We start from the raw sequence: 63,742 nt of genomic DNA, 5'->3' as shown, positions 1-63,742 counted from the left end.
CCGTCGATTGTGATAGTGGACCTAACCATCCAGCTATCTCATTTGATCCGGATCCACCGTGAGCTTAGACTCGCTTGTTGCAACAAGGCTTTTTTCATAGGGATTGTGCTAAGTTTCAGATTGTAATGAAATGCTCAATATGTTCACCGAACAATGTGAAGGATAATATAAGAGGCAATAAATCAAATGGTCACAAACGGTAGTAAAATGTTAAAATCCAACAAATGTTGCCCCAGAAGATCCAATGGATATACTCAAGAGGAAATAAAATATTGCCTCTCAACTCTTTTTTTTTTATATATATATTTACACGGAGAAACCCCCACAAAATCAGAGACCTAGTCATGCTGGCTCTGCATGCTTACAGTCGCTGTCATGGCAGCGTCAAACTCTGTTGGCTTCTGAATCAAGCTAACCCGAGCTTGGTTCGTTTAAGCTCAGCTTGAACTCATTCGAATAAATAAATGGGCTAAGCTTGAGCAGAGGTCCAGGCTCGTTTGTCTTGATCACCACCCATTGAGCTTGATTAAGCTCGACTAAGCTTGATCAGGCTCTTGAAACATGCTCATATAGAAAGTCAGTTGCACAAGAGACAAGAAAGATACCCTATGTATGATAACGGCAAGCAACGCTCTCGCATCCCTTGGTTATTGTCGAGCGATGCGAAAATGAAAATTTTCCATCTCTCGGCCTCAGAACGGAAGCACATCAATAGTATCAAACTCCTTTGTATTGATGGAATTTTGGTGACAGGTTCAGACGACTTGCCGGCTGTTACTCGATACTTTCTTTAGAGGCACCCTTTCTTTTGGACAAAATACATCAGTCAGTTTGGCATGATGGATTTGGAATCCATCGAAAAAACTAAAAGAATCATCAAACATGTTCGCGTTAAATCGTTGAAATAAAAAACATAACCAAATTACAATGTAGAAGCATACTTGAATCCATTAGCGCTTCGGTAGATCGTTGACGGTATGATCTTCCAGAACCCGTATATGCAGCCCTTTTCCTTTCTTTGAACCTTATGAGAGGGACTTGTTTCTCTTTTCTTGACGGGGAGCTTAAAAGAGACCACTATATATGATTTGAAGACCATAACATAATTTGATTCCAATTGAGAGTTTGTCTCCAATTCAGTCTATTATAGAGTTTGAGATAGACAGAACAAATCTCTTCACATAATACTACCACACCATATGAGATATCATATGGCCCAACCTAATTAGATCATGTAAACTGGGCCTGAACCATAGACAACCTATAATGTGCTATTGTCATATTTAGGCCCACATGATTTTTTCCAACATGGCAACTATATAAACTCAAGGTGACAGCTGGGATGGTTTCCTAATCGACTTCTACAAGTGGTTCTGGGACTTAACAAAAATCGATCTCCAAAGGTTCTTTAGTGATTTTTTTTTACAGTAGCTCCCTTCCTAAGGTACTGGGTCAATCTGATATCGTTCTTATTCCCAAAGAAAAGGGCAATAGATGACATTTCCGCATTGAGGAAGATCTCCATTCTTGGCACCACTTATTGTATCTCTCTAAAGTGCTTGCCAATTGTGTGTGGGCTGTAATTGGGACATTAATTCACCACAATCAGAGGGCCTTCATCTCGAGTAGAAAGGTGCAAAACTGTATTGTATTGATCTATTAGAGAGGTGGGCCCACTCTCTCTCTAACTGGTGAAACCGCCCAGGTTGAGGGCCTTATCGAGAATAAAGCTCTTCATTCTTGATAAGTTCTAAGTGAAATTGCGTAACAACCTTGCTGGGGTAAACGACTACCCAAGGGGAGGTAAACCTCCCAGTAGATAACTCTCTCTTCTATTATAAATAGAAGAGAGGGCTCACTCACCAAACACAAATCAAAGTGAGTGAAACCCCCCTTGAAGAAGGCCATAAATATCAAAGCTATCTCGATCAGTCAGTCGACTCCTTCTATCTCGATCCTAGAATTTCTAGAATTTTGGGATAAGCAATTTCTAGAATTTTCTCGATTTTGAAACACTTATATCCGAAGCTTCTGGATGAATTTTTCAACTCTGTAGAATCTGACAGATTCTTGAATTTGTCAGAAATAGAACAAAATAAATTTCAGTAATTTTAGACTTCATTTGCCCCTCCAAACAATTTATTTTTTAAAACCTATCAGAATTCAAGTTTGCACTATATTGAGGGTAAAACAAACATTTCACTAATTAGTTGATTTTTGATAATTCTTCTTGTTTTTCTGCATGATAGTTAGTGTAATTACAGTAGTTAGCTAGTTAGATTTAACATAAATTAGTTAGTTTAATTAGATGTTGCATTTTAGCTTATTTTTATTTTAAATTACAATTCTGATTTAGTAGTTGTTTCCCGAATTAGATTTAGTTATATTTTAACATTAATTATAGTGATTTGTTTTTGACTTTTTATTTTGTTTTTTTTAGGCTGATAAGCTTACTAAATGTCAAAAGGTGTATGCATGTCGAGAACATGAATGCCAAATTTGAGGAAAAGATGAAAATGCTCCTGCAATCTAGAGAAGCTTGAGCAACTTACTTTAGGATTTATTTTGATTAATTGTTATTCTATAACTCAATTGTAGTCATTTTAATTCAGTGTAGACATTTATGATATTAATAAATTGAATTTTTTAGATTTAATTAGAATAGTGTCCTGTTCCCTGAAGCGATGCGTCACACCGGCGCCCGGGTGTGGTGTCAAATAGGCAAGGGTTCCCTCACTTTGTTGGACGGGTGGGGGTAAAGAAGTTAGTCCAAGACCATAAAATTAGGTTAGCCACTTGGAACATAGGGTCTTTAACTGGTAAGTTGGTAGAGTTAGTAGATGTTATGTGTAGGAGAAAGATTGATATTTTATGTCTTCAAGAGACCAAATGGGTAGGTGAGAAAGCTAAAGTGATAGAACCTTGGGGATATAAGATTTGGTATACAGGAATAAATAGGAATAGGAATGGAGTAGGGATTGTTATGAGTCGTCAGTTTATAGATAATGTAGTTGAGGTCCGTAGGAAGGGTGATAGAATTTTACTTATTAAATTAGTATTAGGTACGGATATTATTAATATTATTAGTGTTTATGCACCTCAAGTAGGTTTAGATGATTCCATTAAGCATCAATTTTGGGAAGATTTAGATGGAGTAGTACAAGAGACATCCTATGGAGAAAAGCTTTTCATCGGCGGTGACCTTAATGGACATGTAGGCATTAGTAGGGATGGATTTGAGAATATCCATGGAGGCTATGGTATAGGAGAAAGAAATGAAAGTGGAGAAAGGATTTTAGATTTTTGTTTGTCCTATGATATGATCTTAGCAAACACTTGGTTTAGGAAGAGGGAGTCTCACCTAGTAACATTTAAAAGTGGGGTTAATACGAGTCAGATAGATTTTTTCCTACTTAGAAAGAGAGATAGGGGTTGTTGCATCGATTGTAAGGTTATACCAGGAGAAAGTGTAGCTACACAACATAGAGTCTTAATTTTAGATCTTAGAATTAGACAATGCCGCAAAAGGGATAGACATAGGATAGATCCTAGAATTAAGTGGTGGGCACTGAAAGGAGCTAAACAAGGAATGTTTGTAGAGCAGGTAGTTAAGGAAGTTGATTGGTGTCTCGAGGAGGATTCAGAATCAATGTGGAATAAGATAGCGGGTGGTATGAGAAAAGTAGCTAAGGAGGTATTGGGTGAGTCTAAAGGCGGTGCACCACTAGGTAAGGATACATCATGGTGGAACGAGGATGTCAAATTAGCTATTAAGGTTAAAAGAGAGTGTTATAGAAATCTAAGTACCCCAAATTTCCATTTGAAGGTCGTAAATGACATCTGTCTATTGTTGTACTTCCCCAGCAAGTTCAAGTAGGGTTGCGATAATCTTGTTATATTTCTCTTCCCAAGACATTTACTCAAAAGCAAAAAAAATTCTAAGTTCCAAAATAACATAGCAACAAATATATACACAAATTCACAACTTGGTTAGGAATACTTACAGTGCGATGTCAGATGTTGGATGAAACTTAGACCATTTCTATCTTAAACACTCTCATACAAAAGTTGTAACACTGTAAAATTTCTAATCCATTTATTTAAATAAATTTAAAACCTGAAAATTTAAGACCATTTTCTTTTTAAAATACAAGTAAGAAACAACAAAAGTCTTTCCTTTGGGTTTGAGTTAGACAATCTTGAGCAAGTTATGGGTGAGTACCCAAATGGATTCGACCCAACCCGATTTCGGCCTTGGGTCCCAATCCACCCAACCATCAATTTTATATCCACAAACCATTCAAAGTAAAGAGAGAACATAAGGAACACTAAAAAGGGTTCAAACCCCCACACAAGAGTCACAATTATTGATAAAGTAAATAAGTTTTTAATAACCATAAGTTAGGATGCTAAATAAGATAGAAAGTTGGTCTCACACTGCCGTTCTATCCGCCCATCATAGTTGTATCTAATCATCACCTTAAAATTATTGTAAAAGGGTTATACTTTATCCAGTTTGGTAGGTACGATAACATCACATAGTTATAAAGAACTAAGACATACTTCATAAACACACAACATAACATGCATTTTATCGATTGCACACATGCATGCTATAGAACATGTATTTAGTTATTTAACGACACTATCATTGCATTAGGAAAATTATGAACATACACATACATGCTAATCATTATGAAACATGATAACACATGATTTTCTAGAGATATGTTAATGTAATAGTTAGTAATTGAATTATGCACATAACCAACTTTAAATGTATGTCTTATCAGAGCATGCTTTCCATTATGTGAACAAGGGTTCTTTGTTTTGATATTTGTCACCTGATGGGTACACACAAGGCGACTACATCGAGTCAAACTAAGATCATACATGGGTTTATTATTCTATGGTATTTTAATATCCTCCATGACTAAGTGAAATGGTTCCAAAGGGGAGGAAGCACAGACCAAGAGACAAAAATCCTCCAAAGAAGAAAATAACCAATGATGCATCCATAACTTACTGCATAAGTATGTGTGTGACCTACCACCTAGGATAGTAATTTAGTAGTCATGTCTTCCTACCTTTGATGACTGGAAATATCAAATCATTGCCACTTGAGGAGCATATTTATTAACAACATTGCCCATCAGAGTTTGTACCACTTACCACCTCTTCATGGTAAGAATCAAGTTTTTGAAATGGGTTATTGGGTCATCTTTACTAAGAGGATTAACATTTTTCTCATGTCACATGTAAGTAGGAATCATCCGCCCATGCAAGGTAGGGTCACATAGTACATATGCCTTATATTAGGCATCTTTTACCTGTATAGGGTAGGTTATCATTTTGTTAATGTAACACATTCACTTATGCTCTGGTGCCTTTAAACTAAAAGAGCATCTTGCATGTGAAGGCGATCACCAAAATTCAGAGTACGCATGTGAGTTTCAGAGTATAGTGCATTATCGTACTTTGTGGGTAGTCATAGACACTCATCTCGTCAAGAGTAAGAGAGTATACATGTCTCATAGTATGCACATCAATGTCAAGGCCACATATGCAAATGATTCATTAAGGCACCATATTAATTTTTACTAAACCATATGTTCTATTATGAGCAATCAAGTGCAAGCATACAAAAATGACTTTGCACAATCTTATGAAACATCATGCCAACAACATGCTTTGATTGAATATGAACATATTTGTATATCATGATAAGATTCATAGAAATTACATAGTATGATTTCTCATTTCATTACATGCTTGAGCACAATAACATGTAACAACATGTTCCATACGCATCAATCATAAGCCATACTATTTCATATATTCATAAAGCATTTAAGGAGTATGCATATACTAAAATCATAAATCATGCATATTCATGTGCACATAAATTCAAGATTGTAGTCACACATACATACATCATAGAACACTCAACAACTAGGTTTATGTAAAACTTGGGCATACAAGTCATGTATCTTCAGGCATACATAAAAAATCATATGTATTTTTTATCATAGAGCATGTTATCAATCATGTTTATGTAAAACTTTGACATGTGAGTCATGTAACATCATGCATAAATGGGCATTCAAATCATAGAGCATGTCATCAACCATATTTACGTAAAACATCATGCATATATAGAAATCATATGTATTTATATCATAGAGTATGTTATCAAACATGTTTACATAAAACTTAAGCATGCAAGCTATATAACTTCACATACATAAAAATCATACGTATTTACATCATAAAGCATGTTATCAAACATGTTTACATAAAAGTTAAGCATGTGAGCTATGTAACATCATTCATACGTAAAAATCATCTGTATTTATATCATAGAGCAAGTTATCAAACATGTTTATGTAAAACTTAAGCATGCAAGCTATGTAACATCATGGATACGTAAAAATCATAGGTATTTACATCATAGAACATGTTATCAAATATGTTTACGTAAGACTTAAGCATGCAAGCTAGGTAACATCATACATACATAAAATTCATATGTATTTACATCATATAACATGTTATCCAATATATTTACGTAAAACTTAAGCATGTGAGCTATGTAACATCATGCATACATAAAAAGCATATGTATTTACATCATAGAGCATGTTGTCAAACATGTTTACGTAAAACTTAATCATTCGAGTTATGTAACATCATGTATACCTATAAATCATACATATTTACATCATAGAGCATTTTATCAAATATGTTAAAGTAAAACTTAAGAATGCAAGCTATGTAACATCATGCATACGTAAAAATCATACATATTTACATCATAGAGTATGTTATTGAATATGTTTACATAAAACTTAAGCATGTGAACTATTTAACATCATTCATATATAATAATCATAAATATTTATATCATAAAATATGTTTACGTAAAGCTTAAATATGTGAGCTATGTAACATCATGCATAAGTAAAAATCATACATGTTTAAATAATGTATTATGTTAGACAACTAATCTTTCGTAAAATTTAAACACGCACATCAAGTTATTTATATGTGTACACATAGATTATATGTATTATATATCTAACTTTTATGGTCATATTTTAAACAATCATTTTTATAAAACTTCTTATGTAAATAATTTCTACGCTACTAAGCATGCGATAAGACAGTCAAACTACATGAGTTAAAGTATTTAACCTTAATTACCTCATAACCATGGAGACAGAGAGCTGGAAGAGAGTGGGTGGCGCAGTGGCCACTCAGTTGAGGGTGCAACGTGACCAGCTAACCACGAGCATAGGGTAGCTGCTGGGATGATGGTGGTGGCAGTATTCACACCATCGTGCTCAGTCGGGTGGCAGGAGGAAGGTGGGCGGCTCCGGCGATGGTGCTGATGCCTGCTCATAAACCCAGGGAAGAGGCTTGAGTGATGGGTCACTGGGAGTGGTGGTGAGCTCGACTAGGCCGAACTCAGCTTTGGCAGGGTGCAAGGCAGCGCAGGGTGGCTTCGGCTGGGTGATGTCGGTGGTGACCCTTATTGAACACTGGAAGAGAGAAAGAGAGAGGGAGAGAGAGAGAGTTCTCGTGAACTCCTCTTTCACGAAAAAGGAAAGGACAAAAAGAAGATGAGAACAAAGCTATGGAGGGAGGGTGCCTTATATAGAACAAAGCTGGTACCCACCCTCCTTTTAGGGTTTTGGAAGCTTTTGGAAGAATCTCAATGCATGAAAAAGAAAAACTGGGAAAAAGAGAAGGAAGTAGGGTAAAGTGGGCTCCACATCACACATGACTCCAAAAAGAGCCATGTGCAGAATCCCATGTGGTTTCTACACTGTCATGAGTCGAACACTACCCAAATCCAATGGGTTGGTCCATTTGACCCGAGATCCGAAGAGAGATCCAATTTGGATACTCTTTTCGAAATGGATCTGAATCCAAGATCCAATATTATGTGGGTTGACTATTTTGAGTCTCCACTAAGATCCAACCCGAATCCTCATAGGTCCAAATGTTTCTTTTAATCTTTTTGGATATTTATATATTATTTATTATTTAGTAACTTCAAAACCTAGTTTAGTACAAAATAATTAAAATTAATCAATTAATTGCTAAATAATTGGGAGAAGGATAAAAATGGATAAAGTCCACTGTATTTTATTTAAAAATTTCTCTGAAATTTTGTGGGTATTACCGATATTATACTAAAATTTGATGATAAATCATTTACATTAATTTTAACATGAAATCAATTTGAAGGAAAGTTTGTTTCTTAGTAAATAAGAAATGATAAACATATCTAATGATTCAGATCTATGAAAAAAATAAGCAAAGGGACCTAACGAAAAAATGGGTAGGACCATCCCTTATTTGTTAGTTGAACCCGCATTCACACTCTCGTTGCATATCTTTGTAGCATACCTCTAAAGGTTTTGTTTGATACCACCATATCACGTAGGGTCATCTTGAAATGATGGGCATCAACATTGTTGATAGATGTATTTTAGACCTCACATTATATGCAAAGTCGCTGCATGGTGCGCATGCAGCGACCAGCCTGACAGCCCATAATTGGATTGGTACACGATGCACCCTTAGGAATGCACTTCAAAACCGAGCAGGCTCGGACTCAGCTCGGCTCGGGCTCGCCGGTTTTGTAAATGTGCCAAGCTTGAACCGGTGCATGAAGCTCGGATGAGCTATCAAGCCGAGCTTGAATGACCTGTCGAGCTCGATAAGGCTCGACAGACTCCATAAGGCTTGATTCATTGCATATCAGATATATATAATATGTTTGTAAATAAAATAAAAAAGGTCATTGTTACCGTAACGAAAAATGTCAGACACCCAGGCTTTTGGCTACGAAGCACAATCCCTCTCTATCCACATGTCAAGCTTACTTCCTACTTCATTGTAGGAAGTATCACCCAATGTGCAAATTTTTTTTATTTGGTTTTTCCAGTTGTGTTCCAATAGTAGAACATGCGGGTGTGAGTATGGGCCCCTTCAATACATTATTTTCAATCAATCATTTTGTAATAAACAAGTTCAAAAATTCCTACAATAACAAAATGAAAAATAAAAGTAAATAGGCAGATAACAAAGACAAGGAATAAACTATTGAAAAAGCATTATAAGAAACAAACAAAATAGGCCATTGAAAATGCAAAAAAAAACTAAAAAGTGATCCAAGTGTTCTATATATACTCATGTTTATAATGCAAGATACATAACAGATAAAGAACCACATTCTAAGATGCCGACATATCAATCGTTAAGAAAACAAAGTGATAAAAAGACACTCACTGAAAAATGATTTAAACAAAGAAAAAATATAATACACTATTAAATATGCAAAGATAACTTAAAAATCATGCAAATCTTCTACAAAATAACTGACTCATGCCAATATTTTAGTTGTTTATTGATTCATGTTGTTGTTTTAAAACACAACTAATTCAACTGTTAAAGATATGCTTACCAAAAAAACTCATTGTTGATTGTTGATGAAGTGCCTTCGATGAATCACTGGAAATAGTTGCTAAAAAAATTGCCAAAAATTTTTATTGAAAAAAGAACGTTAGGGATCATAAAAAATCCTAGTTTTATCCAAAAATAGCCCTGAAATGTGAACCATCACTTTTATATTGACAATCACAAAAACTAGTAAAATTCGCAAATAAGTCATTCCTCAAATTTGCGAATATTAAGAAACTTCCCAAATGAGTTTGCATGTATAAAGCAAATTCATGACAAAATACGAAGATTAGGGACACTCACAAAAATTATGTGTATGTCACCACACATTTGTGGGCCTCCTTGCCGATCATTTACTTAAAGAAGATTTGCATGGTTGCTTGTGAATGTCGTACTATGTATGAGAAGGTAGTACCTTATTTGCGGAGATCAATAAGAGTGCGGAAGTCGAGGATATTTACAAACGTTAATATGCGAATATCACCACATATTTGCAGGCCTCCTTGAGGATCAATTACTTAAAGAAAATTTGCATGGTAGCTCGTGAATGTCATCTATATATGAAAAATTTGTATAATATTTATGAAGGTACATAGATTTTAGTTATAGGAGGTTTGCAAATTTGGTTATGCGAACTTTGTGAGGTCCATAAAATCATCGTGTGAATGTACTTTTTAGTAAGAAGTTGCGAGATCAGGACAACACACCTATATATTGTGCAAACCTTAGAAGGTTTGCTCGTGCAAAGGGTAAAAAGGTCTTTAAAAAGTTGAGAATTTGTGAATTTGGGATAAGGGCGAATTTCAAAAATTATAAAACATATCAGAAAATGTGTCATTTCCCCGTATATATAGTATGGTTATTTTTCATTTTTCTATATAGATGGTAGTATTGTCAAATGTTTTCCACCAGTGATCATGGCACACAATTAGCGATGGGAAAACCCGCAAAAAAAAGGCCTCACAATTATATTGTGATACAACTAAAATCTGAATCCGACTAAAACCCTAGCCCGATTAAGTGTAAATATCAGGTTTCAAGCTAGTCTGATCCGAATTCATTTTCAACTTTTTCATGTGACTCCAAATCAGATCAGGTCAGATCCAATTAGGTTTTACCTTTTTCCATCCAAATCCAACCCATTGACATCCCTAATTGCATGACATGTAGATGACTCCCCAACTTGGACCAAGACACTGATTCAGTAGTCGGACCTAGATCTGATCAATATGACTTTTGAAAATGACCTAGGACCAATTATGTCTGACCTAGGCATGCCTGATTCGATTTTCGGATCTAGATTATCTGCCCTGCAAATGAAACAATATTGGTCGCTATTTATGCCTGTTGGATTCAGCTAAAACAAGACAGATCCATGTTTCTGAATGATGAATCGGATATGGATTTCAAGTTCAAACCAGCTTTGTTTCGGTTTCATATTCGAGCTCTGATGGAGGAAAATAGAACCTGACTGAACGTGACCAGTTGCACCCCTAGCATCTACCAAGCATGTTTGTCCGTTAACAAGCCCCTCTAGGTTTGGGTGAAAATGGATCTGGTCTAGTCAGATATCTGATCCAAGTCCAACATTATATTTCCAGATTCTGATCCTTAACACAAGATCCGAACACATACTCATATTGGATTCACATACAATTGATCACATTACCTTCTGATTAGGGCTGTCAATGGGTAGGGTACCCGACCCATCAGGGTGTACCCAAGCTCATCCAAATAACAAAATGTCGGGTTCGGGTTTGGGACCGAGTTTTGCCAGGTCACAAAAATGAAATCACAAAAGCGGATCTGTGTAATTTCAGAAGTTTGCTTTTACTTAAAATACATATAAAACGTTTCGGTCAGGTCGGTACCCAGCAAAATTCACAACCCAAACATGGCCTGTTTATTGCTCGGGTCGTCCCAAATATTATTCGGATCGGCAATTTTTATGCCCATACTCGAGAATTCAGGTGAGCTCAGGTCAGGTAACCAGTACAAACCCCACCAGTTGGCCGCCCTACTTCTGATTCAGAAATGTGCCAGATCTACGTATGGATATGAACCAAATCCAATCCGTTTTCCTTTTTTTAACATGTACAAAGCTTGTATTTTAGTCTTTTTTACAAATCCAGTATTTCCATTTCTACTTCAGATCCAGATTTAGCCCCACCTCATTTGATATCATTCTGATCGGAACTCAGGTCCACATCTACATTTCAGATTCAAATTCAGATGCATCATAATCCAGCCCATATCCGATCCATTTGCATTTTGAAGGCCGAGTCAATAGATAGGGAAGTCCATCCATTATCCGCAGTAGAATTTTTAGGTTGTGATTCCCTTTAACTGACTTACACAAATAGTTACCCAACTCCAAAATTGCGTCTAAGTTTGTTGAGATTACAGTTGGGGAAATATAATCTTATCTCCTTATCCAGAAGCCCGCGTTTATCTCCAAATAAGAGTTATTTTCTTTTAAAAAAAAGAATTGCTTATAAAAATATATCTAATTTTTTTATAATTCAAAATTCATATCTAAAATTAATTGTAATTCAAAGTTAGACCTGGTTTTATGTTAATTATTCAAATTCATACTCTCTGTAAATTTGTAATATTCTCCCTTTAATCATAGTTTTTTTTTTCACAACCCTTTAATCATAGTTAATATTTTACCGCTATTAAATACTAGTAGACAAAAATTAGGTTTTGGACATTAGTACGTGTAAATCCTTGCTTTGGCGAGGGTTTCTCGTCGTAACAAACGGGATAAAAAAAAGGCTTAATCAAACATTATCCAAAATTTTCAGCTTATGTAAAAAAAAAAAAAGGCTTTATATGAGATTTCAACTTAATCAAACATTACCCAAAATTGATCAAATTAGATAAAATTACATCCCTGACAACCAATCTCTTCATTCCCTCCGCTTGAAAAAACTCAATAAATTAAAGGGTATGCTTGTGTATCTATGAGCAAATTAAAAGTTAAAAATATGTTTTTCTTGTTCATTTAAGATGAAAATATAAATTCGATTAAGGTTATTTTCGTCTTTTTAGCGTCTCATGCACCACACGAGAGAGAGAGAGAGATTGTAAATTATTTTTTTCACACATTTGGAAAAACGTTAAAACGGATTAACTTATTTTTCATATTTTTGGGAAAACGTTAAAACGGATATTAACGCGGATAGGACGAACAACCCGGAGGTTACGTGTAAATTTAATTTGCCCTTATCTCCTCTCGTTAAAAGAGCACACAAAACTCAGACTCTCCCAACTCCTACTTGAAGTAAAACTCTCGTCCCTTCTTCCTTCCCTTCTCTCTTTCCCTCAGACCAGCAACCGTTATAAATACTTCTCTCTCTCTCTCTCTCTCTCTCCTGTGCTAGACACGAAGATGATGACTGTCGTCCGATCCATCGTTGGGATCATTGGTAACAACTTTTCTTCTGTTTCTTCTTTTGATTCATCTGCTGCAATTGGAAAAAGTTGATTAGTTTTGTTGATCTTTTCGTTGCCTCTTCCGTCTTCTTTCGTTGAGGTTTAAATGCTTAAGATTAAAATTTATGGTTTCTTGATTTTGTTAAAATTTGTGCAGCAGTGGATTATTTATCGCTCATTTTTAACCCTTTTGTTTTGGGTTTCTTGAACTAAAAATAGTGGTTTTCTTAGCACAGTGCAGTCATCGGTAGAACAATATTACGAATGGGATTCAACATTTTGTAGATTTTGATCGAGGAATATTTTCGTTTTGTTTGAACGCATATTACGAACTTGGGGTTTTACTGATGATCATCATTATTAGAATGAGATTTATTTACATTGTTGCTTTCGTATATTTAAAGCATATTCTTGCTTTTTTTTGTTTCAGGAAACATAATTTCGTTCGGGTTGTTCCTCTCTCCATCGTGAGTACACTTCTCTCCCTCTCTCTCTCTTGGTAGGCTGCCTTTTGAATGTTATTAAGTTGATGGGATGTCACAAGTTCGAACCCATGGTTGTCGTCCCCTGCCGTAAGGTTGAAGCTGGGTGTACTCTCGGTGCGCAGGAGGGACCTCAAGGGTTTTACAACCGGAAGCCAGCCAATGTGGCTGGTCGGTGATAGGAGCTTTTCCTTGGATGAATGCCGTTTTTGCTTTTTGGGAGGAGGGATTGTTATCCCTCAACCAATCTTATTCCTTGACATGTATCGGTTAGGGGTTAACATCGAGAAGGCTACCCAATGGGCCATTAAGATATGACAGCAGTTATCGGTTATGTTGTATGTAATTTGATCATCCATTATATTCAAGTCTCCACCACACATCTCACTTGGCAATCACACACACTTTCATCAAATGAGATGTGCGGTGGTGATGGAATATGACCAGTAATTTCATTATGTGCACTATAACCGTAACCGTTCTACATTAAGATGATACCTAAAATGGGGATTTTAAACCAGACTTGGATATGGGGTAAAATATATTTCCCCCTATCCTGTCCACACAATACTTACCGGAAGCTTCCAAAAATTCTCAGTTTTCAAGAAGCAGGAAACCACAAGTTTTTTATTCTTTTTTTCACGTTTCATGTGCTTTGTAAAAAACTGGGGAAAATACATCCCCTCCAATCTTATCCGACCTATTGTTATCAGAAATTCCAAAAAGCTCTGAACGCTCAGTTTTCAGGAGCTTGCTTTGGAACCATGAAACCTACAATCTCCTTTCATGCTTCACATGTTTCGTAAGAAGCTCGTGTCTTTTTCCAAGAAGGGAAAACTTGTTTCTTTTAATAATTATAAATTAAACCTTCTTTGATGTTGAAAGTACATTTTTCATGTTACCAAAATTGCACTTTTGAGTATAAAATCATGTTTGCTTCTATTATAAAACTGATGAGTACCTTTCATTAAAAAATATACAAACTTATTTGTTTACCTTTTTTTTTGTCACTTCATACTTCTTTGCTTCTTAATTGCATCCTCTTATGCTTCTTAAGCATTTGATTCTTCACTCTAAAAACCATTTTGTACACTCACTCAGCCTACGCTTGGTTTGTTGCTTCTTCTTTTTGCCATGGAAGCTATGATGCCCCAAAAAAAAGAGAGGTGGGATAAGGCAGTTTGGTTCCACTCACGCCCTATGTCGTCACCCCATCTTCATACCCCTCTTAAATCTTTTGATGCAAGTTGTTTTGACCCTATGGATGGATTCAGCATGATCAATGTAGTAAAAATCAATCCTTTGATCATATTCTTTCATGAAGAAATATGATTTTTTAAATTACAAATTTTTGTGATTTGTTAACCTTCTTTGGTGATTTAAATGTTGATCTTCGCTAAATAAATGATATAGATCACATATGCGGAGTCTGATTTGATGAAAAAAAATATGTATCATTGAAACCCCAAATTTGGGGTACGAAGATAGGAATAACATAAGGGACGAGTGAAACCGATTTGGGGATAAGGTGATATGATGAGAGATTATTTTTTTGGGTTTCAAAATCACCACAGTCGGTGTTACTGTTCATCTGTACGCTTTGTGGTGGGACCCAGTTGCATAATGGATGATGGTGATAAGGGGATTTGTACATTTCAAACGAGTTGATGGGACATCACGAGTTTCAACTAAACCAGTAGGCGCCCCTTACCACAAGGTTGGACCTGGGTGCGCTGGGCAACAAGGACCAGGGATTTTATGTCTAGACTGGACCCAACGGTGCTTTACAAAGGGCCATTTTGTGCCAAGTGCATATTGGGATAGTTGCATTCTTTTTCATGAATTGGAAAATAAAATGAGCATAACTTCTGATTATATGTTTTTTTTCTTTGGATGTGAAAAATTAGGCCAACGTTTTATAAGATATGGAAGAAGGGTGCCGTTGAAGACTTCTCGCCCATACCCTATCTGGCGACGGTGTTGAATTGCTTGCTTTGGGTGTTCTACGGGCTCCCAATTGTGCATCCTCACAGCCTGTTGGTTGTCACCATCAATGGAGTAGGATTGGTTATTGAATTCATTTACCTTTTCATGTATTTCATCTACTCCACAAAACAACAGAAGGTCTCTCTCTCTCTCTCTCTTTACATTTTTAGACAACCCATCTTTATACATGAAACCAACTTTAACTTTATGTTTGTATACGCCAATTATTTATTGAATATATTCAATAAAGATGATTGACATATGAGACTCTATCAATCTGATTTTCCTATTCTGTTTCTTTCGGTGGATGATTTATCTGATAAATTCTTTATATTTTAATCGGATGAATATGTGGGAGAATGTTTTCCGATATCCCGGTTATTACACTATTACTCAGAAACAATGGTTGTTTCTTTCAGGTAAAACCAATGTTGATACTATTCATTGAACTCGTCTTCGTGGCTATTGTTGTTGCCGTCACCCTTACTGTTTTCCACACTCATGAGAAGAGAACTCTGTTCGTTGGCATTCTATGCATCATATTCGGCACTTGCATGTATGCTTCACCCCTCAGCATCATGGTGAGTGTTGTTTCTCCTTTTTCCTTTTTGGTGTCATTGAAAAAGGAAAATAGAGCAACTATAAAGCCTTTATAGTAACGGTTGTGCAAGAGAGAGGTATCTTGGAGAGAGTTCATGTAGTTTGAATTACAAGTCAGAGGTTAGCAAGCTATTGAGAAGTGAGGAATGTTTGAAGTTGGTGACATTTTCTTTGTGTTGCAGCGATTGGTGATCACGACGAAGAGCGTGGAGTACATGCCCTTTTATCTGTCACTCGCTGCCTTCCTGAATGGTGTCTGCTGGACCATTTACGCCTTCCTTCCCTTCGATGTCAACCTCATTGTAAGTTCATATTATTCTTTTGATACCAATAATCTTTTAAGGTTGCGTTGTGGTTTAGGGTTCTCAGATGGTCCTGATGTGTGGCTGGGAGGCACCCATGTCATGTGGTGTGGGCCATGGTCATATTCGAGACAAGTAAACGACATACGTCATATCCAAGTTAATAATTGAATGACATACCTGTTCAGATCCCTGCTTTTTTATGATTTGACATATATTTGTTTTTTAATTCATTAGCCTGAGTTGATCAGTCCAGAGGAAGGATCAGGTGCAATCACATCTCACACTTTGATTGTGCCCTCTATCTCTGCGATAGAGAGTGTCAACTTCAGGGCCCAACATAAGAATGTGGGCAGATCAGGTCGGCATGCTAAAGTGTGTGATGTGTTTGCACTTGATCTGCTGTCATCAGGCCAAAGATCCTTTGTTTATCATTAAATTTTTTTTTATAAAGCTCCGAGAAACTGTTGTATTTTGGACATCCCATTATTAGAGTGCTAATGGCGCCACATTAATTATGTTACTGTTTTGATCAGTGCTATAAAACTTCATAAGTATCCCCTCCAACCAGGGGATAGTTTTCTATTGACTTCGACCTTGTAACAAATTAAGGGACACATATCCTACGTATTGAACTCGTAATGCCTGTTAACTTGAACGCCTTAAACCAACCCACCTTGTGGGTTAGGTTGGATTTGAGAACCACGGCTATCGAAAACCTCCAAAGTGATCACTTTTTTATCATTAGTTTGTTTAATGTAGGTTAGTGACGAGCTTTGTTCATGTTAGAGACCATAATGGTAGGTTTTATAAGACTTGGTGATACTTATTATAGTGAGTCCTTAAATGCTTTCTTCAAGTTCTTTAGTGGTATTAAGTGGGCGAGTTTTTTAGTGACAATGATGAATCTATTGTTTGCTAATTAGATTCCCAACGGGCTTGGAGCACTGTTTGGAGCGGCTCAGCTGATATTGTATGCATGTTATTACAAGTCAACCCCGAAGGGCAAAGCAGGTGCTGGTGAGGCCCCCAAGCAGGAGGTCCAATTGCCGACTTCCCGGTCGTCTGTGGGAGTCGATGTGATATCAATGCAAGATGCTGTTTCTATCAATGTGGAAGGAAGATAGATCTGCGTTTCGGTTCTGGATCTTTGAAATGCGATTAAGGTGTGTTTGATGGCAACGTGGGTCAAGACTCATCCACAGTGGAGTTCTATGCTATTTTGAGAAAAAAAAAGGAAAACCTTTTGCTGCTGTTTTTTTGTTTGTTTGTTTTGATGCTCCTTTATAGAGGGTGAAAGTGATGTAAATAATGACCCTTGTTTACTGTTGGTTTGAATTGTTAACCTTCGTGTTCATGTTTCCACTGAATTGTGATTGAATGCTGAGCTAATTTGTTTGAATTGTAAGACCTTTCTGCTGATGGTTGTCATTGAATTGTGATTGAATGCTGAGCTAATTTTCCAACGGTGAGTAATGAGCTAAACCATCCTAAATGCTAAATAAAAAATGAGTAATGCTCCGGGAGTACCTACTCCCACATACTAGAAATCATGGTTGTAGGTTGTATCTTGTAAATTAAACCTTATGGAGGTGTACTCAACAGTTTATTTGATAAGAATCATGCTTTGGATGATGTTTTTTGGACATAAAAACAAGAGTTTTTAAGTCATGAAATTTTGTTACTTTGTGAGCTGTTGATTTTTAAAGGTCTTAAAAAACATACATGTATGTTATAATCACAAGATCCAAATTTTGTTTTCTACTAAATAATCTTATAGATCATATATATCTGTAGGGTCTGATCAACAAAAAAAAAGTTTAAGAAATTTGAAGCTTTTTTAGGTGGGAGTAGGTTGTATCTTTTAAATTAAACCTTATGGATGTACTCAACATAGTTTATTTGATAAGAATCATGCTTTGGATGATGTTTTTTGGACATAAAAACAAGAGTTTTTAAGTCATGAAATTTTGTTACTTTGTGAGCTGTTGATTTTTAAAGGTCTTAAAAAATATACATGTATGTTATAATCACAAGATCCAAAATTTGTTTTCTACTAAATAATCTTATAGATCATATATATCTGTAGGGTCTGATCAACAAAAAAAAAAGTTTAAGAAATTTGAAGCTTTTTTAGGTGGGAGTAGATTCTCCGGGAGCACCTTATCATTACCAATAAAACATGTGCTAAATGAAACTTACCGTGTATTTACCCCCTACTTTACCACATCAAATAAAACTTTGAAAGGTCTTAGTGAGACGCTTGTCAACCTTTTTTGGTAATTTGAAAATATGCAAGTAATGCAATACCATGAGAGAGATACTGAACCTTACCAGATTAATACGGCCCGTCCTAGATAAGAGATGTGCAGCACACGATTGAGTCTTTTACCTGACACGGTCTTTCAAGTTACACCAATGAAGTTCTCTTGAAACACCAAAAAATAAGGAGAGACCAAGATATTTCATCGACATTCATTCAAAGATTGATGTTGTCATCCTTTGCCAATGCCCAGTGGGATCATTGAACACCACCACTTGACTCTAGATTCATTTATGCACAAACCCCAGATATCTGTGAAGCACCTAAGGATGACCCATAGTGCCCACATATTTTGTTCGTTGGCTTCACCAAAATATCATCCACAAATAGCAAATGAGAAAAAAATGGTTTGTGAAATCCTGCAGCCTTTAGACCTCCCATTTGCTTCAGTAGAAGAGAGCATAGTCGAAATAACCTCCATTGACATGATAAAGCGGAGGGGTGACAGTGGATCCCCTTGATGCAATCCTTGTCTTCGCTTGAAAAAATCTCCTTTGCACCCATTAATCGACAATGCAATAGAGGGTGCAAAAAACAGACCCTCTATCCAAGTAGGGGTAGCAATCGGGTCGGGTTGGCGGGTTAGCATACCTCAACCCGAACCCGACCCATTTATTAAACGGGTCGGCTGTGGCAAACACTAACCCGACCCATTTAATAAATGGGTAACCCAGCATGACCCGCCAACCTGTTTAATAAATGGGTTGGGTCGGGAAAACGGGTTGGCGGGTAGCGGGCGGGTTGGCGGGTCGACGGGTCGGGTTAGCGGGTTGACCCGCCCACCTAACCCGTTTATTAAACAGATCAGCCGGGTTGGCGGGTTGGCATACCCCCAACCCGTTTAATAAACGGGTTAGGCAGGTCGACCCGTTTATTAAATGGGTTGGCTTAAGCCCAACCCGAACCCACCTAAGAGGCGGGTTGGCGGGTCGTGTCAGGTTTTGCCACCCCTATATCCAAGAATGCCATTTACCACGAAAGCCCATAAAATGAATACAATTCAATAGAAACCATCAGTCAAGAGAGTCAAAAGTCTTTTTCAAAATAAATGAGCTCTTACCATAAGCCCTATAATAGAGTAAATAAATTCGTGGGCCAATATGCATGATTCATGTAACCTTCTATTCGGAATGAAGGTGGTTTGGGACTCCGATATAAGTGGCCCAATAAATAGCTTGAGCCTAAACGACAAATCTTGGAAATGATTTTGAAAGTTGTGCCCACTAAAGAAATGGGTTTAAACCTTCCAATCTCATTTCGATCCTTAAGAATTAAAATAAGTAGTGATCTACCCAATGCAACAGGAATCTTAAGCATTAGAGTAGAATTCAACCATCAATTGGAGTAGATTCACTTTAACAAAATCCCATTCTTCTTTAAAATATCCAATCAGGAATTCGTCCACACTTGGTGTTTTACCATTCGACAAACTCCAAACCATAGTCTTAATCTCTCCTCTACCATGAACGGCCCATTATAGGCCCTACAATCTTCCACCCTCAAAGAATGAAATGACATAGAGGACATATCATTTTGGGTCAGAATGCATTGCTGAAAGCAATTTTTTTAAGTAAAGGGGTAGCATTAGATAGGATTTGAGTACCTTGAAACAATTGGCCATCAATCTTCATACTAGAAATATGTTTAACCTTCCTTTTGTTTGAGGTGCACGTAAAAATAGCAGGTGTTCAACTCCTCAGATTTCAGCCAATGTGCCTTGGCACGTTGCCTCCGTCTAATACATTCCTTCGCCATTTATCAATGACCCGGACAAGGTGTTGGCGTTCCACTTGAAGCTGCCTCCACAACCCTACATCGATCAACCACATTCGCTTCATGAAGTTGAAGCTCATGTAGTTTGGCTTCCTAAGCATTAATGTCTTTGAACTCTGCCCCACGTTTAGATTTATTCCAATCAATGCAACTTGGCTCTTGAAAATGACAATTTGGAGAGAAGCCTCATAGCTGCCCACCTCCCCGGGCATGGCCGGCGATGCCTCCCACCACCACCGAAGAAGATCAAAGAAATCCAGTACTCGCAGCCACCAAGTCTCAAATCTAAAGCCTTTTTGTGTACGATTCCTACCCGTGACCCAAGAGTGCCAAACCATAGTGTGATCCGAAATGGAGATAGGATCAACTTGGGCACACATGTCATGTGAGCTTTGGAGCATTGGTAATGTGACCAAAAACCGGTCCAACTTTCTCATCATCTGAGGCATCCTTTTATTGGACCAAGTATATTTAGTCTCTTGCATTGGCAACTCCTCTAACCTACAATCATCAAGGCAGCTGACGCACTCTACCTGAGAATTGCAATCTTCCAAACGCAATATAGAATTAAAATCTCCACCAATACACCAACGGTCTGTAAACCCCGGGATCATTAAATCCCTAATGTGTTTGATCTTAAAAAAGACCTTGAATGGGATGGTACAAGGTCTATATACTGCAGTGAGGGACAACAACCGTGTTGATCATAAGAAAAGTAGAGATCGAGTACGATCACCAATAATAGTGTTTGAACTAATAATTCCTTCCCTCCATGCAATCAATATTCCACCTGATTTCTCTTGTGCAGGCTTAAATTCGAATCCACAATCCCTCCAAAATGTATCCATGAAGGACCTATCAATGAGCTTCATTTTCGTTTCTTGGATGCATAAGACGTCGGTGTTGGATTAACCTCCACGATGTGGATACATCCCCACATCAGGGATGATCCATCCGATAAATCAGCATACGATAAGGGAGAACGGTTACGCAAACCGTTCTCACCCTATGCTTTATAAATACTGGGTATCATGAGCGACCTTGACACGAGGAATACAGGTCTACTCACCGGCTGCCTGAGGAAGCTTGCACTTGTAGTAGCTGCAGCCCGGCTGAGCAGCGAACCTCTAACGACCTCCATCTCCGGTAACCACAACCTGCTAATGGCCGGATCAGGTATGAGTTTCCTGCATTTTTTGTTCTCTCTTTTCCTGTCTTTATGCAGGACCACCGCCATTTAGGAGAAGCAATGTGTTTGCCGGACTGGCGACCCAACAGTCGGATTTTTTTGGGCAATGGTGCTAGACAGAAAAAATTGTTTCCCTGGGCCACACAAGCCACAGGCATTCCAAGAGACAATATTCATAAAATAAAAAAAAACTTTGTAATTCCATACCCCATAGACCGAAGTCTACCATCCACTATAGGCGCAGGCAGGCACGCTTCTTACGCATATCCGCGACAATACCATTGCAATAAAACGGTGAAAGATTCAACTTAATTGCAGCAAGAATTTCCGTTAAAGTGCAGCAATCATCGAAAGGGTCGTGCTGATAAGGATCGGCTGGCAGCCCGTCCCCAGCAATGGAACATGAGACTTGACTACTCACCGGCACAGCGACACCGGCCGGTGGGGAGACCAACCGGCAATTAGATGGAGCTGCTAATGGACCAGACGCCACTGGAGCACAACCCTGATCCAGCTCCAATTCATTTGACTCTGAATTCGTCGGATGGGCCGGGTTTCGTAAGGGGTCTGGTACCAGCTCACAAACCAGATCTGATTTGATAACCTGTTCTCGTTCTGGGTTTGGATCAAGACATCGGAGTGGCCCAAGATCGATCCAGGTACGTGAGATCCTGATTGATTTGGAAATATGCCTTGAGCCCTCCACGTTGGCAGCGAGAAGGGTTTTTCCATGAGAGGTCTTCCATCAAAAAAAGGATAGTTGAATTGTTCCCAAGAGGTCATGTGACCGTTGGGGAGGTCCATGGGGCAAAAGCCAGTGTGGTCCCATTTCTAGATGGTGCCAAATACGTAGATAGCTAGGGATGACAGTGGACCAGGGCTGGGGCGGGGGACAAGGTCATCACACCTGCCCCGTTTCAAAATCCTGCCCTCGATTCCCACCTCCATTCTTGCACATCTGACCATGACAGAGAACCTGCCTGAACACACCTTATCAACGCCGGTAGCCACTGCCCTTTGAACGTTAAGGGGTCCATGCCAGGAGGAGCTTTCTTCATGGAGTCGATGGCCGAGCAATTAACGTCAAGAGATTGGCGCCCATGCAAGAGACCCGTACTATGTTCAATGCTATCCCGGGTTTCACACCTGAACAGCCAAAATCGCAATCGTCGGCCTACAGCACTGTTCCACCAGATGAGCTTTGCGCATTCAGCTTTGGCAACCTTATCTTCAGGCCTATCCGATGATGATTTCACTGGCAGATCTGCTCTTGCCATAACCGCAGCTGCATAAGTGCGAGGAGCAGACCGAGTCTCCTGCACCATAGCAGTTAGATGCACCGTTATCTTTCCATCTTCCATAATGACACGCCTACGAAATTGGCCAGCCTGCCGGGACGCTCCAGGCCAGATGCCGAGCTCCGGCAAGCTTGCCGTAGGAATACTGTTGCCAGACGATCCCAGCATATTGTGTGGTGTTGGTTTCAACAAAAGAAAGTTACCCTTACGTATTTCATAAAAAAATTCTCACTACTGGAAGCATTGTTTTTGTGAACTGCTTTTCCGAATTTTGTAGTTATCTGTTGAACCAATTCTATTAAAAATTCTGTTAGATCCGCTTAAGGATCACCTTACGTATGTCATAAAAAATTCTCGATTGTTTTACTGGTTCAGGTGAAACATAGAAACATATGCAATGGTCGCATGGTTCCAATGATTTCTCAAAGGCTCGACATATTTAAGTTTTTCAGTAATATTTGTTTACTACTATTGGTTTCTGTCAGCAAAGACCCTGTTGTGTGTGCAAGCCAGAAGAAGCCCTCAGCCAATGAGATTGGAGGTGTTTCAGAGAAATGGAATGGAGATGAGTTCTGTAAGGATGCTGCGGATGGTTTAGAAGAGCATCAGAATGGAGTTGATGTTTCTGTGGCGAGGGAACATGCAGTTGTTACCAATGAAGAGGGCACAGTTGATGCTCCTGGTGTAGTTGTGAAAGATAATTCTAGTTCAACTCTGGATTCATTCAGAACCTTCAGTTGCAGTTGAGATGCTTCTGAGAGAAGAGATCAAAAGCATTGGCTCTGAAGGTCATCTGGTAGGTACAAAAGGGGAGGGCAAAACTGGTGATAACGAGGGTTCTCACACCAATCCAGTGGTTGAAGAGGAGGTCCCTGGTTTTTATCTGATGCTCATTACATTTTAAGCCAAGAGAACACAGTGGGAAGTATGAAGGAAGCCACGCCAGTGTGGAAAATTTGGAAGCCCCTCCAAAATAGGAGGCCCTAGGCGGTGGCCTCAAATAGGCCAGCCGAAACTGTAGTGGTATTTGACGACTCTAGTTTCACGATTCATTTCCCACCTAGATGAGGTGGTAGTACCAAGTACTACACCAGCTACGACACCGGTGAACATTTTGACTGCTCCCACGACCTTCCCAACACTCTTTCTAGTTTAAATTTCAGCTTTTCAACCGCATTCCAAACAGAAGTGAAAGTGGTAAAACCTAAGCTGAATCATCCCACTTATCCCAACCAACCATGTGGATTTGTTAAAATCACTAATTTTGACAAGGTAGGTCCTACTTATAGATATAGAGAGGATTTAATGCATAAATCATGCATTTTTCATATTGGATTTAATTAGATTTAAAAGTTAGATCAGATTAACACCCACTCCAAAGATTTTACAAGGATTGAAATATGATTTTTTATGAAAAAAACAATAGGTTTTGGTACTCGGGTATAGTTTCTTTTAAGGTTTAGCCAAAAACGTGTGGGTTCTGTCAAAACCTATTGATCTCCATTAAACTTATGATACTTGGTTTATGCTTTAGTGCATCTTATGATTCATATGATGATCCAAAACAGGTTAATGAGTTTTTCTGTTTATTTACATGATTAAGTTTCATGTGTGCTCATTTTTGTTTTGGAAGCGTATTTTGTCATGATCTTAATATAGAAAAGCATATAGAATCATGCTTAGGGTTGATTTTTGTTGTCATGTCTTATAAGCATACTTATCCTACTGAAAACATGAATATTTGATGTTAAAGTATAGGTTTCTTAATGATTTTTACATGTTTTATTATGATTGAACATGAAATTAGTTAAATATGTTACGTGCTAGTTTGTTGTCTCGTACGACAATGATTTTTCTATCCAACCAAAGTTGGTAGAAAAATCACAGAAATTAGAAACGATGTCCAACAACCGTAAAAATTTACGGATACCTTCCAGACATATATGAGAGATCTCAAAAAAAAACCAGGATCTATTTGGTGTCCGAAAGTGGCCCAAACAATTACTGCAACATGCGGTAGATTTGCTATCCTGGGTACAGGATTTGTTTTGGGCAGACTTGATGGAGAAAATCCAGAAAAATCAGGTTTAACTCGAATGAGTCTGATTTTCAGACAAGGTCTACTTGACTCGACAACAAATCAGAGAAAAATAAAACAAAATTTTTATGTCTTACCTGTGAGACCAGACGCTAGCCCAATTCAGGTGGGTTTCTGGATTTCGCAAAAATTCAAAATCTGAACTGTGCAGAGCTTGAATATTATGTGTGTTTTGACTAGTGAACCTTGTTCTAAGTTATATGTTTTTGCTTAGACTTAAAGTAAAGTTTAGCTTGCATGTTCTTATTAGCTGGATTTTGATATAAAATGTATATCCATGTGGCATGTAAGTATTTTGTACTAGTTATGCAATGTTGTTCCACATGATAGCCTATGGAGTTTAGGCACATAGATGAACCGGGTGGGTGCAATGCATAAATGAGTTGGTTGCATAAATGTGTGGTTCATGTTATGTGGGCTTAGATTACATGCATTATAATGTGTGAGTCAAAGAGTGTGTTAGTGTAGTAAGCCAAGAAACGCATGCATACATGGGCTCATTACCGAGCCAGGTCAGGTGCCAGGGGGCATCTGATAATTTAATGGGTAAACATACTCATCACACACATGTGAGTCTTAAAGAGGCAGAGCTCAGGGTTACACTGGAGCGGATGCAGGGATGTGACCTATGAGATATTCAAATGGGCTATCTTAGTGAGCTAATGATACCTTGGAGTGAATGCGGAGGTATTGGGCTCAAGCTCAATGAGGCATCAAAATAGGTTACCCCGAGTGGAACCCAGGGCTTAGGAGCCCAGTACTTAGTGCACCGAGTTTAGTAATGATCCCAATGTCATAAACACCCAGTAGCCCATCTGAATCTAGTCCTACCTTGGAGAGGGTAGGGGTACACACGATTGACTGACCACATTGTGTTTTTCGAAGAGCAAAAGCATCTCCTAGTTTCTAGTCGTCAGTTGTAGGAAACAGGGCTACCAAAGAAGCATAGGTAGGTAGTCTTTCGCTATACAGAGTAAGAATTGAGATTTCGCTGAGACCACTCTGAGGTTCTCACGGCCTCAGGCCACTCCAGTGGGTAGTTAGACTCTTCGTATCCTTGGAGAAATAAGATACACAAATAAATACACACCCCTCGTGATAGATGAGTTGAAGTAAAGTCTTGGCGGTGTACCTCGGGGTAATAAAAGATAAACAATGTACTAATATGCTTGAGTGTTTTACAATATTATATTTTTAATTTGACTTAATATGAATTTCATGCATATCTGATAAGTTTCGATGCATTGATTATCATATCGAGCTTAATTGATTTTTGTGATCTTGATTACTAATTTTTTATCGGTAAGTAAGAGAGGTTGTGAATGCTTGTATGTCTACTGTGGTTCTAGACATTGTAGTCATGATCTGTATATTCTTATGCTATGTGATAATCTGAGCTATTTGTGCTTTGGTTTCTTGTGAAAAATGTAAGACTTATGTGGTTGATTTTCTTTTATGTTTATGAGTTGGAATAATCCTATTGCCATTCAACGGTCTGATGCATATTATGCGTAGGTAACTAGTGAGGCTGACTTGTGAGGATAGAAGGCTTGAGGTTGTGCCAGATTACTTATATATTTTTTTAGGGCTCGGTACTGGATATTAGATTAGAATTATGACTTTATTTAATTTAAACATTTGCTTAAATGTAAACTCTGATTGGTGTTTTAGACTAGTTTAAGATTTGATATTCTTTTAATTAAATACATGATTTGATTAAATTGATTCTAGTCACATATGTGTGTGATTAATATTGTAACTCGCCCAATACTGGAATCAGTTTTCAAATTAATCTGAGACTTCTGATGCATCCTAAAATTGTTAAGTGTTTTATAAAAAAAATCTCTAAATTTTTTTGGTTTAAAAATTAGGGCATTACAACTTTGGTATCAGAGCCAAGGGTAAAATTGTGACATTTGGCAAGCGAAGCAATTGTCCATCACTATAAGTATGTTTTAGTTTTAGCCATATTTACTTTGAGCATATTTTTACATGAAAATTGTAGTTTTATGCAGGAACCTAGACACATGATAGGGACATGACACATGAGTTTGAACAAGAACTCATTTTGTTTCATTTTCTATTTGTGAATAGATGGCTTGGCAAGGGCGTTGCAATGATATTATGGATACGCTTAACAACCACGCGCGGGTCATTGGCCAATAGGTCACAGCGATGCAAGCCATGGGAGCTAACCTCCAGCAGGAGGCTCAGGATCGTCAGGCTGTAGGGGCAAGTAGCATGACATACAAAAGGTTCATGAATCTGGATCCGCTCGCCTTTAAGGGCAAGCTCGGCCCAAAAGCCATAGAGAACTGGGTCAGGGAGATTGAGAGGATCTTCCATGTTCTGAAGGTCCCGTAGGACAGACAAGTCACATTCGAACGTACCGCCTAAAGGAGCAGGTGGAGAAGTGGTGGGGGATCACCGATGCAATCTATTGTCATAGCAACCAATGACCTAGGAGCAGTTCCTCTAGGTCTTTTACGAGACTTATATCCTGAAGCATGCTCAGGATAAGAAGATGCAGAAGTTTCTGGACCTACAGTAGACCGAGAGTCTGGAGGATTACATCTCCAAATATCATGAGTTGGAGCGCTATTGCCCCAACCTCTACACAAAAGAGGTCGATCGGGCTATGAAGTTTGTTTGGGGTTTAAAGTAGGCCTTAAGAACCAAGGTCTACACAAGTAGGCCTAGGATATTGAGCGAGGCCATTGAGGTGGCCACATTGCTCAACGATGATTGGGTCAAGGAACAAAGAGCCCAAGAGAAGTTAGTTGGTCAATCTTCGAATGGACAGAAGAAGTGGGGCCAGAAAAGAAAATTTGGCAAAAACCAGTCAGAGTCATCTGCCAAGAAAGGGAAGCAGCCCCAAGGAACTGGGAAGCAGCAAAAGAAGAATGGGGACCGTTGCTGGAAGTGCAACCACTTCTATAGTGGGCAACCATGCCCAAGAAACACAGGAGCGTGTCTCCGCTACGATCAAATGGGGTACTTTATTAAGGAGTGTCCACAGAGAGGACAGACTGGAGGGTATCGGCCAACTAAGGGACAACCTCAGCAACAATCATGTCAACAATAACAACAGTAGGGTCCAAAGAAGGCTACAGGTTGTTTCTGCGTCATGACAACTGCAAAGCTGGACCAGGATGATGACGTTATCAAAGGTACCCTTTCTATTGCTGGATTTAATACTAGAGTCCTTTTTGATACATGAGTGACTCACTCCTTTGTTTCTACTCATTTTTCTTGTATATTGAGTGTTTGCCCTGTAAATTTGAATTATGTACTTGAAGTTGTAACTTCCTCGAGTGATAAGACCATCGCACAAAGGTATCTCCCTGATATAGAGGTTTTAATAGTAGGACAAAACCTACTTGCCAACCTGATCATCTTGGATATGATTGGGTATGATGTCATCCTAAGGATAGATTGGTTATATGAGCATTATGCTTGTATGTACTGTCGAGAGAGGAGAATCAGGTTTATTTGCCCAGATCAATCTATCCTGGAGTACAAGGTAGGAAAGCCTATAGAGAAGGTCAAGTTGATCTCCGTCATGAAAGATTAGAGATGGGTCAAGAATGACTGCAAAGCTTTCTTGGCAAGTATTACACTGTTAGAGCCTAGATCAACCAAACTGAAGGACTTGGACATGGTGAGAGAGTTCGAGGACGTGTTTCCTGAACAACTACCAGAGTTACCTCCTACCCAAAAAAGTTGACTTTGTGATAGAATTGGTGTTTGGGATTGCTCCAATCTCTAAGTCTCGGTATTGGATGACACCAGCTGAGCGCGAAGAGCTAAAGAAGCAATTACAAGAACTGCTTGAAAAAAGATTTATCGGGCCTAGTGTATTGCCATGGAGTGCACTAGTCCTTTTTGTAAAGAAGAATGATGGGTCTTTGAGGTTATGCATCGACTACATGATGCTTAACCAAGCGACTATAAAAAATAAGTATTCATTGTCAAGGACTGAGGACTTATTTGATCAACTCCAGAGGGCCAAGGTAACTATATTTGAAGAATTTTTGGATTTTATACCTTGATAGAGAACATAGAATTTAGACTTTTAATTGGATTATTGTTGTTTTGAAGGTATTTTCTAAGATCGACTTGCGATCTAGATATCACCAACTGAGGATTAGGGATGAGGACATCCCTAAGACAACGTTCAAAATGCGCTATGAGCACTATGAGTTCGTAGTTATGCTCTTTGGGCTTGCGAATGGCCTAGCAACATTTATGGATATTATGAATCAGATATTAGATTATATTTTGATGTGTTTGTTATTATCTTTATTGATGATATCCTGGTTTATTCGAAGAGCATAGAGGATAATAGGAACCATCTGAGGATTGTTCTACAGACTCTTAGACAACACTAGCTTTACACTAAGTTCTCTAAGTGCGAGTTGTGGCTTGAGGAAGTCATATTTTTGAGCCATGTAATATCGAAAAATGGAGTGTTCGTGGATCCATCAAAGGTAAGTGATCATTTTTTTTAAAGAATTTAGTTGGAATTTTTAATGACCTTATTGGATTTATGAAATTGGTGTTTGGATTTATGAAGGTGTCGGCAGTGTTGGAATGAAATCCACCACAGAATATCACCGAGATACATAGTTTTCTGGGGTTAGCATGGTACCACAGGTGATTTATACAAAATTTTTCATGAATCGCTTTGCCTATGACCAAGTTACTATGAAAGGGGACTAAGTTTGTATGGGATGCCAAGTGCGACAAGAATTTCAAGACTCTTAAGAAAAAACTCACTACTACCCCAGTTTTTGACTTTGTTGTTTGGGCGGGGAGGTTTCGTAATTTACATAGATGCCTTAGGTATATGTTTGGGAGGTGTCCTTATGCAGTATGAGAAAATGATAGCTTACGCTTCCCAACAACTGAAGGTGCATGAAATAAATTATCCTACTCATGACTTAGAGTTAGCCCTAGTTGTTTTCGCTTTGAAGATTTGGAGACACTACTTGTACGGTGATTAGTTTGAGATATTCACTGATCACAAAAAACTCAAGTACTTATTTACTCAGAAGGAGTTGAACATGCGACAACACAGATGGTTGAAATTCGTAAAGGATTATGAGTTCATGATTGCTTACCACCCAAAAAAGGCGAATATGGTGGCAAACACCCTTAGCCATAAAGCAATAAGTGTTTTGGCTAGTCTATGAAGCCTGATTGAGGACCTTATTGAGTGGAGTCCTTTCGGACCATATCAAGGAATGATTAACATATCCAATATGGCTGTAAGGATTGAACTAATGAATAGGATTATTGAGAAACAGAAAGAGGTTTTGTCGTTCACACAAATATTGGATGCTTGCAAGAAGGACGAGTCGACCCCACATCGGAAAGATGGGAGTATATGGTTTGGGCACAGACTATGGGTGCCCAGTAACCCGCAGATTCGAGAAGAGCTTCTGAATGATACCCACAAGAGCAGGTACACCATCCATCCTGGTAGTACCAAGATATACAAAGATATGCAAAGGAGTTACTGGTGAACGGGTATGAAGAGGGAAGTGACCAATTATGTGTCTAGATGTTTGACCTACCAGCAGATTAAGATAGATCACCAAAGACCTGGCGGGTTATTACATCATATTGAGATCCCTCAATGAAAGTGGGAAGGAATCACGATAAACTTTGTGGTGAGTTTACCCAAGACCCGTAGAGGTAAGGATACAATTTGGGTAATAGTGGATCGACTCACCAAATCAGCTAATTTTCTCCCTATCAAATCTAGTCAGTCTTTAGAGAGTTTGGTAGATCTATATGTGAAGTGCCACTATTAATTGTATTCGACAGGGATTCGAGGTTCACATCAAAGTTATGGTGACAGTTACAGAGGGCCTTAAGTATGCAACTAAAGTTCAGCATGACCTTTTATTTGTAGACAAACGGTCAGTCAGAGCGAACAATCAAGAAATTAGAGGACATGTTGAGAGCATGTGTCTTGAACTGGAGGGGCAAGTGAGATAAACATGTTATTTTAGCAGAGTTTGCCTATAACAACAACTACCAAGCCAATATAGGGATGGTGTCTTACGAGGCACTATACGGGCGATCGTGCAGATCACTAGTCTACTTGGATGAGGTTGGCGCGAGAACATTGGGCGCATCAATGGTTATTGAGCACTACACCGAGCATGTGTGAAAGATACAGGACAAACTCTTGACAACTCAGAGTAGATAAAAGAGTTACGCAAACCAACATAGATGGGAACTCACTTTTGAGGTGGGAGACTATATTTTTATCCGAGTGTCTCCTACCAAAAGTGTGTTCAGGTTTGGCAAGAAAGGAAAACTAAGTCTCAGATATGCTGGACCGTTCGAGGTTCTAGAGAAAATAAGTGTAGCAGCTTATCGAGTAGCATTACCAGTACAGTATTCACAAATGCATAATGTATTTCATGTATCTATGCTAAGAAAGTATGTACCTGATCTGTTTCACGTGATTCAGTATGAGGATGTTGAGGTTCAGGAAGACCTAGCCATTGAAGAGCACCCAACAAAGATCATAGATCAGAAGAAAAAGGTGTTGAGGTCGAAAATCATTCACGTGGTGAAGGTGCACTGGAAACACCATGGAATCGAGGAGTGTACGTGGGAGCCCGAGGCCAGCATGAAGGAGAAATACTCTCACTTATTTGAGTAAGTTTTGAATTTTGCGAACGAATTTTCTTTAAGGGAGGTAGGATGTAATACCTGTGAAAATTTGTTTAATATAACTTTTAAATTTGAGCAAAATTTAAGTTAAATTCAAGATAAAATCAAGCAAAATTTAAAGGTTGAATTTGAATTATTAATCTTGTTTAATTTGATGTTTAAATTGAGTTTGAAATTATGCCTAATTTGAATCTACAGAAGTTGGATTTGAATTTACACATGTAACCCGATCTCTCTCTCTTGTTTAGCATAGAGGAGGTGCAACCATTAGAGCTGCTCGGTTTAAGAGTTTGCAACAGGCGACAAAGGAGTAAGAAGCTATTCACACATATATAAGGTAGGGCTCTTCTTACTTATAGATATAGAAAGTATTTAGCACATAGATCATGCATTTTTCATAGATTATACATATACATATTATATATATATAGTATGGTACTCTAAGAGTACCTGCCCTACCTAGTAGAAATCATAGGTGTATGTTGCATCTTCTCAATCAGGCTTCATAGATGTGTCCAACATAGTTTAATTGATAGGAATCATGCCGTGGATCATGTTTTTAGATATAAAATAAGATTTTTTTAATCATGAAATTTTGGTACATTGTGGGCCGTTGATTTTTTAAGGTCTTAAAAAAGCTAGACAAACATCACAATAACATGATCAAAAACTTTTTTTTCTAACTAAAAATGCATGTAGATCATAAGGTTTGATTAACAAAGAAACTTGAGAATATTGAAAAATCAAAGCTTCTACTAGGTGGGAGTAGCTCCCAGAGCACCATATATATATTGGCAGGCCTCCATGTTGGTGCATTAAACATCCACATAAGACTTGCAGAATAAAGCAGTTATAGTATTTGTGTAAACAAGAAGAGATGTTGCAAGAGAACTACATACAAAAGGAAAAACATGCAGCACTATAATTTTCTAAGACGGCTTTGTACAAGAGCAGAAAGATGATTGCTCATATGCCTCGGTCATAAGATAACGAGATAACGTTTAAAAGCAGAAGACACTACATGCAGCATTTTCTATTTCTCCTTGCCTAACTACAGTAAAGCTACAAGAAAAGCTCAAACTTCTATCAAGTGAATCCTCCTGAGCTTTCACAGGAGCTACCCAAATTGGGAACCATGTCACTGACCAGCAGCCTGATCACAGGCCTGCCACATGATTTTGAGATGTCAACGCATTCCTGAAAGTCATCATCGCATGCAAACAATACCCATTCCTGATCATCGTCCAGATACTTGACATCAAAAGTGCCCACCTCTAATTTCAGTCGTTTTGCCACCTCTTCCTTCAGTTCGATCAAGCTTGACAAGGAGGGCAGACGAAACCTTATGAGATCATCCTTATACGTTGCCTTTACTGCCATAATCTCTCGACAAGTTTCAGTTCTTACAACACTATCAGGCATTCTGTTCATGGTAGAACATGGTTCTCCAGGCGAATATAATCCAAATCCTATGGAACCATGGAAATTTAGGCCTTTATCCTTTAAAATATGACCAGAGGTCGAAGGCCTACTCACTAACTCAGCCGCTTCAACATTTGTTGGGCTATTTTGACTTGACCCACGAGAAGCAGCAGTCTCTATGCTATGCTCACCCGACTCATTCCTACTTTTTGATCCAGGAGAGTGCTTATCAAGCTCTGGCTGGGTACCTCTATAGTCATCTTCCACTATCAGTTTTTCTGGCTTCTCACTTTCAGCAATGATTGTTTCAAGCACCACATGGCTTTCAGGCAGGGGATCTCTTCCGTTAGCACTTTTAAACTTGTGGGGCTCAAAAGTGGGGAAATTTTGTTTATGCTCCAAGTTTTGGAATAATGAACAAGATCCTACAGATATTTGAAGTGGTGATGTAAGAGAGGTCAGATTGAAAGCACCTTGTGCAACTTGGACAGATTCAATCACACGTTGCAACTTAGAGATGGACCTGTTCACCTTCTTGATCTTGCGGGATGGCCACCGACTGATGCCATGATGCCTACAGATACGCTTCATGGTAGTAGGACAAACTGCAGTGAACACAAATATGAATTTAAATTTATTGGGGCACAACTTTTGACCCAAAATATCTATGTTGCATACAATTAGTTTTTCCAAGGAAAGCATTGTAAAGTTAGTAGGCGTATAGTTTTTCCAAGGAAAGCATTGTAAAGTTAGTAGGCATATAGCAAGAACCAAACATTCCAGAAGGGAACTAGATCCAAAATGCATCTAGAAGACATGCACAACCTGCAATGCCATTATCTACACGTATGACAGATCTGTCAAAACAGGCTAGAGAAATAACTAATCAACTCGCTATCACTAATAAGAAGCTAGAACCGATAAAAGCCTAGTATGACTTACCACAGTATCAAGCAACTTTCCTAGAAAAAAACTTTGGTTTTCCAGATATAAAATTAACATGAGAATATTCATCCACAACTGAAATGGTCAACAATGGAAATAATGGCAGCATTGGAAGCCCAAGACACTCACATTTGTATTCTGGGAAACTGATGGTCCATCCTTTGTATTTCCAGGCATCATTATGCTAGAAATATTAAATAAAAATAAAACTAGGAACGTGATATGTCCTTTATGGTACGGTCGTATCGTTTAAATAAGAAATAATTCTTCCCGGGTTGGTTATGAGTGGAGAGAAATTGATCTTGAAATTTATAAAATTTATCATTCTTTTGCCTCAAACTACAGAATGCAGGTTGAAACGATCACAAAAATAACATCTAGCTCTTGTAAACAATTAAATGCAATCAATCAATAAGATTAGGGCTGAACACAAGACGAGCTTAGGCTGGCTCGGCTCATTGAAAAAACAAGGTGTTCAAGCTCGGCTTGACCCAAACTCAAGCTAACAAGCCAAATATTTTTTTATTCAAAAAATTTTGAAATCAGTGTAAATGACTATTCAAAACAACAAAGAAGTAATGAGATTCGAACTGAGCACCCCACACAAGGCCAACGTCTTACCCGTCACGGTAAAACCTTTGTTGTGTTTATTTTGTTAACAAAATATATACATTTATGAACACTATATATGTTTATATAACTTTATAAGCCGAGCTTAATCGGGCTTATCGAGCTTATTCGAGCTCCATCACCTGTTCAATCTAGGCTTGTTTATGTGTATTGAGCCTAAGCCCATGCTCAAGCTCAGCTCATTTATTTTCCCGGACGAGTTCAAGCTGAGCTCGAGTTAGCTCGGCTTGTTGTGCAGCGACTGGAGCCCTAAATAAGATAGTGAAACTTTCACAAACATCCATCTAATATACAAACAATATTTAACTGATAAACAATAGTAACTTACAGATGGAACAGTGAAACTTGTTCTTTTCAGCTTGACTAAGGACAGAGAAAAAAAGGGAAAGAGAGAGAGAGATCTTCATCTATAAAGAACAACCAACTTGAAATACAAGGATGGAGTGTTTCCAAGAATATGGTAAACACTAATAAACTATGGCCTAAAATTTTCTACAAAAATGTTAGACTCAAAATTTAGTACAATCAAGTTTTGCTGGTTGTGGAAAGGATTTTCATGAAGCTGTAAAGGACAGAACTACAGCATCATCTCACCTTTAACTATCATGGACTCTAAGAATAAAATGAAAAGCATTTCAGAACAAAGAGACAACCTAGACAAACCATATGGTTCATAAACAAGAAATATCAGTTCTACAAGATGTTTTATCAATTCAAGAATGATTCAAAAACAGCTTCTGCAATTTGCAGTACCATACACCTACCATGCCTCATCCAGCGCTTAGAGACAGAATATGGTAATGATGATCAAGTAGTAACTTTTCACATGCATATGTATGAAAAAAGTGTCCAAGCAAGCTATTATGAAAAATCCTACCACCAAGGCTCAATGCAGCATCTTTGAGGCTGCCAGCAAAATATTGTTGGAGAACCTCTAGGCTAATTGAATTCTCTGTTTTATCTCGTCTACTTCCAGTTGATCTTCTGATATTTGAATTATCTGATGCCGACACATGTGCATGGTTTATATCTGTTATTGAAGGATGTGCATGGTTTACATCTGTGTCTGTTAGGTTGTTTTCATGCATAGGACTATCAGCAACAGCTTGAAAGCACTGATCAACAGAAAGAGAAAGCTCATTGCCCTCTGTCTGCACATCTCCAATCACATGACATACTTTAGTTTCTGGAGATTCTGGAGGTAATTGACAATGAACTCCAACCTTCATAGCGTTTGTGCCTTCATTAATGGAGCCACATATCTGGCTTAAAGGAGATCCAACTAATGGAAAAATATTTTCTGTGGCTAGTTCATAATCAATAACAACCCTCAAGCTATGACAACACTGCTTCATAGTAGTTAAAAGAGATTCCAATAAACACTGTTGTTCCCCAATATCCTTGCAGTTACGGGGCAAAAAGAACTCCAAAATATAGTCATCATTTCCAGTATATTCACTGTTCAAATAAATAGCAAGAGAACCAGCCAACCCAAACATTCGTGCATAATGTACAAGGGGATATTCAGTTTTGCTGAATTGTGTAATATCACACGAAAAACTTGGTGCATGTGTCGCAAATGCCCTACCAGGCACACCATGTCCCTTTTTTAAATGATGTTCTGCACAAGCATCTCTAAATCCCCACATATGAGCATCAACAACATAGAACACTACATCAGTTGTTGACATGCAGACCTGTCCCATACAACTTCCATCAAAGCTTGTGCAGCCCTTCTTTGAGCCACCACCATGAGCTATAATACTGTGATGCCTGCAGGGAACCCATGTCTGAGCTAGCGGCAACTTATGTGTCTCACAAACTACTACTATTATCTCCAATATTTCAGCCATGGCAGCTTGACGACCTTCGTTGCATATCTGAAACCGAAGTGGAGATCACATAATACAGTCACACGCCAACCCACAACATAATGCACTAAAAAACTGAAATCACACCAAACCCACCTGCATTTGTGGATAATCCAGCACTTCAGAACTTTTCAGATTCACTGCCTGCAGTAGGGTTAAAGAAGTAAGAAACAATTATGTATATTGAGAAATTTTCAGCTAGATCAGACAGTAGATAAATTTGTCATAGGTTATTTAGCACCATCAAATGTCTCAGATGTTGAAATCCATTTTTCTGACCTACACAGAATGGTGAAATCTGGGCCATCCATTTCTGTCCTTCTACATACATACATACATACATACATACATATATATATACTATATATAGGAAAACTGAACTATGTGAACTCCAAATTGCATGAACTTCACCTGAACCTATGCCACATGGATACGGCTGAAGATACAGGGATACAGCCACTTTTATGAAGTTTTCAATGTAACTAGTATACAAAGGGATATGGAACAAGAGTCAAAATGGAATATTCGTGTGACATAGACCTGAACTGGGCATCTCCAACACTTCATTTGCAAATCTGACCTTGTACATGTGTTTGGCACTATGTCACATGGGTGCGGGTGCGGGGATGCGGCACTCTAAAAAAACATGGGTGCGGGGGGTGCGGCAAAAAAAAAATCGGGTTTGAATCCGTGTCGAATTCGGATCCAACCCGGATCCAAACCCAATAAAACATGTTACATGCTTTAAATAAGCACGCAGGGTAGGGTTTCATTCGTGAAACCCTCCCCCACGCTGCTCACTCTCTCTCCTCGCTCGCCTTCTTCCCCCGCCGCAGGCTCCATCGCTTCTGTTCGTTTTCCGGCAACCTGACGTCGGCAAGCTCCATGTCCGGCGAACCCCCTTTCAGGCTACGTCACAGGGATTCGGCCAGACAGGTGCCGTACCCGCATCGATGCGACGCGATGCGGGTGCGGCACCCGATGCGGTCAACCCGACCCTAGGTGCGGTCAACACACTCAGTGTCATTTTGGTCCATTTTTTGGATTTTTTTTTTTAAAAATTGCCCTATGAAATGGGCTGCGGAATTTAAAAAAAAAAATATCGCCCGAGGGGGAACCCCCAGACCCCCCCTTCTATATATATATATATATATATATATATATATATATATATATATATATATATATATATATATATATATATATATATATATATATATATATATATATATATATATATATATTTTTTTTGCCGCACCCCCGCACCCATGTGACATAGCTTTCAGGTGAGTTCCCTCTTGCCTCTCTCTTTCCTCATTGTCTTCTTTTTCTTCTTCTTCAGGTGAGCCTCCCTCGACGTCCTTTTTTTTACATAAATGACCCTGGGTGCGTTGACTGCACCCAGGGTCTGGTTGACAGCACCGGGTGCTGCACGCGCACCCGCGTCGCGGCACGTCGATGCGGGTGCGGCACCTGGTTAGCCGAATCCCTGTGACATAGGTTTAGCATGGTCCACTTGCTAGGAATTGACTGTTGGATGTTGAAAAAACATGACTTTTAGATAATTAAATATTTACAAAATATTCTTAGCCATTGATTTTCAAGCCCTAAAAACTCCTGCTTACATGTTGTAATCAAATGATCTAAGAACCAGTCATTATAAAACCAAGCATGTAGATCACATCTGTATGGTTAGATTTAAAAAAACAAAAAACCTCATGAAAATCTCAGTTTATATGAAATTTCACATATTTGTAGTTTACAGTGTATGTATATATATATATATATATATATATATATATATATATATATATATATATATATATATATATATATATATATATATATATATATAAAGAGAGAGAGAGAGAGAGAGGAACATGCAAAATGGGTTTCTAACTTTTTGCAATTTTGACCCTGTAGATGTGTACAACATAGCCGATTTGCTAGGAATTGATCCAAGGGCCTCGAAAATTTATGAAGATTTTGGGACATTGATTTTTCAAACCCTATGAAAACCTATCCACGTGTTGGAATGGGATGATCCAAGGGCCGATCCCTATGAAATCAAGCACGTACAGATCTCTATAGTCAGTATTTAAAAAAAAAAAACAAAAAACCCATTTTGCATATCTCATTTTGTAGATTCCATATATATATATAATTTTTCTGTGGATCTGCCTTTGCCTGGAACTAGATCTGCTTCATGTTAGGCCCTCAGTGGTGGTGCTCCAGATTAACGCATGATCGACGAAAAACTGGAAATGGAAAAAGAGATTGATGCACCCGTACAACTGTATCTTGATCCCGCATTCCGGTGGGTCCACTAAAAATATTGTATATTAGAATGGGACTGCTGCCCGAAAATGAGAGCGATCAAAACGAACCCGAAGGAGAGAAAGAAGCGAATTGGCCGACTAGCATCCCTTTCCACAACTAGGCACTTATCAAATAAAGAAGACAGCTATAGGATCAAATTCACTTTTTGTGATCCTTTGCTAAGGATAGATGCCTGGTTCCCATTTGACTAGTTGAGGCAGCCTGTTACTTCACCAAGATAGACCGGAAGTCGGAATACCGTGCAAGTGGTGCCTCAAAGGTTGGAAAGAAAGGCGTTGTTAGCTTAGTTACTTAAGAAATGCTAAGAAGGGAAAATTCTACAGATAATGTGTACTCATTGTGCATCAGGGTCAAAAACATCTCTCACCCAATCCAACCCCATGGATGTGTAAAAAAAAAAAGTTTGTTTGGTAGGAATCAAACTTTGGATTGTGTCTTTTCGAAAAAAAATCATCGTTTTTAAGTAGTGAAATTTTGAAAATAATGAGCTGATGATTTTTGACACTCTTGAAAATTTTTCTTGCACATTGCAATCATATGCCAATACTTGTTTTATTATTAAACAAACCATGAGTGATAGAGATGTTTTTGGCCCTGGTGCTGGTGCGCATCTACCGACTCATACATACATATATATTATTTATAGTAAGAGACAGAGAGAGATGGGGAGGGGGTAGTCCTCTAAAGGAGTTGATTATTCTTATCTTATAAAAATGAACAACTATTTTGGAGGAGGATCAAGTTGTGAATTCTCAAAACTGTTATACCTGAATACTAGCAATCATTTATTTATGGTAAGAATTAGAAAGTTTCCACTGATCACAAGTGCAGAGAAATACACTGTAAGAATCCAATATTGGATGAGAACCATCTAGAAGTACATAATCATGTAACAAAAATTAGATGAACGAAAAACACACTCACAGGGAGTGCTTCCTGCAAGTTATTGTTAATGATAATTCATTAAGATTATGGAGATGAAACATTTTAGGGCATCCCATAGAAACATCATGACAAAAATCCTAAATGGTTCAACATATCTGCCTCTCTAACATGAAAAAAGTGCCTCGGTTAACAAGAGGAGTATGTTTAGTGATTCACGCCCACATAGGCAACGAGTAGTATAAAAAATACTGTTGTAAAGATAGATAAGATTTGAAGCCTTTGTTGTTGGTCTTGACAGCCCATTAGCTTACAAGTGACTGTGTCCTTTTGTGTTGACATGCTTCCCACATGCACAATAACAATATACAGTTTTGTTCTTGGAGTGTGTCAATGCAACATAAGTTAATCTTGTTAAAGTCCAAAAATCCAAGACATGCAATCACATTGCCAATTAAAGAAGTTGATCAGGTTGATAAACGTTATTCTACAACTGCTATTATTTTCTTGAGTGAAACACCATGGAGATCTATAGGTTTCAGCATGAGCATGATGCTGGAAATGGAGACAGTGGCAAATTATCCATGTCAAAGAGTACAATATTATATGCATCTTGATTATTATCGTATTGTGTCAAATAGAGGGTGCTAGGTTAAATATAATAAACAACCCAAATTAGGAGATATGGGATGGTTCCCCTCAAAATAAGGTTTGTTTCTCACTTATTCATTTTCTTCACCTTCTTCCTTTCCACATCAACATGCAAGCAAGGATCATCAAATTTTCTGCTGTAAAGTACAACTTTTTCATTCATCTTCTTATTAAGCTCCCTACGAAGAGCGATATTAAGCCTTCACAACTGCCTCCAATGGATAAGCCACATACTCAGGGACTGTTAAAATGTAAAACTGTACATATATGTATATATAATAATATTATATTATTATATATATAAATACATTTTTCATTTCTTTCTTTTCTGTAATTTTTTTCCTTTATTTTTATTTTTTGTCTTTATGTCATCTAGTTCAGTTTGAACTAGAATGACTGTTGCTAGTCAAGTCCTGTCCAGACTTGACTAGCAATAGAGCTGTTGGACTGTGTCCAACATTGTATTGTTTTTTTTTTTCTTTCTTTTTCATTTTCCTTCTTGTTTCTCTTCTATCCCTATTCTTTCTCTCCTTGTAATCGATGGATGACAATGATAAAGTCACCATCATACCTATGAAACTAAGCGATACGAACTATGTAACATGGGCTTCAATCATGAAGCACCATATATGGGGAAAAGGCTTATGGGGGATTGTGGATGCTTCCGATTCGGAACCTACGCTATCTCTTACTAAAAAAGAGGGAGATAAAGAGGTCCCTCTATCGGAAGAAGAGAAAATCAAGGCTATTGCCTCATACGAGAAGAAATGGAAAGAATGGAGAATATCTCATGCGAAGATAATGTCATGGCTTATCAATAGCGTTGACATTAAAAAATGCTCAAGTCTTGCCAAATTTGATCATGCCGATAAGGCATGGGAATACCTTAAGAATATGTATTCCCTTAAAGATATTGCATACGTGTGCAACCTCCAAGAAAAAGTTCGAATGATGACACAAGGAGACAAAACTATTCGTGAATATTACAATGGGTTGTCCGAACTTTGGGAAGAACTTTCCCTTTTAGAACCAAAGTGGCATTGTGCCGAAGACATCGAGCTTCGTCAGAAACAACTCGATGCTGAACATTTTTACCAGTTTATCACTGGATTAAGGCCGGAATTTGAAACCACTAAATCGACCCTACTTCACCGGGGAAAAATTCCTTCTACTGTTGAAACTATTGAAGAGTTAACAATGGAAGAAAATCGTCTCCGGAAAGGTTCTTTAAAAATTGAAGATGATTCCGTTTTAGCCGTGTCTAGACCAGGGAATCATGTTCGATCATATAGGCCTCTTCACTTTAACCGACAAAATGGTGACTATGATAAGAAAAAAGTTATTTGTCATCACTGTCATGAACCGAGACACTACAGGCCACAATGTCCCAAACTTAAGGAGCTGAGAGAAAAAAGAGTTGCAATTGCTGGATCGGAGCCTAAAGATCATGATGCACCAGTTTCCCTGGCCCAACTAATGGAGATTCTTCAGCCTCTCATCAAAGGTGCCTCTTCCTCATCTGAAGCTTCAACCGACGCAACAGCCTCATCTTTTTCTGATCTAGGTAAAATTTCTTGGCTTCTTGACTCTGGTGCATCTTTTCATATGACCCCAAATAATCAAAGTCTATCCAAATGTGTTAAAAATAAAACAAGTGTGTCAAAGGTCTTTACTGCTGATGGGACTTCTCTTGAAATAGAAGGAATAGGAAATTTTGAAAAAAATTATAAAACAAAAAAAAAATTATTCCAGAAATTAGACATGTTCCCAAATTAAATTTAAATCTTTTATCTGTATCTTAAATTTCTGATTATGGGTGTAATATTTCTTTTTCTTCTCATGGTTGTTGGGTACAGGATCGCCAGTCAGGCAAGCTGATTGGGGAAGGCCATAGAGAAGGAGGACTCTATTACATGGATTTTTTGAAAATGCCGAAGAAAGCTTTTTGTTATAATATTCAAAAAATAGAGTTGGAACTATAGCATAAGAGATTTGATCACCCACATATAGCCAAAATCCAACATTTTCCAAATCTAGGGAAATTTTGTAACTTTGAATCATTTGATTGTAAAGATTGTATTCTCGGCAAAATGAAAAGATTACCATTTCAGAACAGAACCTTTTTTTCTTCAAGACCACTTGAATTAATACACTCGGATGTTTGGGGTCCTGCACCAGTAATTTCTAAAGGAGGATTTGTTTACTATGTTATTTTTGTCGATGATTTCTCCCGACATACGTGGATGTACTTTCTCAAACATAAGTCTGAAGTATTTTCATACTTTCAAACTTTTCATAATATGGTTAAAAACAAGTTTCAAAATGATATTACTATTTTTTGCACAGATTCAGGGGGAGAGTTTTTATCCACAGATTTTCAAAATTATCTTAAATTACATGGCATCACACATCAAAGATCTTGTCCTTATACACCTCAACAAAATGGACTGGCAGAACGCAAACATCGCCATATTATAGAAACCACTAGGACTTTATTAATAGCAAATCAAGTCCCGAAAGACTTTTGGGCAGAAGTTGCCTTAACTGCCACCTATCTCATTAATAGGATGTCATTTTCTTCGTTACAAAATATCACTCCCATTGAAAAACTTATGAACATTTCTCCAGACTACTCTAGACTAAGAATATTTGGGTGCAAATGTTTCATATTTACTGACAAAAACGATAAACTTTCCCCTCGTGCGATTCCCTGTGCCTTTTTAGGATATGCTGAAAACCAGAAAGGTTATAGATGTTTTGACTTCAAAAATAATAAACTATATGTGTCTAGAAATGTTTCCTTTCTTGAAAAGGAGAGCTTCTTTGATTTTAGAAAATTAAAAGACGTCACTGAGTACTCCTTTTTGCTAGATCTAACATCAACATCTGATGAATATGACCTTGACTGTAACTTTGATGATGATCAAAGAATTATTGATCTTAATGTTGAAAATGAAGAAGTTCATAAAGATACTAGTATTCAATATTCCAGGCGACAAGAGTCTAATCCTCCATGTGCACTTGAGAAATATTCTATCATTCCAACTAGACAATCATCCCGAATCTCGAGGCCTCCAGGAAAGTTTGTATCATACGAGTCTTTCTCACCCACATATAGGGCAGTTATTGCATTAATTCACTCATATGAAGAACCATCCACATATTTTCAAGCAAAAAATGATATCAAATGGATAGAAGCCATGAAAGCTGAATTAGATGCACTTGAAAAGGCTTCTACATGGAATATTCAAGATCTTCCTCCAGGGAAGAAAACTATAGGATGTCGATGGGTTTATAAAATTAAAACCAAGAGTGATGGTACTCTTGAAAGATATAAAGCCTGTTTAGTAGCCAAAGGTTATGCCCAAGAATATGGGATTGATTATGAAGAAACCTTTGCTCCGGTGGCTCGTATGACTATTGTCCGAACCTTAATTGCCTTAGCTTCTATCAAAAAATGGTCTATTTTTCAAATGGATGTCAAAAATGCTTTTTTAAATGAAAAGCTAGTTGAAAAAGTATATATGGAACCCCCTCCTGGTCTAAGTATTCCTAAGGGTAAAGTCCTTCGCTTAGAAAAAGCTCTTTATGGACTTAAACAAGCACCAAAAGCTTGGTATGATAGGTTTAGTCGTGTTATGATTGATATTGGTTTTCAATTCTGTTTAACTGACACTGCTTTGTTTATTAAGAACTCTGATGCAGGGATCATTGTGCTTTTTCTCTATGTGAATGATATGATCATCACCGGAAGCGATAAACAGGGAGTTGAAACAATCAAAACACTTCTTAAATCTCATTTTGAAATGACTGATTTGGGCTTGTTGAGATATTTTTTAGGCATTGAAGTTGCTTATTCTCCTAGAGGATATTTATTATCTCAGACTAAATTTGCTTTTGATATTGTTTTCAGGTCTGGTATTACTGATGATAAGAAAGTTGACACTCCAGAAGTTGTTAATGTTAAAATGAAGATTGATGATGGAGAACTTATTGCAGACCCTACTCCTTACAGACAGCTTGTCGGGGCACTTTCCTATCTATCCATTACCAGACCAGATATAGCACATGTTGTTCATACAGCAAGTCAATTTCAACATGCTCCTACTTCTGTTCATATGGGAGCAGTCATGCGTATTATCAGATACATCAAGTCCTCTCTTTCACGAGGACTTTTCTTATCTTCCTCCTCTTCTCTTGATTTAATTGCATATACTGATGCTAATTAGGGAGGTGATCCCAATAACAGACACTCAACCAGTGGCTTTTGTGTCTTTTTAGGGGAATCATTGATCTCGTGGAGGTGTAAAAAGCAGCATAAGGTATCTCTCTCATCCACCGAAGCTGAATACAGAGCCATGGCAACCACGACCATGGAAGTAGTTTGGCTCCGACGACTGCTTGCTGACATGGGAGCTGAAGCAACAAAGGCTTCACAAATGTGTTGTGACAACAAAAGTGCGATCTACATTGCCAGTAACAGAACATTCCACGAACGCACCAAACACATCGAAATGGATTGTCACTACGTCAGAGAGGAATATCTACACGGGATAATTGATCTGCCATATGTCACTTCAGAATATCAGTTAGCAGACTTCTTTACAAAGCCTCTCGCTGCTCCCCGATTTCACTTTCTCTTAGACAAACTTTCGCTCATTGTACCGTAAGTTTGAGGGGGAGTGTTAAAATGTAAAACTGTACATATATGTATATATAAATACATTTTTCATTTCTTTCTTTTCTGTAATTTTTTTCCTTTATTTTTATTTTTTGTGTTTATGTCATCTAGTTCAGTTTGAACTAGAATGACTGTTGCTAGTCAAGTCCTGTCCAGACTTGACTAGCAATAGAGCTGTTGGACTGACACAGTCCAACAACTCTTAATAGAGTTGTTGGACTGACACATTCCAACAGCTCTAAATAGAGTTGTTGGACTGTGTCCAACAGCTCTATTGAGTCCTCTTTCAGCTGTGTATATAAAGGGGTGCAGCCCCTCTTGTATTTTATTTCAATGCTTCTTAAGCAATTGGTTTTTCATATCAATAAAGAATACATTTTTATTTTTATTTTCTTTCCAGTTATACCCTTTTTAAGGGTTATGCTTTAGTGTCATTCTTGACACTTGCCCTTGTTAATCTAAGCTCGTGTTTCGAAGATCCCCATTTCTATTATTTTCTTGAGTGAAACACCATGGAGATCTATAGGTTTCAGCATGAGCATGATGCTGGAAATGGAGACAATGGCAAATTATCCATGTCAAAGAGTACAATATTATATGCATCTTGATTATTATCGTATTGTGTCAAATAGAGGGTGCTAGGTTAAATATAATAAACAGCCCAAATTAGGAGATATGGGATGGTTCCCCTCAAAATAAGGTTTGTTTCTCACTTATTCATTTTCTTCACCTTCTTCCTTTCCACATCAACATGCAAGCAAGGATCATCAAATTTTCTGCTGTAAAGTACAACTTTTTCATTCATCTTCTTATTAAGCTCCCTACGAAGAGCGATATTAAGCCTTCACAACTGCCTCCAATGGATAAGCCACATACTCAGGGACCTCACCACAAAGCTTGGGGAAGATGAAAACCAATAATGACTTCGGACTTTCCAGTTCTTGTCGAACCACCTACTCATTCACTTTTTAATGCCCCAGTAGACCACCATGCCATCTCTCCCCTGCTCCATCCTCATCAAACTTAGCCCCTATGAACTTCTCATTTTTTTATTAGGGTTTCAGATACGCTGGAGAGGTGTATATGCCTCACCTACTCAATGGGATATTCATTCTTAGATCCGTAAAGTAGGAAAACATTAACCTTCATATTTTCTTCTCCTCCATTCCTTATTTCAGTTGAAGAATCCTGTAGGAGAGATAATTTTGATGCCCACAATTTGGAAGTAACCAAGTGAAAGTTGAGTTCAAGAGGAGAAGTGCATTAAGATGATTTTGAAAAATGTGAAAGGTTTGCCAACGAGAACCAATGATTTGGTGGCATGAAAGATCGGTCATGCTGAAATATAAACTTAGTAAGATTTGTTTCTAGTGTCGTTTTCAAAAGAGTAGAAATAACCTTAATTTACTGGTGCTTAGGCTAAGGATTTCAGAAGAAGCTCAAGTGGTACAGGACAGAAGTGCACAGCTATGCTCAATCCAATACCAACAAAAGTGACAGCTGAGGTGCCCCCGAAGACCATCTTTTTTTGTTATACTCCAATCACATTGTAGTCAGCTCACTGAATCGTCTTCAATGAGAAATACCCTGATAACTCTACTGACGATGTCCAGAAGCACTTGAGGGAGGGTCCAGGGTCATTACAGGGTAGTTGGAGGAATTCTTGCTCAAATGTTGCAGGTATCAACAATTAACCATGACAATGAGGGCAGACAAAGGGTCAACAATCTTGGCTTATAGGGTTAGTGTGGGCCTCAAGATACTGGAAGGTACTTCTCTCCCACCGATGGAGGGAGTTACTTCTGGATGCAGATACATTTTATAAAGATCCCAAAGATCTGACATAAATTATGCGGTCTCTCCATGGTAGCATGCTTTCATTTAAAGAAGAAGGATTCAGGAATATGGTGTTTTGGCCAATGAACTGATTTGCTCCATTAATATATTGAAACCACCAGCTTTCCTACTAAAGGTGGACCTCACAAATGCTTTTAACTCAATTCATTGGAGCTTCTTGTTTCAATGCCTTAGCTCTATGGGATTTGGTCTGCTTTGGATGGTGCAGATGGAAGAACTTATCATTAATAGCTCTGTATTGGTGAGTGGTAAAGACTGTGAGTTTTTTTCCATGGAAAGGGGGTTGAGGCAAAGCTGCCTTTTGTTACCACTACCATTAATCTGGTTAGTGAAGGCCTAACTGCAATTCTCAGAAAGGTTGTCACAAAAGGTTTTATTTCAGGTGTTACTGCTAGAAGGATCGGATCTATGACAATCATGTAATAGGCTAATGACATTCTGCTTTTCAGATCAACCTCCGTCTCTCAAATGAGTCGCACCTGGCCTATACTAAAAGCCTTCTCAGCCATTCGGCCATGATAATAAATGAGTAAACGCAATCTGGTCCTATTAATCTCGATCCTTTCACGAGTTGGATAACCAAATGCATCTTCAGCTGTAGTTATGAACATCTACCTATTCCCTCCTCGGGTTGTATCTATTTAGTGAAGGTGGAAGAGAACTTTTGAAAAGGGTAAAGGATCAAGTACGTGAATGCCACAATTCCCTCCTGTCTGCTTGCCTTTTTTCAACTTCCAAGGAAACCAGCCAACAATATTGCAGAAATTATGAAGATTCATTTGAAAAGGTCCACCTAAGTTTATATGCAGAAGCTTGGTTAATTGAGAGAAGGTCACACTTCTAAGAAATACAATAGGCTGGCAATCAGGAATATGAAGTTATACAATAGGGCATTAATGAGAGAATGGTGGTGGAATTGTGGAGGGAGGATAGAGCGTGGGGTACACTTTTGAGAGCCAACTATACGCTTAGCAACACCCCGTCAAGATAGTCAAACCAAGGTTGCCAAACTAGGAAGCGGAAGTGGAAAACGATACGGGAAGCAGAAGCGAGTAGCGAGGCATTTTGATATTTATAGGAAGCGAGAAGCGAACTATCAATTTGAAAGCGAAATATAAATAAAAAATGAAGCAATATGGTAACTGAATAGGAATCGAACAAGAAGCAAATAAAATTGATTATTCTTATATTTCATGATTTTTCAGTAAAAGAGTTAATTTTTTGTTAAAATCTAACAATGATGGTAACCAATTTAGAGAAAGTAAATGGGAAGTGAGTGAAAGAGTGAGAGGAAATACATGAAAAGAAACGTGAGTAAAGCATAAAGGAAACATATACCATGTGTGTGGGAAGCATATAAGAAGCGTGGGGGGAATCGAGATTCCCATGAAGTTTCGAAAGCGAGGAGTATCTCGCTTCCGAAGCGAGTTTCCGGGAAGCACGCTTCCCATCTACCTAAGAAGCTTCCGGTAACTTTGAGTCAAACCAACCAAAGTGAAGAAAGCTTCAACCTAGTGAAGCGATTGGTTCTTGGTAATTAAAGAATTCTCTTCCCTAGTCAATATATATATGTGTGTGTGTGTGTGTGTGTGTGTGTGTGTGTGTGTGTGTGTGTCTCAAGGGCATTTTTGTTTTTTTCATGTAATTCTCAATAAGTGTATTATTTTATTTATTTTCTTTTTTATTCTTTTATATTTTTTATCATAAATATTTCCAGCCCTAAAGGGATTTTTGGGATTTTTTCTAGGAGTCGTCGGACCCTACCCAACGGCTCTCTAGAGCCTCCTTTTTGTATATAAAGGGGTGTGACCCCTCTCTCATTGTATCCTTTTTCTCAAGGGTTATTCCCTAATAAAGTGCATTCTTTTATGTGGGTTCTTAGCCCTTAAAAGGCTTCTTTTTATATCTTCTTTGTGTTGGACCCATAAGTGGTCATTTCTCAAGTTGTGCTTTAGCCCATAAGTGGCTCACTATAGAATCATATTGGATTGTGACATGGTATCAGAGCAAAGTTCGATTCCTTGGTGATATTCAGCTCCTCCTCAAGTATATTTGAGTGTTGCAAAAATATTGGTTCTTCAAAGGAAGCTGAAAATTATTCTGAGTACATATTGTTTCTCTCTATTTTATTCTCTTGTCTTATATGTTTTGGTTCCATGGCCGACAAAGAAGTTGTGACGGTAGTTCCAATTAAATTTGATAGAAAGATTTATAATCTATGTGCTACCGCCACTAAAAGGATTCTTGTTGGAAAAGGTTTGTGGGAGTTTGTTGATGGTTCCACAATTGAACCTCGACTTACTCTAACAAAATCCATAAAAGAGAAAGATGGAACCATTAAACAAGAAGTGCTTAAAAGAAATGAAAAAGAGAAGGCTCTTGTGAGTTACAAGAAAGCCTTGAAAGAATGGAAAATAACACATGTCAAAGTTCTTTCTCTATTCATGGGAAGTATGAATGAAGATACTTGTGAGACTATTTTGGAATTTGAGAGAGTCAATGAAGCATGGTTCTTTATCAAGCAAATACATACTCAATGTGATATTGGCTTTAGATGGGAACTTCAAGATAAAATACATAATTGTAAACAAAGCAAAAAGAGTGTTAAAGGGTACTTTGCCTCTCTAAAGAAACTATGGGATTAAATGGCCAAATTGAAACCCATTTGGGAGACTCCCAATGATGCTCAACTTAGAAAAAAACAAATAAATAATGAGCAATTTTTTCAATTTATGAAGGGATTGAGACTTGAGTTTGAGCAAATGAGGAGTAACATCATTCATAGCAGATAAGATGAGCTTCCTCTTATCTAAGAGCTTTTGGCTCAAGTATGCATGAAAGAGACTAGATTGAGGTCTCAAAATGAAAAGTCAAAGACAATGTATTGGCCATTTCAAAGTAGAGAGCCAACACCCATACATACAAACCACCATACTTGTATAAATTTATAATAATAATAATAACTATGGGAAGAATCGCATGTATGAAGGGAAAGGAGATGAAAAGAAAATAAGTATTAATATTTGTCATAATTGTGGGGAACCAGGACATATCAAACCATATTGTCCTAAATTTAAGAAAAAAGATGAAAGAAAGGTTGCTTCAGTTAGACCTTCACAAACTTATCAAGAATCTTCAAGCAAATCTATTTCAAACATGTCTCTTTTTCAGCTCATGGAAGCATTGCAACCTCTTTTCAAAGGATAATTCATGATCGGTGCCTCCGTATTCACCTCTTCCCCTTCAAGTATGGCTCCTTGGCTCTTAGATTCAGGTGCTTCATTTCATATGACTTATGATGGATCTATACTTTCTAATTATAATAACACTACTAGTAAAAGAAATGTATTCACTGCCGATGAAATCTTTCTTGATATTGATGGAATTCCAAAAATAAGGATTGTTCCAAAACTGAATTTAAATTTGCTTTTTGTTTCTCAAATCACTGATCATGGATGTAGAGTCTCCTTCACTTCTAACCATTGCTTAATACAGGATCTCCATTCAGGGAAGCAGATTGGAGAAGGGCATAGAGAAAGAGACTTGTATTGTATGGATCAGATGAAAACTCTCATCAGAACTTTTTGTCTTAATGTTCAAAAATTGGATAAAGTTTTATGGCACCAAAGACTAGGTCATCCTAGTGTGTATAAATTATCCAATATTCCTCACTTGAGAACATTTTGTAATGAACAAATTTCATGTACTGGTTGTATTCTTGCTAAAATAAAATCAATTCCATATCAAGAGAGATCTTTTTCTACTTCTAAACCTCTTGAATTGGTTTACTCTGATGTTTGGGGTCCTGCACATGTTGCCTCTAAGGGAGGATATACTTATTATGTTATCTTTTTAAATGACCACTCTCGCTTTACATGGATATACTTTCTTAAACATAAATATGAAGTATTTGAGAATTTTAAAAATTTTCATAAATTAGTGACAAATCTTTTGAAGACCAATATATCTATTTTTCGTTCTGACTTAGGGGGTGAATATATGTCCAATGATTTTCAAAAATATCTAAGAGAAAATGGAATAATTCATCAAAGGTCATGTACTATACACCACAACAAAATGGTTTAGCCGAAAGAAAACACCGGCACATAATAGAGACCACTAGAACCTTACTCATATCTAATGGTGTTCTAAAATATTTTTGGGTTGAGGCAGCTCTTACTGCTATGTATCTTATAAATAGATTGTCTTCCTCAAAAATTCAAAATATTTCACCATATGAAAAGATTTATAAAGTCTCGCCTAATTATCTTAGGCTAATAATCTTTGGGTGTAGATGTTTTGTACTCACCCATAAAAATGATAAATTATCTCCTTAAGCCATCCCATGTGTGTTTTTAAGTTATAGAAAAAGTCAAAAGGGATTTAGGTGTTATGATCTCGAAAATAATAAACTATATATTTCTAGAAATGTCACCTTTTTAGAACAGGAAAAACGATTTGATACTAACATATCAAAAAATGAGAATGAATACAATTTTTTAGAAATTTGTCCTAAAAATAATGACACACAAAATGAAGATATTGAAAAAGATAACTTGCAATGAATCTCAATTTGACATTCAGATTAATGATCTTAGGATCACCCAACAATTATTCAATATCAAAGAAGAAGGGATAATGAAACACTAAGTGCCTTAGAAAAATATTCAAACATACAAGGACAAGAAACCTCAACTATTAGGCACTCAAAGAGACCACATAGAGCTCCAGATAGGTTTGTTCCATATAAATCATTTGAGCCTCATTATAGAGCTTGTTTAGCAAAAATCTTTTTATATTTCAAACCTTCTACATATAATCAGGCAAAGGATTATCCTGAATGAAAAGATGCTATAAATGAAACATTTGCTCTTGTAGCCAGAATGACCACTGTTCGAATTCTTATAGTTGTAGCTGCTATTAGAAAATGCCAAATTTATCAAATGGACGTTAAAAATGCATTTTAAAATGGTGATTTAAAATAAGAAGTATTTATGGATCCACCCCCTGGATATAATGTTACTAAGGAAAAAGATTTTCGCCTTAGAAAGGCCTTATATGGTCTTAAGTAAGCTTCAAAAGCTTGGTACGATCGCTTTAGTTTTGTTATGGTTAAACTTGGATATATTTCATGTTACACTGGCACTGCTTTGTTTATTAAGAATTTCGTTGCAGGTATTGTTATCCTACTACTTTATGTTGATGATATGATCATAACCGAAGGAGATAAACACGGAGTAGATCAAGTTAAATTCATTCTTAAACAAGGTTTTGAAATGACTGACCTTGGTTTTCTCAATTTTTTCTTAGGGATTAAGGTTTCAAATTCTCCTAGAGGGTACTAGCTATCTCAATCCAAATGTGCAACTGAAATTATTGAAAGGTCTGGAATCACTGATGACAAAAGAGTGGATATACCTGAAGTAATAAACTCAAAGATGAAAATAGACGATGGAACCCCACTGGATGATCCCACTCTATATCAGCAAATGATTAGGGCATTGACATATTTGACTATTACCAGACCAGACATATCACATGCAGTTCACACGACCAGTCAATTTCAGCATTCTCCTACCACTATGCACATGAGTGTCATTATGCATATTGTCAGATATTTGAAAAATTCTACTTCTAAAAGATTATTTCTATCTTCCTCTTATCCTCTTGATTTAATTGCATACTTTGATTCTAATTGAGGGGAGACCCTAATGACAAGTGCTCAACTATTGGTTTATGTGTTTTTTTAGGAGATTCTTTGGTATCTTGGAAGTGTAAAAAGCAATAAAAAGTATCTTTGTCCTCTAAAGAAACCGAGTATTGAGCGATGGAAACTACTATATCTGAAATTGTACGGTTGAGGCGACTTCTCAAAGATATGAGAGTGATTGTGACAAACCCATCGTGGTTATGTTGCAACAATAAGAGTGCCATCTACATTGTTGGAAATAATACTTTTCATGAACGTATTAAACATATTGTCATTATGTTAGAGAAGAATTTTTGAAGAAGATTATCTCGCTACCATATGTGACCTCAGAATATCAGCTAGCAGACTTCTTTACAAAAGTCTTGCCTTCCCTAAGGTTTCATTTTTTGTTGGACAACCTTTCAGTGATCCCACTGTAAGTTTGAAGGGGAGTGTTAATGTAAACATATGTATGTATCTTAGGGGCATTTTTATTTTTTCACATGTAATTCTCAATAAGTGTATTATTTTATTTCTTTTCTTTTATTCTTTTATATTTTTTATTGTAAATATTCTCAGCCCTAAAGGAATTTTTGGGAATCTTTCTAGGAGTCGTTGGACCCTACCCAATGGCTAGATTTCTAGCTGTCCCAATGACTCTTTAGAGCCTCCTTTTTGTATATAAAGGGGTGTGACCCCTCTCTCATTGTATCCTTTTTCTCAAGGGTTATTCCCTAATAAAGTGCATTCCTTTATGTGTGTTCGCAGACCTTAAGAGGCTTCTTTTTATATCTTCTTTGTGTTGGACCCCATAAGTGGTCATTTTTCAAGTTGTGCCTTAGCCCATAAGTGGCTCACTATAGAATCATATTGGTTCGTGACAATTTGGTGGTGTGATTGGCTCCCACTTTCTGATTTATATCCAGCTCCATTTGCCTTAGCCAACAACGGGCAAGCATTGATATGTCAATTGGATTGAGGATGAAGGTTGGAGATTGCAATTCAGAAGAAACTTCAAAGATCTGAGCTAGAAGATTGGCTGCAACACAAGGATAGGTTAGTCAGTTGGAACTTGAATGTTGGAGTAGACTCAATTTGTTTGGAGGTGCAAAAAATCAGGGTCTTCCATCTCAGCCTCATTTTACTGAGCATTGTGCCCAATGGGTGCTGAACCTTTCTCAAAAGACACTATTTACAATTTTGGGTCCTCACCTAGAGCAAAATGTTTCACCTAATTAGTTGTGCTTAATAAAATCAACACAAAGAATAATTTGAAGAGGATTGTTTTTCATTTGGTGAGCATCTGCTAGCTATGGTAGGTTGGAGAAGAATTGATGGAGTGCCGCGTATGGTACTACCAAGGTTTCCAATGGCTCTTCAAGATAGCTTGGCCAAGACTGTCTAGATTCCCAACCACTCAGCTGCATTTGTGGATTGCTGCTTAGTGCCCGTTATACATGTAAAAGTAAAGACTCTATGGAAATGGTGGCTGCTCTCTACATATGGCTAAAAAGAAATAACAAGGTATACAAAGGTAAGAGTTTGAAGTTGGAACTCATCTACACAGCCAAAAGGAAATTCTTGCTTGTGTGCATACCAAGTAGCCGCACAAGGATCTATCTTGGATTGGTCAGCCAAGTGTTAAACTGATTCTTCTTTGTTGTACTAGGTTACTACTTGTCAATGTTCACCTACTTCTAATAAAGAATCTTTATTGTTCTCAAAATAAAGGAAAAAAAAACATTGTCATGGTATCAAAGCAGACGCGGAAGTGCTAGCATGGGTCAATCCACTTTGACCCGTTTTTATAGTTGACACACTTTTGTATTACCTCTTATTACTGTCATTTTGATGTTAATGCCAAGTTCTCAAATAAAGACACTTTGAAAATTCCATTTTGGATCATTGGACAAGACGGCTTATAGTGTCTACTACTAAAGCTCATTACCAAACCAAAAAATGTCCGATAGCAATTCGGTTCATTCCATAAGATAGGGAGTTAGCGCTCGATGTCGTTGGTGTTAGATTTATATCTGTATTGGATATGGATCCGATTTCAGGATCCATATCCGAACAGATCCAAACGAATGTGGCATACTTGTAATTTCTGTGTTGTTTTATTATAAATACATACAGCAAAGAGGGTATCGATATCACGTACCCTATTTTCCCATTCAGCATCCCTTTTCTTTCTCTCTCCCTCTTCTCTCTTCTCTTCTCCCTAATTTGTATTTTCAGGTTGAAGGCAGATCTCCAAGGTTTGAAGGTGCAGATTCTAACATGGTATCAGAGCATCCGTGATCGATCTTTTCCCTGTATTCACGCCTGTCACGATAGAGCAAGTCCTCTTCACGATCGAACGAGTATTCTGCAGGATCAAGCGAGCCTTCACGCCCGTCGCGATCGAGCAGCGAGTCTTCACGCCTGTTGCGATCGAGCGAGCATTCTTCAGCCTCTCAGCCACGATTGATCACGATTAAACCTCGCTCCACCGAGCCACGACTGATCACGATCAGATAGTCTTCACGCCTGTCAATCAGACCTCGCTGGTTCGCTGGTTTTTCTTCTTTGCAGCTGCCAATCAGATCTCATTTCACCGAGCAACATCACGATCAAACCTCGTTCCACCGAGCATCTGTGGACACGCAGTCAAGTATTTTTACCTGTCAATGACTGCTGAGCATTGATTATCTCACTCCAGTTGAGCATTAGCAGTCGAGCATCCTTGCCTGTCCACGTCTGCTGAGTATTGAACTTCTCATTTTTTTTTTTGGCCGAGTATTTTTTTTTTTTAAGGGCAATATTATATCAGCATCATAATGTCTACCCTCTCTTCGAGTTTTCTTTCCCAACTCATTTCCCAAAAGTTAACCCATTCCAACTATTTGACGTGGAAACGTCAGATAGTCCCTTTCATTAAGAGCCATTGTCTGTATGGTCACATTGATGGCTCCACCCTAGTCCCGCCTGAATTCATCTTGGGTGAAACAAAGGAGGCTACCAGTTCAGGGACCGCTACAGATAATATCCCTAACCCAGCATATGCTGTATGGATGGCACATGACCAGGCTTTAGTGGCTTATATTACTTCTACTCTCTCTGAAGAAGTACTTGCAGGCATTGATGATGATATCTCGGCTTTACAACTATGGAATACACTTGCAAAGACATACTCTCAAGTTTCAGAAGCTAGATATCTTCAATTGAAGCGTCAATTTCAAAGTATCAATAGAGGCTCTAGATCTGTACTTGAGTATCTTTATGAAATTAAAAATGTAAGCGATCAACTTGCTGTTATAGGTCATCCTATTTCAGACAAGGATAAAGTCCAGCAGGCCCTTAGTGGTCTAGGGTCAGAGTTTGATATATTTTGCACTGCCCTAGAGGTTCTCCCTGTCTTACCCTCTTTTGAAGACTTAAAGGCAAAACTGATTCAGCATGAGGCTAGTAGAGTTCACAGGCATGATGCTTCTATTCCTACTTCGGCTAGTATTTTAGTCACCTCTACACATGGTACGTCAGGGCAGCGTGCACACATCTTGGGTCATACATCTGGACAAGGAAAGGGTATTCTCCCTACTCCTCAGGGCAGCACTCATGTTAACTTGCCGAAGCGCATCCCTACATGTTTTTATTGCAACAAGAGAGGACATGTTAAATCTGAATGTTGGCACAATCCTCAGAACAAATCTAAGGGAGGTCGACGTGATCACAGGCCAAACCCCTCTGCCATTCCTAGATCGTCTTCCTCCTCCTTCACACCTGATGCTCAACAACTCCTAATGACGGCGATTTCTAATCTGAATCTCAAGCAAAACAATGATGGTGTCTGGTATGTGGACTCCGGTGCTGCCGCTCATGTGACTGATGATGCAGGTAAACTATCTAGTGTTTCTCCATACTTAGCAAGAGGTTCTGTAGTTACAGGTGACGGCACCCATCACAAAATCACTCACATTGGAAATGCACATGTGTCTTTGCCAAATACTTCTCTTCCTTTACAAAATGTTTTAGTTGTTCCTAATGTCAAGAAAAACATCATTTCAGTATCTAAACTCATTGATGACTCTTCCACATCAGTTGAATTCACTCCTTCCTCTGTTTTTTGTCAAGGACCCTCTCACCAAGACGATATTCGCTGAAGGAATTCGTGAAGGCAACATGTACGTCCTCAAGGAAGCTCCTCCAGTGTCCAAGTCCAGTCCGCTTGTTTCTCCTTCAGTTGATCCGAATGAAGTCAATTTGACTCAAGTTGATATGCCGACCATTTGGCATAATCGATTAGGCCATTGTAGTCATTCTTTTATTGCCAGTCTTGTTAATAATGGATTGTTACACAAATCCAGTTTGAAATCTGTTAGTGAGTCAGGCATGTGCTCAAGTTGTCAACTCTGTAAGAGTCATGCTCTTCCTTTTAATTCCATAAATAAAAGAGCTTCTAAATTGTTTGAAACGATATACTCCGATGTTTGGGGACCAGCTCCTGTCTCATCTCCTTCTGGCAGTAGATACTATGTCATTTTCGTTGATTCCTTTTCTCGCTATACATGGATACATTTCATAAAACACAAATCTGAAGTGTTTCATCTATTTACCCAATTTCATGCCCTCATCCAAAATAAATTTTCATCCAACATAGTGCATTTTCAATGTGATGATGGTGGTGAATATTTATCATCTGAATTTACCGAATACTTGCTGAATCATGGCATCACTAGACAGATATCCTGTCCACACACACCACAGCAAAATGGCATTGCAGAACGCAAGCACCGACACATTGTAGAGACTGCCTTAAGCATGCTTCATGACACTGATCTCTCTATGACTCTATGGACTGAGGCATTTCACACAGCTGTTTATGTTATAAATCGACTGCCTCTAGCTCTTCTCGCTGGGAAATCTCCTTTCTTTCTTTTGAATAATGAGCATCCTAAATATGATGAGCTTCGGGTTTTTGGATGCATTTGCTATGTTCATGTTGATTCCAGCATCCGGAACAAATTTCAGACACGAGCTATAATGTGTCAGTTTGTGGGTTATGCGGATCATTATCGAGGCTATAGATGCTATAATCCCCTTACAGGTCGTATACATGTTTCAAGACATGTCGTTTTTGATGAACTCAGATTGCAATTTCATACTTCATCCAAGGCCGTTCATGATTCAGCATCTAGACTATATGATCCATGGCTGTGTTCAAATATCTTAAGTGGTGGAATTCAACCGACTATTTTTCCAGTTTCTTCTGACAGTACTCACATTGAAGCAGATATGTCTGATGCCCAGATGGATAGTACTCATAATGAAGCAGACATGTCTGATGCTCAGATGGATGATCCTCCTTTAGACAGGTTCTCTGGCTTGGTTTATTCTCGTCGCACTCCTGCCCCTACCATTGACTCTGCCATTGTTCCTTCTCATTCACGAAGGTCCACTCGAGCAAGACATCCCGTGGATAGATGGATAAGCTATGACTCTTTCACTTTGGATTTTCAACTTTTTATGACCAGTTTGCATAAACAGACTGAACCAAAGTGTTATTCTCAGGCCTCTCACAATTCCCGTTGGATTGAAGCCATGAATGAAGAAATGGAAGCCTTGAATGAATGTCAAACATGGGAAGTCGTTCCTCGACCAAAGGATAAGAATATTGTTGGATCCAAATGGGTTTATAAAATCAAATATAAACCAGATGGAAGTATTGATAGGTATAAAGCTCGTCTTGTAGCCAGAGGTTTCACTCAACAACATGGGGAAGATTATGATGAGACTTTCAGCCCTGTTGTTAAGATGAGTACAATCCGAGTTATTCTCTCTCTTGCAGTTACTTTTGGATGGTCATTACATCAACTTGATGTCAAAAATGCTTTTCTTCATGGTTTTCTCAAAGAGGATGTTTACATGGAACAGCCACCAGGATATGCTACTAGTGATCCTAATTTATGGGTGTGCAAGTTGCACAAGTCATTATATGGGTTAAAACAGGCTTCTCGTTCATGGTTTGAAAGGTTCTCTCTTCACATTCAAGAAGCTGGTTTTCAGAAGAGCGCCCTTGACCATTCTCTTTTTATCTATCACAAAGGAGGGATCACTACTTGGTTATTGATATATGTGGACGACATTATTCTCACGGGTAATACTTCTTCTCATATTGTCCAGATCAAAGAAGTGTTAGAACAACATTTCAAAATGAAAGACCTTGGGGACCTCAGATACTTTTTGGGGGTTGAATTAGACAGGACTAAGGATTCCCTTACCCTCTCTCAGCACAAATATGCCCTTGATATTCTTACATCCTCTGGTATGACTGATTGTAAGCCCACTAACACACCCAGTGTTTTGCATACAAAGTTGAACGTTTCAGATGGCAGTCCTCCATATCCTGTTCCTACTTTTTATCGCAGTATTGTTGGGAAACTTCAATATTTAACATTCACTCGTCCCGACATTGTATATGCCGTCAATCAGGTTTCCCAGTTTATGAATGCTCCCACAGATGCTCATATGGAAGCTGTCAAGCGTATCTTACGTTACCTCAAGGGGACTATTGGCGATGGACTTACTTATAAACGCGTCTCTCCTACTGTGGATGGCCATATTATCTCTACATACACTGATGCTGATTGGGGAAGCGATCTTGATGAACGCCGCTCTGTTTCTGGCTATTGTGTCTTTCTTAATTCTAATCTTGTGTGTTGGAGTAGTCGCAGACAACGCGCCATTGCCAAATCCAGCACAGAAGCTGAATATAGGGCCATGGCTGCTGGCACAGCCGATGCTACTTGGCTTCGTCATCTTCTTGGGGAATTGTCTCTTCCTATTGCTCAGTCTAACATGCTTGTTGACAACCAAAGTGCCATCAAAATCTCATTCAATCCCATCCTTCACAGTCGTACCAAACACATTGAGATTGATCAACATTTCATCCGTCAGAAAATAGAAGATGAGGAAATCTCCCCTGCGTATATACATACTTCTGAACAAGTTGCTGATCTTTTCACCAAAGGACTTACTGGATCACAGTTTTGGTATTTGAAGAACAAGTTGGGCATGATGAAATATCATGCACAACTTGAGGGGGGATGTTAGATTTATATCTGTATTGGATATGGATCCGATTTCAGGATCCATATCCGAACAGATCCAAACGAATGTGGCATACTTGTAATTTCTGTGTTGTTTTATTATAAATACATACAGCAAAGAGGGTATCGATATCACGTACCCTATTTTCCCATTCAGCATCCCTTTTCTTTCTCTCTCCCTCTTCTCTCTTCTCTTCTCCCTAATTTGTATTTTCAGGTTGAAGGCAGATCTCCAAGGTTTGAAGGTGCAGATTCTAACAGTTGGTACTATCCAATCGAATCCAATGCCACCTAATGCTGATTGGACTCAATGAATTGGAAAGTTCAACCAACCCAATCTTTCTTCGAAATATTGAGTACGAGTAGACTATAAGAGGATCATGAGGAAGTGTTTTATTTATCTATTATTATATACAATCCAATACCTTATAGTCTATGGAATTCAAACCTGAACTTTCTCATTATTTCTTTTAGAAACTGGGTCTGTCCTTTCTTTCTTTCAGAACCTTTCCTCCCACTCGGTTCACTTCGTTCACTGCGTTCACTAGCTCGGATACCTCAGAAGAAGAGAAAGGTCAAAATAGAAGATAAAAAACTAGCTCTTTCCCTCTACTTTGTCACTCCTTCTATCAATGCAGCTACAAGTCTCATACTTTGCTGCCCATATTTGTCCTCTTTTCAACTCTAATCTCTCATATCATTTGTCTTCTCCCTTTTCCAATTGATGTTCTCATTTTACGTTCCCAGTCTTCACCTTTTAAAGATCTAACCAGCTTTCATACTCCCCCTTTCTTTCTGTTCTCACTTCCTCTAATTTCTTGATCTTCTTTAACCTTAACCTCATTTGAAAATCACATCTGAATATACATCCTAATCATTAAAAAAAACTTGCTGATGTTGAAGTCGATGGACTTGATTATGTTTCGTATGGTACCTTTACAGAGAACTACAGAAGGGGTCTTTAGGTTATTTAGCCAAGATTGTAACAGATAACCATACAGGGCTGACTTTAGATGTACAAAAAACAAGTGTCTTATCATTAAGAAATCGGCAACCTGCCTATCCTAAAGAAAACAAAAAACGGCAATATGTAAGCAGTGACACTAATGAGATTCCATTGCCGCAGAGAATTAGGCTCATGGTGAAAATGAAAGCCTGCAAATAGATCGAGCGTTTGTGTGCCTATGAACTAGAATACGACCAAGAGATAATGCCATAGACCAACTAATCTAATCCCCATGTTGGTTAAAAGCATGATCAATTTCAGGTTTAAGGCGTTAGCATGATGAAAAACCTAGCAATCTTACAACTGTTTCAGACATAGAACACCATTCATCAACACAAACATCAACAAATCAACCAATAAAGTACATCAAGCAACAGCCATCGATCAATTATACATGGAAATTTATGAACTTGCCAAAAAACCACAAATGAAACACCAAACACCATTTCAATCTTTCAACGGGAAAAACTTGAAAACGAACCTCGAGAGCTTTGCAGACTCTGTCGACCTCGAGGGCGTAATTGATCTTCATGGAGGTCATGATGATCTCGATCACGCCCACGCACGACTGCCTGGACGGCTCGAACACCGGCAGAGCCAGCGACCCGCGGACGTCGTAGTGCAGGGCGTGGCTCAACCTGGGGTACTCCTCGCTGCTGTAGTACTGAACATTGGGCGTCCACTCCGGCAGCTTATGCCGGAAAACCCGGCCGGGGAGGCCGATCCCGCGCTCCTCTGCACTGTCAGCGGCAGAAAACTGGTACGAGACGGAGACCGTCCTGTAATTCAAGAGGCCGGGGCTCTGCGGATCGAGAACGAAGGGCTGGCCGGAGGTGGTGAGAACGTAGCGGCCGCCGCTCTTGACCGGAGCCCACACCTGAACCAGAGCGTGCCGCTCCGCCGACTGCTTGAAGTAGTAACGCAGAGCCTCGCTCAGCCTCTCTTTGAACACTCTCGACCTCTCCTCCATGGATTCTGGGGGTCGAGGGACCAGCCAATTGAGTTGTGTTGGTGGTGGCTCGCCGGATTCCGGAGGGTGGTAGTCGGAAAAAAACTCCCATGAACGAGGGCTCGGATCGGTTTGGTGGTCGCCACCGCCATCGGCGTTGAAGTCGTTAACCCAATTGAGATCGATGCTTTCCAGATCGAAATCCATCAATTCCTGGTGGGGAAACTCGTTACTGACGTTGGCCTTTCCGGTGTCGGGGATTAGAAAGGGAGAAGGATCTGGCCGTCGGGGAGATGAACGGCCCCAGAATTTGTTGGTCATGTGGGGGAGGGAGGAGTGTTGTTTTCTGCAGGTGGGTGTTATTATATTGGGCTTCGGTGGGTTTATGTGACATAGGCATGATTTGACTAACGGCTATCGGGAGCCACTAGATTCCATGAATCAATCGCCAACAGCATAAGTTGATTCTGTCTCCTATTGAGCTGATTTTATAGAATATGTGATACTAAAAATGACCGTACTATCGCAATAACACACGTTTCTTAAATGCTTTTAAAATTATCAAATCTGTCTATGTTTAAAATTGTAAATATTGTTATTTTTATGGTACTTATCATTTTTTGTGCAAATTTCTTTTATACGGGATGTTTTGAAGTTCGAGTTTTAAAAAAAATTTGTTGTTTTTTTATGCAAAGTTATTACATTTTTTATGCGAAGTAACCTACTTATTTGAACATTTTTTTGGTTTGAGTTTGAAAAAAAATTATATATTTTTTATGCACAATTCTGAAATTTTTTATGCGAAATAACTCAAGTATTTACGAGGTTCGAGTTTATACAAAGTTATTACATTTTTGATGCAATGTAACTTAGGTATTTGCGTAGTTTGTCGGTTCAAGTTTAAAAAAATAATTGTAGATTTTTTATGCGAATTTAAAATTTTTTTATGCAAAATCTCAGGTATTTGTGATGTTTAGAAGTTCGAGTTTAAAAGAAAGTTTATCAAACATATCTAGATTAAGTATTTTTCACAGGAATCTTCAATGCTTTAGGTAAATGTGAACAAAGAGATAAAGTCGATTAATCGACCTCCCCTCTTCAATGCCCTAACCAAAATTAGGGTTGAGCCTCTTGTAACTTTGCAATTTTATTTACGAAATATGTTGTAATTTGTGAAGCTACTATGGAGCCTCTCTTGACCTATAAAAGGGGGCTCTCATTGCTAGCATAAGACAAGAAATCAAAACGATTAGAATGTTCGTCGCTCTCTCTATTTGGATGTCACATATATGCAAGTTTATGAGGAGGATGAAAGGGAGGCTCCCGTATGTTGGAGTGAAGGGTGGTAGTCAAATACTGGGAGTCCCTTATGAGGTGTTGTTGCCACCTTTGAACTTGCATTGACAAGTTTAAGAGAAGTTAAGCTTGCGTTGTCCTATAACTCTTTTCATACGTAGTCTGATTTCTGCAGTACGTTAGAGCAGATACTCTCTCAATTTTCAGAGTGAGTTGGTTTGAATTGTGTACATATTCTGCGATGAATGAAAAAAAAAAGAAAATTAACAAACAAATACCAACACATTACAGGCAAAGGGCTGGTTTGAGCAATCAGTTTCATTACAGCTATTATCAAACCAAGCCTTTGCTTGGAATGTGATGGTATTTTTTGGTTAATTTTTTTTTGTCGTGACCATGTACACAGTTCAAAGCAACTCGCTCTGAAATTTGGAGGAGTATTCGCTCTAATGTACTGTGGAAATCAGGTTGTGTATGAGAAGAGTCACAGGACAGCGCAAGCTTAACTTTCCCTAAACTTGTCGATGCAAGTTCAAAGAAGGCAACATCACCTTATTGGGTCCTTGAAATGAATGATTATATGAGCATGTTCATTTGTTAATGAATGTAGTCAATTTGATTAATTGACAAATTAGTGGAATGAATGATTGTATGAACATGTTCATTTATTAATGAATGTAATCAATTTGATTCATTGTAAATTTAATTCATGGTCATTTTTTTATTCTTTGTAATTTTGATTTAGTCATTTTTTTATTCACTGTAAATTTGATTAACTGTTA

The 63,742-nt window shown here is 38.2% G+C and overlaps 2 protein-coding genes across 2 annotated transcripts; one reads left to right on the top strand and one right to left on the bottom strand.

The window, feature by feature from the left end:
• Positions 1-13,462: 13,462 nt before the first annotated feature.
• LOC149814614 (bidirectional sugar transporter SWEET5-like) lies at positions 13,463-17,676 on the top strand. The gene is made up of 5 exons (XM_089990403.1): positions 13,463-13,566; positions 15,299-15,515; positions 15,797-15,958; positions 16,160-16,279; positions 17,206-17,676. Exons 1-5 carry the CDS (start codon positions 13,463-13,465, stop codon positions 17,404-17,406), a joined length of 804 nt encoding a protein of 267 aa, XP_089846529.1. The 3' UTR covers positions 17,407-17,676.
• A 14,873-nt stretch (positions 17,677-32,549) lies between these two features.
• LOC149814613 (protein NLP3-like) lies at positions 32,550-61,984 on the bottom strand. The gene is made up of 4 exons (XM_089989803.1): positions 61,197-61,984; positions 36,618-36,665; positions 35,528-36,530; positions 32,550-33,680 (listed from the first exon to the last, which is right to left on the bottom strand). The coding sequence occupies exons 1-4, from the start codon at positions 61,869-61,871 to the stop codon at positions 32,740-32,742; spliced, it is 2,667 nt and encodes an 888-aa protein (XP_089845929.1). The 5' UTR covers positions 61,872-61,984; the 3' UTR covers positions 32,550-32,739.
• Between the last annotated feature and the right edge of the window lie 1,758 nt (positions 61,985-63,742).

The sequence above is a fragment of the Nuphar pumila genome, chromosome 15, assembly GCF_984573655.1.
Source record: "Nuphar pumila chromosome 15, dmNupPumi1.hap1.1, whole genome shotgun sequence".
Taxonomy (NCBI): Eukaryota; Viridiplantae; Streptophyta; class Magnoliopsida; order Nymphaeales; family Nymphaeaceae; genus Nuphar; species Nuphar pumila.
The sequence above is the reverse complement of the archived record's forward strand: the minus strand, read 5'-3'. Positions and strand labels throughout refer to the sequence as shown.

Coding starts and splice junctions, on each gene's coding strand:
- LOC149814614 (XM_089990403.1), top strand. CDS start 13,463: ATGGTTGTCGTCCCCTGCCGTAAGGTTGAAGCTGGGTGTACTCTCGGT. Junction 13,567..15,298: donor CCAGCCAATGTGGCTGGTCG/GTGATAGGAGCT, acceptor GTGAAAAATTAG/GCCAACGTTTTATAAGATAT. Junction 16,280..17,205: donor CCTTCGATGTCAACCTCATT/GTAAGTTCATAT, acceptor TTTGCTAATTAG/ATTCCCAACGGGCTTGGAGC.
- LOC149814613 (XM_089989803.1), bottom strand. CDS start 61,871: ATGGATTTCGATCTGGAAAGCATCGATCTCAATTGGGTTAACGACTTC. Junction 36,531..36,617: donor TGGATTATCCACAAATGCAG/GTGGGTTTGGTG, acceptor CTTCGGTTTCAG/ATATGCAACGAAGGTCGTCA. Junction 33,681..35,527: donor TGCTGCATTGAGCCTTGGTG/GTAGGATTTTTC, acceptor TGTTCACTGCAG/TTTGTCCTACTACCATGAAG.